Source organism: Lutra lutra, chromosome 9 (genome assembly GCF_902655055.1).
Source record: "Lutra lutra chromosome 9, mLutLut1.2, whole genome shotgun sequence".
Taxonomy (NCBI): Eukaryota; Metazoa; Chordata; class Mammalia; order Carnivora; family Mustelidae; genus Lutra; species Lutra lutra.
Window position 1 is genome coordinate 49124660 of NC_062286.1, and position 72089 is coordinate 49196748.

General features: G+C 37.2%; 1 protein-coding gene across 8 annotated transcripts; it reads left to right on the forward strand.

Annotated features, from left to right (window-relative positions):
* Positions 1–5020: 5020 nt before the first annotated feature.
* GCFC2 (GC-rich sequence DNA-binding factor 2) lies at positions 5021–50551 on the forward strand. Of its 8 annotated transcripts, none has more exons than XM_047745623.1 (17): positions 5026–5407; positions 8796–8921; positions 12620–12844; positions 14014–14111; positions 19064–19179; positions 25078–25264; positions 27022–27145; positions 28094–28175; positions 28884–28996; positions 30086–30285; positions 32106–32256; positions 37513–37634; positions 41742–41818; positions 44215–44281; positions 46062–46208; positions 48159–48283; positions 49087–50551. In XM_047745623.1, exons 1-17 carry the CDS (start codon positions 5137–5139, stop codon positions 49220–49222), a joined length of 2367 nt encoding a protein of 788 aa, XP_047601579.1. In that variant the 5' UTR covers positions 5026–5136; the 3' UTR covers positions 49223–50551. The 8 variants fall into 8 exon arrangements, 6 of the variants coding, with proteins under 6 accessions (XP_047601582.1, XP_047601583.1, XP_047601585.1 ...); XM_047745624.1 differs by lacking the exon at positions 5026–5407 and adding an exon at positions 5607–5738; XR_007130084.1 differs by lacking the exons at positions 37513–37634; positions 46062–46208; positions 48159–48283; positions 49087–50551 and having other exon boundaries at positions 5023–5407.
* Positions 50552–72089: the final 21538 nt, after the last annotated feature.

Consider the following 72089-nt stretch of genomic DNA (forward strand, 5'->3'; position numbering starts at 1 on the left):
CCTGTCCAGCACACACAGGAGCTGACCTCAGCTCACCACTGGAAGAGCTGTCTCACAGCTCAGACATTCCCAGGCTGCGGTTCATGCCACACACAGAGAAGGAAATGGGGCTCATTCCCAAAGCTAATATCGTAGAGAAAGAGTCTACTTGGTCTACCATGATTGGGTGTCTTTCTGATCCTGCTAGCCTTATCCCAGGAGGTAGACATAGCTATAGAAACCTGATTTGGGATAAAGGGTAGATTTCTAGAGGAGAGTTGGCTTATTGGTAAGGTGCATCCCTTAAAATGCACAGCAATGTCTATTTTAGCTATGGCTCTACCCTTCAATCAATTATTGATTGATTTTTAAAGATTTTATCTATTTGACAGACAGATCACAAGTAGGCAGAGAGGCAGACAGAGAGAGAGGAGGAAGCAGGCTTCCTGCTGAACAGAGAGCCTGATGTGGGGCTCAATCCCAGGACCCTATGATCATGACCTGAGCCGAAGGCAGAGGCTTTAACCTACTGAGCCACCCAGGCGCCCCTCAATCAATTTTTTAAAAATATAATCCTTATGAGGTTTCCCAGGCAAGAAGTGGGTTTTTTTCTGTTTTGTTTTGGGTTTTGTTTTGTTTTGTTTTGTTTTTTAGCAACTGGGATTTCCACAATCAGTAGAAAGAAGCTAAAGGTGGTATAGTCATCTGTGATGGTGAGCTTCACACTTTTTTGCTTGTATATGCCTTCAGAAGTTTTAAAAATCCATTATCTCAGAACACTTTCAAGTATACATTTATGAGTTCTCATCATAAATTTTGGCAGTTGCCAAGGATGTAATTTCTGGTGTATTATACATATTGGCACTTCTAAAATATTTATTTATCTTTTTATTTGAGAGAGTGAGAGCCCTAGGGGAGGTTTGGTGCAAGGAGTGAGAGAGAGAGAAAGAATCTGAAGCACACCTCCCCACTAGGCACAGAGCCCAACACAGACTCGATCTCACAACCCTGAGATCATGACCTGAGCCAAAATCAGGAGTTGGATGCTCAACCAGCTGAACCACCCAGGTGCCCCAGCACTTTTTAAATAGATGTGTTCTTGGGGTGCCTGGGTGGCCGAGTGGGTTAAGCCTCTGCCTTCAGCTCTGGTCATAATCCCAGGGTCCTGGGATCAAGTCCTGCATCGGGCTCTCTGCTCAGCGAGGAGCCTGCTTCCCCCTCTCTCTCTGCCTGCTTCTCTGCCTACTTGTGATCTCTGTCAAGTAAATAAATAAAATCTTTTTTTAAAAAATGAATAAATAAATTAAATAGATGTGTTCTTGCTGGTGGGAATGAAAGCTGGTACGGCCTCTCTGGAAAATAGTATGGAGGTTCCCCAGAAAGTTGAAAATAGAGCTATCCTAGACCTAGCAATTGCATTACTGGGTATTTACCCCAAAGATACAGATGCAGTGGCCCAAAGGGGTACCTGCACCCCAATGTTCATAGCAGCAGTGTCCATAATAGCCAACTGTGGAAAGAGCCAAAATGATGAATGGATAAAGAAGATGTGGTGTGTGTATATATATATACACACACAATGGAATATTATTCACCCATCAGAAAGGATGAATATTTACCATTTGCATGAATGTGGAAGGAACTGTAGTATTATGCTGAGTGAAATAAGAGAAATAAGAGAAAATAAGAGAAAAATAATTATCATATGGTTTCACTCATATGTGAAATACAGGAAACAGCACAGAGGATCCATAGGGGAAGGGAGGAAAAATTGAATGGGAAGTCATTAAAGAGGGAGAAAAACTCCCTCTTTAACTCTTTAACTCTTAACTATAGGAAAAAAACTGAGGGTTTCTGGAGCTGAGGTGGGTGGGGGGATGGGATGCCTGGGTGATGAGCATTAAGGAGGGCACAATGATGTGATGAGTACTAGGTGTTACATGTAGCTGAGAAATTGTTGAACACTATATCTGAGACTAATGATGTACTATATGTTGTCTAATTGAATTTAAATTTAAAAAAATAGATGTGTTGTGTCATTCATTTAAATGTATCTAATGTAATCTAAATACCAAACTTATTTAATACTTATCATCCATTTGAAAAATTCACAAACCTTTTATATCATTGCTTTTTCTCTTCCAAGTTATATTTTTATAACCTACAACATTTCATCTAATGAAATACAGTTTATGTTTGAAAGTCTTTTATTGATCAATGTATACTTCCCTATAAAAGTAGGAATGGTGTGTATATATTATATATGTATGTGTGTGTATTTTATATATATATTCTTTATAATCTATGTAGATATATATTCTATATGGATATATATTACATATGGATATATATATTCTTGTGATTACAAAGCTCTAATTTTTTTATCTTGGATTGAGTTGTCTTCATAATTTTAATAATGAGAAAGTAAAAACCAACTCAGCTGGAAATCAAGACCACACTGCAACTGCAAGAATTACTTCTGAGTGACTGTCCGTTAATTATTAATGACACTCCGACCCCAGAGTCTCCTTCTGTTCTTTCCTCTTCTTGAACAAATTTACAAAAAGTACCCAACTGCCAAATGGTCCCAACTTGACATTATGCAATCCAAATCTGACCCTGCTTCCCTTAGCTCTCCTTAAAAATTTCCTAGCACAAAGCAAAGTAAGTCAGTCAGAGAAAGACAAATACGATATGATTTCAGTCATAAGTGGAATTTAAGAAACAAAACAAACAAACATAGGGGGTACAAAAGGGGAGACAAATCAAGAAACAGACTCCTTTTTTCTTTTTAAGATTTTATTTATTTATTTGACAGAGAGAGCTCACGTGCATAGGCTGGAGAAGCAGGAAAGGGAGAGCCTATCCACTGAGCAGGGAGCTCTATGTGGGCTGGGGTCCTATTCGGGGCTAGATCCCAGGACATGGGATCATGACCTGAGCCAAAGGCAGACTCTTAACCAACTGAGCCACCCAGGCACCCAAGAAACAGACTCTTAACTATAGAGAACAAATTGATGGTTACCAGAGGGGAAGTGTATAGGCAGGTGGGTGAAATAGGTGATGGGGATTAAGGAGGGCACTTGTGGTGAGATCCACTATCTTATAAAATTATTGAATCACTAAATTCTACACCTGAAACTAATGTCATACTGTTTGTTAACTATATGCTAACTATATCTTAACATACTATATGTTAACTATACTATAAGTTAACATATAGTTAACTATGTTAACTATAACATACTATATGTTAACTATATATTAACTATGATATAGTAATCATACTATATGTTAACTATATGTTAACTATGATATAGTAATCATACTATATGTTAACTTGAAAAGAAAAAAAAATCTAGCACAAACCCAAATCCTGTAATAATCTCCACTCAACTCTCTCTTACTAAGAAACACTATAGTTTTTTTGGTCTGTGTGTTCCTTTGTTGAGACAAACTAAATGAACTTTGACTTCGTGTCCTCCTAGTAGCATTTGGGGGGGTGGGCTTCAACACACTTGATCAACACAACATAAATACAACAAAATAAATCTCAACTTTTCTGACAAAAAAACATTTTTGTTGGGAATGCATCTCATTATGACAGTCTTCCCACACACATTAGTTCATGCACCCACAGACCACTATTACTTGTTGCTAAAATAGTATAGTGTCATTGTTAATCGCATTATTATACTTTTATATTATATAGGCACTGAGGAAACTTTCCACATAAGAAGGGATATATTTACCCCTATTCTTAGTTCAATTCTTAAAACTCCGAACTCTAGGCAAAAATCAGTGATTCATACTCAAAAATTATTTTGAGTGGCCAACTGAAAGCTGGAGTTGGTCCTCCCATTTTTACGGAAAGCAAGACATTGAAAACTGTCTGATTTCCAGCAGAACTGTTGAGTTTAGAGGTATTTATTCTCATCCTGACAATAAAATTTTAGATGGTGCAGGAGTTTTTACACACGGGTGTATGTACTGTAGTACATTCAGGAAGAACAGAGAATTATGTTTCTTCTTTGTAAGAAGGGGAGAGAAAACTACATTGGCAGAGCGCTGCATGAATGAAGGGGTTCTCAGGCAGCTACGTACAGAGGGAGGTGAGCATCTGGAAACTGATCTCTTAAAATAATCCTTTCTATGAACCTCTTGGAAAGTCTCCCTGAACTTTAAAGCACGAACTGAAACTTTGTGGAGCATGGGGCCAAACTCAGCAAGAGAATTTAAATGAACTGAACGGTTATTTGCTTCAGATGGATATAGTCAGAGGCATCCAAGTAAGAATGGGCTTTACCAAGAAGACCAAGAACTGAGTCCATGGTGAAGGCTTCCTCTCTCTCAACAGTGCTTAACGGATCCAGTCCAAGTTTCCCAAGGTTTTTGTAGTCCTTTACCACCGCTCGACTTTCTAAACAAACCCCCCTTTTCTCGGATACACATTTTTTCCTGCTGGGCCAAAGCATTTTTTTATAAATGTTTTTCTTTTCTTTTTTAAGATTTTATTTATTTATTTGACAGAGAGAGACGCAACAGAGAGGGAACACAAGCAGGGGGAGTGGGAGAGGGAGAAGCAGGCTTCCCACCTACAGGATACTGGGATTATGACCTGAGCCAAAGGCAGCTGCTTAACGGCTGAGCCACCCAGGTGCCCCTGAGCCAAGGTATTTAACCAGGCTCTGTTGAAAACTTGCCTGAGAGCAATCATTTGATTTTTGCTTACTTGTGCATCTGTCATTTATGTGTAGATTTTACTGTTTAGCTTTCAGAAGCAATCTCTCCAAACACACACCCTCTTCTGATTTTTTGTTTGTTTTAATTCTTGGTTGGAGAAAATTTTGCTCTCTCCGCCGCACTCAGCTCCAGCAGCCTGCCGGACTCTTTCCACAACGAGTCGCCGCCACCAGCACCACCTGGCCTCGGAAAGAGAACGCTTTGCATCTCCAGGTCCCGCTCCTGAAACCCAGCTCCATAGATCAGATCGAAAAGGACAGAGCACGCATGCGCAGGGCGAAGGGGGCGCGGACGGCGCGCGGAAAGCATACCGCCGCCTTATGGTACAAGCGGGAGCGCGCGCCGGCGTGGACGCCATAGACCGAGCAGGCGTGCGCTGGGAGAGAGTGTGCGCGTAGCGCCCGGACTTCGGCCATGGCTCATAGGCCGAAGAGGACCTTCCGGCAGCGCCGGGCCCACTCTAGTGACAGCGACAGCGCGGAAGAGCAGTCTTCTGAACCCGGGGCCCCGGAAGAGCAGACGGCCCCGGGCCTTACGGAGGAAGGTCCGCCCTCTGGAGGGGGACGCGTAGAGGCGACGGCCCGGCGTGTTCGGGGCCGGGGTCGGGGCCGGGGCCGGGTGTGGGCAAGTTCCCGACGCTCGGCGGGAGCGGCTACGCGCACTGAAGGCGGCTTGAGCGTCCCAGGTGAGACAGGGTGTGGGGAGCCGGAGGTGACGCGAGGTAGGAGGGTGGGGAGAGGCCCCCGCGGTTCCCCGGAGGTTCCTGTGTCCCGCTGCTGACCGCGACCATGAGCAAGACAGCCCGCCTTCGAGCACTCGCCCGCTGCTCGCAAGCCCATGTTCAGGGTGGGAGGTTCGAATGGGAGACCAGAAAGAATCCTGTACGATGTGTGGCTCGACTGTGTTTGCATCATCAGGAGAACTCCGACCAGTTGTAGCTCTAGTGCAGTACTTGCTGTTGTGAAGAACCTAAGTTGTCCCAGAGGTTTAAAAAAAAAAATCCCTAATACTTTCAGGTAGGGGAAAGTTTCATGTACTTTTGGAAACATCCCCAAACAATCAGAACAGTACATTAGACGAATCTAGGTGACAGACACTTAGGACGTTTTCATTTGTTTTGTTTTTCATCAGTTATTTGCAAGAACGGAGATTAGAATAACGCTGTATGTCCCAAAGTAGCATAATGTGTTGACGACCCTGTAGACTGTACCAATAATGGCGTTAAGTACAATGTAATAGTATTGAAGTACCCCCTTCGTTTTTAAATACAGAATTTAAGCAGCATAAAGTTGTTTACATAAATTGTGTTTTAGTTTGAATTGGAGCTTAAGAAAAATGCAGTTTTCGGTGTAGTATTGAGGTTAAAAAAATTATCTTCCACTATTTTTAGTACAAGTGATTTTGGTGTTTTCTTAATTATTACCTTCTGTTTGTCTAAAGCTTTTTGTATTTTCCTACTCTGAAAGTCACCTGTTCAAACTTTAATAGGGAGAACAGAGTCCAGGAGTTGCCCCCACCCAGCCTTTTTTTTTTTTTTCCCCAAGATTTTAATAGCACAAGTTGGGGAGAGGGAAGGCAGAGGGAGAAGGAGCCCCCACACCAGCAGGGAGCCCCATGGGAACTCTCCCAGGACCCTGAGATCATGACCTGAGCCTAAGGCAGCTGCTTAACTGACTGAGCCACCCCAGGTGCCCCCTTTTTGCTTACATTCTAAAACAGTGGTTCTCGAAATTTTTTGGTCTTAGTATCCCCTTTATAAAGGTATCCCAAACAGCTTTTGTTTCTGTGTATTATATTTATTGATATTTACCATGTTAGAAATTAAGATAAATTTTTATTCATTTTTTCCCTAAATTAAACAATTACATGTAAGGATAAATAACATTTTGTAGGAAGAAAACAAAACAACTTTTCCAGAAAATAGAGTGACATTATTTTCAATTTGCAAATCTTAAATGTCTGATTTCATGGAAGACAGCCAACTTTTCAAAGCTGCTTCCACATTCAGTCTTTTGTGATGCATTGTTTCATTTGGAATATGAAAAAAAAACCCAGGTATATGGTGTAATGGGAATACCTAATAGCCTTTTTAGATCATTGAGGGTGTTCTGCTTTGATATGACAAAAAAGGATCAACAAATAGTAGCTTGCTTCTTAAAGGTAGTTTGCAATGGCAGCTGAAACCATATCTGTCAGGTTTTTTATACTCCATTACATTAAAATCCATTGGTCTGTTTTGCACTTTTAATGGAATCTTTTATTCATGCATGATTGGTAACATCATGCATTGACTATTGGAAAGTATTGGTTCACTGAGTTTGCAAATGTTGGTACATTTTGTTACATAATATCCCAACAAAATTTTGTTAATGTTACTGTGTTACTTCTGATAATGATCAGTGGTTTAGTGATGGAAAGATACTAACTTCACAGTATAGGATGTAACTTTTCCAAAACTCTAGTTTTCACTTGAAATCTCTAATTCTTGAAGTGATAGGCATGCCTTTGCTCATTTTTTAGGAAATTTGTTACTTATACATGTAGGAATAACTGGAGTTTGTCAGTCGCTCTCTTAAGTAAAACAGTGTTGCTCCTTGAAGGCAGTGGCTAGTTCAACTTGCAGCTGATCGTACAAATGCTTTTCAGTGAGGTAACCGTTGTGTTTCAGTATGCCCCAGAAGTGCTGTATACACACTTCCATTTTGTCCCACAGAATATTTAAAAGATGTGTACTCCAAGGTCAAAATTTAATAAAGTTAATAACTTTGTATTGCTTCATTGAGGATGGTAAATACAACTGTTTTTTGTTTTTGTTTTGTTTTGTTTTGTTTTTCCTGGCATTGCATGGTGAGGAATACAATGGCTGCCAGTACAGATTGCTGTCACGGCCTCGATTCATACTAATAAACCAGTTATACCCGTCACTGCTTTTACTGCATTATGTAAATAGCAACAGAGTAAAAAGGGCAAATAACATGATAATATGTGATGAAAGTAGTTTTGAACTCACACACTCTCTGAAAGGGTCTAGGGATTTCCAGGGCTTGGTGGACCATGATTTTGAGAACCACTGCTCTGATGTTAATCCACTTTGAGAACAGGTAGGAGTTGTCATAAATAGTAGCAAAGAAAGATGTAATCTGTAGTTATATTACTTTGTATTCTAAGTTTTGATCTTCAGATTTTTTAAATTCTATATAGGTATGTTAATTAAGGTACATTTTTAAGATGAAAAGTACTATTTATGTAAACTTAAGTTTTAAAGTCGTTCTTAAAAAATAGAAAATAATTAAAAACTAACCAGTCCTTTCTTGTCAGTAATACCATGAATTCTTTCACATTTTGTTTGTTCAATTCTCACAATACCCTTATGGGCGTTATGACCTAATGTTATCTTTGCTTAATAGAGTATGGATAGACCATCCTTCCCAAATCAAGTAGTGGAAACAAAGAGATCCATGATTTAATGGAGACCACAGTGCTCATTACAGTACTATTGCCACTAGCCGTTGAAATATAACATAAATTTCAGAGTTGAATGAAATTAAATTGAAAGCCCTGCTTCTCCACTTGATAACTTTGCGACCCTGGGCATGTTATTTAGCCTCTCTAATCCCTAATGTCCTCATCAACAATAGCATTTACTTTATAGAATTGTGAAATTCTGTAATTGTGTGAAATAGACCTTGTTAAACAGATTAAAGTGTGCCTAGAGTTATTAAGTGTACATCAGTTTTTTTTCTTTTTGAACTTATTCACTACCACTATTTTTCTTCTTTGTTTTAAATTTTCCTTCACGTTTTGATGCCTTTTTCTCTGCTATTCCCTTCCCTTTTCTCGTTGCATCTTTTAAGAGAATATTAGGCAAGTAGATTGTATAAATAGGGTCAATCTGTACATTTATTAGATCATCCACATGTTTCAGAAAGAAGGGAAATGGAGAAAGATACTTAAAATACATGGAGAGAAATTAAAACACTATACATGTATAATGCTATGTGTTGTGTAGAATTTCAGTTACTAATTCCACTGTCTTGACTCTTTCTTGTTTTATTCAAAAAATGTCCTATTAGAATCCAGAATAGTTGATCTTTCAACAGATGAAGAGGATGAAACAGCTCATTCCTTAGAAAATAAGGATGATCAGAGTTCATCATCCAACAGCTCTAGCTCTCTGGAAGAAGAATTTTCATCAGTAGGTTGGTAAATTTTGTAATTTGATTAGCTTTATTTCTAATATCGGTATTTTCTATGCCAGTGATTCTTAATTATTGGTAACACAGCTATAGTGAAGTATGGAGCAAGTAAATCATTACCAATGATTGTCAAAGTGTCAAAATTAACTGCTTTTTTTTTTCATTATATGACATGTGCTAGGTCAGACACTTTTTAAGACCCAAAGCTAGGATTCAGACTCAGGTAGTCTGGTCCAGAACCTGTTCTCAAGCACTGTGCTGTACTGTACTGGGCGATTCATGCCAGTATTTGAAGAATGGTAAGAATTTGTTACTGAGGATGTTTTGGGTATAGGATATAGCAAATGTTAAACTCTAGGGGAGTTAACATAGCATATGCAGAGAACTAAAAATACTTATTGGGATCAAATATTTAGTTGAAGTTTAAGAAGGAAGAACAACAAAAACAGACAAATTGGAGTCAGATAATATAGAGTTTAGGAGAACTACTGAAAATTTTTTGCAAACAAATGACATGACCATTTTTAGAAAAATATGTAGTGTTCTAAAAGAAACAAATTAACTTGAAATATAATTGTTAAAAATACATGTTTAGAGACTTGTAATAGGCCACCTGGGTGGCTCAGTAGTCTGCCTGCAGCTCAGGTCATGATCCAGGGGTTCTGGGATCAAGTCCCACATCAGGCTCCCTGCTCAGCAGAGAGTCTGCTGCTCCCTCCAACCTTCCCCACTTCCCATAATATCTCTCTTTCAAATAAAATCTTAAAAAAAAAAAAATAGACTCATAAAATAGTGAAAGTGCTTTATTAATTTATTAAATAAGAACTAGTAGCTCTTATAATTTTTTTCTTATACAAGTTCACAAGGTACAGAAGTCCTTAGTGATGAAAACAAAATTAAGAATCGAAGCCTGGTAGATGCATGATGCCTTGTCTAGACTCTAGATATGGTGCTGTCCAATAGAACTTTCTGCAGTGATATAAAAATTTTATATTTTCATATAAAGAAGAGCTCTTGAAATGTGGCTAGTGCAGCTAAGGAACTGGATTTGGAATTTGGCTAAATTTAAATGGTCACATATGGCTAGTGGTCACTGTATTGTACAGTGCTGCTTTAGAAGATGAATTAGACAGTATAAGCCAGTAGTTGTAAAGTGTTGGCAGCTTTACATGCCAAAGGAGAGAAGACAGTGTTTGGCAATGTGTGGGATAGTTTTTAATTATTTTAATTATTTTTAATTATTGTTGTGACTGAGGTGTTGCTGGCATGTAGTGCCTGGAGATAAGAGATGATAAATTTCTCAGAGTACAGGACAGTTCAGCACAGTAAAGAATTGTCCCTTCCCAGAGCTCATTTCAGAAGTAGTGAAAGTTGAAAATTTGTCCTGTTTTTCTTTCTTCTGGAGAAGAAAAGATGAAGGAATGTGAGAGGTTTGGGGATTGGTTTGTGGATCAAGGAGTGCATTTATTTTTTGTTCAAACAGTGCAACTATTAGAATGATCCAGTAGTGGAATATCTGCCTTGAGATGTTGTAGATAGTGCATGTTACACGTGGGGCATGATAGTAACCTGTACTGCTTAGATGAGATGATGTATATGAAAATTATTTAACTTACAAATCTGCATGTTTTTATTATAAAGCAGTATGCTAATTTAATTCATTCATTCCATGTTTGGCCAGCATCTGCTACAAGGTAATGTTGGGTATAGATAGGACAGATAATAACTCTTCTCTTGAACTTTTTTTTCTTTATTGTAGCTTGAGAGAGAATTAGCTTTTTGTAGCACTGGTATTTTACTAGTGAGTCCATTGCCTGTGATTTATTAAACCCCATCAAGTCATTTGCAGATGAATCCCTTACACTTCCAGAATTTCTGCTTTTGTATTCATACAGTTGAGTATTTGAACCTCCATGTATCTTCCTCCTGATTTTACATTAAAAGTTCCTAGAAGGCTATAAAAACATAGTGCTGCTCAGCTCCACCTCAGATCAACCGTCCGAATCTCTGGGACGGGGAGCTTTGGTACCAGTGGATTACCAAGCTTTCCAGGTGACTCTGGTGTGCAAGAGGCGTCAAGAAATGCTAGTGGAACCTGTTGTGAAGGTTTTGAGTCTTAATTCTGCTTTAGGTTATATTTAGCTGTCCCTCCCAGCTTTAAAGATGTGTCTTTTTAGCTTTGTTCACGTCACATTAAGATCATTAAACCAGGCAAGACAAACCACAGAGCCCATAACAGATCCCTACAGTGCTTCATAATCAGCATATTTTTTTGGAGAAATAATTCAACTAGTTAAGAATCCAGGGCGCTATGTGATTTTCCCCACACATTTTAACGTTATCCACAAGGAAAATGTGCAACTGTTAAATTCTTTGGAAGGATGAAGAAACATCTCACCTGCATCATTTCCCTGTACTAATCTATAAATTTGTACTAGGTCCATAAAAACTAAGTCACTTGATTTGATACTCCTTGTTCTTTTTTTTTTTTTTTTTTTTTTAAGGTTTTACTTATTCGAGAGACAACGCACACGAGAGGGGACAGGGAGAGGGAAAATGAGAGAATCTTAAGCAGACTCTGCACTGAGCACAGAACCCAGTGCAGGCTTGATCTCACAACCTTGAGATTACGACCTGAGCCAAAACCAAGAGTTGGACGTTTAGCCTGTCGAGCCACTAGACACTCCTGATATTCCTTGTTCTTAATGAACATACGTTGGTTTTTAGTGATCACCTGTTACTGTTTCATAATTCAAGGGCTTGTTAGCCTTAGCACCAATGTCAACATCTCCAGGCATAAGACATCTTTTTATTTCTCAAAGAATTTGGAACAGTTTATGGTAAAGTTTAGAACATTTTACTTGGGCCTTGGTAGCTTAACATCCCTAATTATCATTTTGAAGTGCTTCAAATAGTGAAAATTTCCTTTACCATTTTGTTTACCAAGTATTTTGCTTAAGAAACTATTTTTTTCCAGAAAGTAAAGATAAATTTCAGCTTAGATCATGTATAAGAAAATTGTTTTGAATTAGAAGAGTACACATTAATATGGTTTATACACTATAAAGAAAAACTAAAACAAGGATGTATTAAAAGATGTCACTTAAATAGTTTTCACCTGGTAAATGAACCTGATTTTTTTCTTTACACTTTTTAACTTCTTACATTTATTCATGTGGAAATCACCACAGGACCTTGGAGACTGACTTAGCTGTATGCTGGTTTTAGTCACTTTCTCACTCTCTCTATACCTGGATGCCCTAAGGGGAGGGTCATTCTCTCCCTCTTCTTGAGTCAGACTAGCCTGTCCCCCTTCATCCTAACCTCTACAGTTCTCACTGACTAAGCCATCCGCAACTCTCTCCACATCCCAACCCTCACAATCTCAGAGCTTCTAGAAATAGAAATAGTCCTCAACAAAAAGCCAGCAACATCTGATGCATAAGGGAGCTGAGAGATAAATTGAAGTGATATGAGTACATTTTCTGATAATTCTAGATTAGATTCATTTTCTAATTTTCTATTTTAATCTCTACAAAAGTAATTTTCTTTCATTATTGATGTAGTTTTTGAGCTGTGCAGTTACATTCGTATCAGAATATGAAAAAAATTAAATACTGCCTTTTTTTCTATTTAAATATGAGAAATATGTATTTCTGTTACTGTTTGTTTTTCATTGTCTTCCTCTTTGTTCCTTTCAGTAAATATCCCTGATGCAGCTTTTATTCAGGCAGCCCGCAGAAAACGTGAATTGGCCAGGGCCCAAAATGACTATATTTCTTTGGATGTAAAACATACCTCTGCCATCCCTGGGATGAAGAAAAACAGTGGTGACGATCCTGAGAGTGAGCCTGATGACCATGAGAAGAGAATAGCATTTACTCCAAAGTCTCAAACCCTTAAACAAAGAATGGCTGAAGAAACAAGTATATACTTAATTTATTTACAGTGTATTAACATTAAGGGATTTTTCACTTGAATATAATATTATGTTAAAATCTCCATAAAAACATAATGTAGTGTTTACTTTTAAAGTGTTAGAAGTTGTTGGTTTTTTTTTATTTAATTTTATTTTTTATAAACCTATAATATATTTTTATCCCCAGGAGTACAGGTCTGTGAATCGCCAGGTTTACACACTTCACAGCACTCACCATAGCACATACCCTCCTCAATGTCCATTACCCCACCCCCCTCAACCCCCTCCCCCCATCACCCTCAGTTTGTTTGTGAGATTAAGTCACTTATGGTTTGTCTCCCTCCCAATCCCATCTTGTTTCATTTACTCTAGAAGTTGGTTTTTATTTAATACCAGTTTGGTCAGTGACAAAATAGTCTCTGAAAGACATGTCTATTAAAATATTATTATCAAATAATGTGTAATAACGTTTACTGTTATCTGACCTCCACTTGATCTTTTTTGGCAGATTAAGAAAAATTGTACAGTGTCTTATTTTTGATATTGAAAACTTTCATTGTCACCTTTATAAAGATTTTTTTAACATGGAAGCATCTAAAAGGATTTTACTGTCATTTATTAAAATCTTCCCTGCTCTAATAAAATATTTCCTCTACTGATAATCCTTAGGTCTCAAAGGACTTTTTTCACATTTCACATTTATAAACAGTATGTTTTACCAAAACTTTTGTTATTTCAAATAGGGATTTTTCAGAATGAGACTTTTGGTTTCCTTATAACCCAGAAATTATTTTTCAGTATTCAGATTCTGAAGTAGAATTTATAATCTCTGATAAGGAATAGTAAATGTTTCTTTTTTCCAATTTTTTTTTTTTTTTTCCCATATGTGAAACTGTAGTGCTTTCAGTGGGATGGTTTGGTGATGAGTACTGATTCCAGGATTCAAGACTCAGCTTCAGCACATTCCTCAGACAAGTTATTTAACCTCCTGATAGGAGTTCCCTCAGTATTAAAAAAAAGAGTGATAATAGTGCTTTCTTCCTAGAATTATTGTGAAGAATAAGTTAACACATATAAAGGTACTAAGCCAGCACATTATAAGCCTCCCAAAAAGGTTACCTGATGCTATTAGAATGGAAAAATATGGACTTGAATTTTTTTGAATTTTTTTCCTAGCACCCAGAAATGAAGAAACAAGTGAAGAAAGTCAGGAAGATGAAAATCAAGATATTTGGGAACAGCAGCAAATGAGGAAAGCCGTTAAAATCACAGAGGTAATAATTTTTTATACCAATTGTGTTCATTTTCTGTGGCTGCTATAACAAATTAATCACAAACCTGATGGCTTAAAACAAGAAACATATATTCTCTCCTAGTTGTGGAAGCTAGAAGTCCAAAAGCAAGGTATTAGTAGGGCTGTGCTCCCTTTGAAAGCCTAGGGGAGAATCTTTTCTTGCCTTCCAAATCTGGTCACCCCAGATGTTCCTTGCTTTGCAACTGTATAACCCCTCTCTCTGTCTCCTTCTTTATATGGTCTTCTCTGTGCCTCTACTCTCATTTTGTAAGAAAACTTCTCAATGCACTTAGGGCCCAGCTGGATAATACAAGATTTCTCATCTTGCAATATTTCACTTAATTAAAACCTTTACAAAGACCCTTTTTCCAAATAAGGCCATATTCACAGGTTCTGGGGGTTGGGACATAGACATATCTTCTGTGAGGCCGCTCTTCAACTTACTATACCTTTTATATTATGTTCTTTTTCTAATAGATCATAAACACCTTCCACATTTTTTTTTTTAAGATTTTTGTTTATTTATTTGACAGAGATCACAAGCAGGCAGAGAGGCAGGCAGAGAGAGAGGAGGAAGCAGGCTCCTTGCTGAGCAGAGAGCCCGATGCGGGGCTCGATCCCAGGACCCTGAGATCATGACCTGAGCCGAAGGCAGCGGCTTAACCCACTGAGCCACCCAGGCGCCCCCACCTTCCACATTTTATAGGCCATTTGAGGGGACCATATTTTATCTTTAATTTTATAGTAACTGTGACATGGTAGGTACGTAAATGTAAAGTTTAAACAAATAAATAGATTTAAAACAAAACTAATTTAAAAATACTATTCTTGAGGTCAAAAGTCCTAGAATTGGGTTCTTACTGTACCACTAAAAATATATGCTCCGTGAGGTCAAGAATTATTAACTATTCAGTGTTTTATTCCTCTGTACCTAATATTATGAGTGCTCAATAAATATTTGCAACTTTGAACAAATTAGTTAATCCGTTTTTGTTTTTGTTTTAAAGATTTACTTATTTTAGAGCACACACATGCCTGAGCAGAGAGACTCTGGTAGTTGGAAATGGAGAGGGAGAGAATCTCAAGCAGACTCCATGCTGATCATGGAGCCTGGCATGGGGCTTGATCTCCCAACCCTGAGATCACTACCCGAGATGTAACCAATAGTCGGGCATTCATATGACTGTGCACCTGGGCACCCCAAATTATTTCATTTTCTAAATCTGTTCTCTTATCACTAAAATGGGAGGATAATGTTACCTGCATGAGTAGGTGGCTATAGGCTCAAAATCACCTTTTTTTTTTTTAAGATTTTATTTATTTATTTGACAGAGATCACAGGCAGAGAGGAAGGGAGGAAGCAGGCTTCCCGCTGAGCAGAGCCCAATGTGGGGCTGGATCCCAGGACCCTGGGATCATGACCTGAGCTGAAGGCAGAGGCTTTAACCCACTGAGCCACCCAGGTGCCCCTCAAAATTACAATTTAAATCAAAGCACTTACAGATTATTTAATATTCAAATATAAGGTTTTATTTTTTAATCTGTTTAATGAGAATGTTTTGAAAGATTGTTTGCTCTTTTAGGTAAGGAAGTATTGTTAAAATCTCCATGTTATTAAAACTAAAAAACTAAGTAAAGGTAAACGTTTGGTTGTAACAACATTTAGAAATCTCTGACCAGAGAAATGGTTTAGAGGGCTATTTTTATGATGTAAAAATAAGAGCTGTAGGTCTCCCCTCCTCTTTTTAGTAAAATCAGTATAGCTAAACAGCATGAAAAAAATGCTTTGAGAAAAAACTTGTCATAGTTCTTACTCCGACTGCTCAAGTTTGCATAATTCCTTTTTAAGTATTTAATTGCAATCATAGTATATATTAGAAGGTCCCAGACTTCCCACTCACAGAACCCTCATTGTCAGTAACTTTATCCTGGTTCCCCCAGGCCCAAAGAAGTAGCAAACAATTCCATTTATGAAGTAGTTACAGTCAAAGAATTCAATAACATTTGTGTCCTAATAACTTAGTAGGCTTTCGGAAAAAAACATAAATAAAGTGAAGAAAAAAATCTGTTAATTTCATTTTTAAATAATCATAATTACTTACTAATGGGCAGCACCTATTGGGCTGCATGACATTTCAAGCCTTGGAATCAGACTTTCATTGTCATTCTCACCTCCTTTCCAAATTGATTTTCAATCACTATTTCCTTTTTATTATAGCCACCAAGAACCTGCCTTCATTAATAAGACTTTATCAGAGAACTGTAGCACTACCTGTGAACTAGGAAAAACTAGTAGTCCAACAAATGATGAATATGTATTCCCCTAAAATATTTAAAATATTTATATTTAAAATGCATATTTAAAATATTTCACAGCACCCCTTTGAGTTCACAGGGATGCCTTGCATGTAGTTTGGGAACAACAGTATGCATACAATTTCAACTTCTGGGTTTTTTGCTTGACATGTTATAAATATTTTCCCCTATTTCTATACATAGTTATCATAGTAACTAATTTTTTAAATTGCATAGTATTTACTAGAGTCAGTGAATCATAATTTTTTAGCCATTCTTCCTTTTGACAAACATTTTAGATTAACTGTCTGAATCTTTTTTTCTATTATTAAGAAATAGAAGGGTCACCTGGTGGCTCAGTGAATGGAGCATCCAACTCTTGATCTCAGGGTTGTTGAGTTTGAGCCACACGTTTGGTGTAGAGATTACTTAAATAAAACTTTAAAAGAAATAATAAGAATTGGTAAATATTTGCTTTCCTTTTTTTCCTTTCTTTTCTTTGTTTTGTTCAGATGTGTGTTATCTTAGGATAATAGGATAATAGTATTATCTTAGGATAATGGCCAAGAGTAGTATTACGAATAAAGGACATGAACATTTTTATGGCATTTACTACATTTTTCCCTATTGCTTTCTAAAGAAAATTTAGATGAGTCTGTAACGCCACTGATATTATGAGAATGTTTCATAACAGTCTTGCCAACTTAGGTGCAAGATTAGTTGCACTTAAAAAATGGAATCTCAAGCTATTTGATTTGCATTTTTTATTATTAACTGTGGGTATATTCACTGGTTCCTTTATTGAATCTCTACCACATGCTACTGTGTTAGTTTCCTGTGATTGCTGTAACAGATAACCACAAGTGTTGTGGCTTAAAACAACAAATTTATTTTCTCATATTTCGGGAGATCAGAAGTCCGAAATCCAGGTATTAGTAGGGCTGTACTCTAGAGGATAATCTGTTCCTTGACTGTTCTAGCTTGTGGCAGCTGTTGACATGTAGCTACCTCTCTTGGTCTGCTCCATCTTCACATCACCTCCTTCTTTGCACCCCAGAACTCCCTCTCCCTCTCTTACAGGATATGTGTATTGCATTTAGGACTCATCTGGATAATCTCGGATAAGCTTCTTCTCTCCAAATCCTTAATCACATCTTTTGCCATGTAAGGTAAAATTCACAAGTTTGGGAGATTAGGACATGGACTTATCTTTTTGGGGTTGCCGTTCAGCTGCTGCGCCGCTTAATAATGATAGACACTAGAATGTACAGTCTTTATAGGGGAGAAACAGCTAAACAAAATAATTGTGGTGAAATCTTAGAGGTTGTCTGACAGAACCTGCACACGGTCCTGAGATGGCACATAGGAACCAGTGAGTGGTCAGTTTCACAAGTGAATAGGGAGACTTGGAAGAGCTGCTGCAGAAGTCAATCATATTTAGATGGGTCTTTGAAAGATGCTTCTAATGTAAGGGATTTGAGACAATATATCAGGATATGAAGACATAAGATGTGAAATAGTCTGACTAGTTTGAGGATTTGCAGGAGTGATAGGAGCTGGATTGGAGGTTTGGTTAAAAATTAACATGAAAAATGATGATGCCTTTTGGAAAACATAAGGTAGTTAAGTCAGTGGTTTGGCTAATTATCTGGTCTACTTCTTTGCATATCCTTGTCTAAAACACATTCTTCAGAACTCTTTTCAACGTTCTGTGTATGGTGGTGATAAGTAATGATTAACCAGAGGACAGTAATATGAAATGTTATGAGATGTACTAACTAGAACATGGTCCTCAACTAATAATAGAAAACCCAAATAACAGTAATAGCTTAAACAGAACTAAAAGCTTTACCCGGAAATCCTCCAGAAGACTTCCATTTACTTTTCTCGGACTAGAGCAGTTAAGTGGATACTTCTATCATGGAAAACATAATTTTCTGGGAGTACATTAGATCATAAACAAAACTACCTTTAAAAACACTGAGAAGCAGGGCACCTGGGTGGCTCAGTGGGTTAAAGCCTCTGCCTTCAGCTCAGGTCATGATCCCAGGGTCCTGGGATCAACCCGCATCAGGCTCCCTGCTCAGCGGGGAGCCTTCTTCTCCTCCCCCCCCCCAACCCCCACCTGCTTCTCTTCTTGCTTGTGATCTCTGTCAAATAAATAAATAAAATCTTAAAAAAAAAAAATGAGAAGCAAGCTTTTGTGAAAAATAAGATTTTGTAATTTGCCTCTTTAATTCAAAAGTGGCATTTTATTTAATTATTTTTTTTACCTTTTTTTATATTTGAAAAAGTGTGAGTGGGAAGTGGGGGACGGGGCGAGGGGGCGGTGATAGGGTGGTGCAGAGGGAGAGAATCTTAAGCAAACACTGCCCTGAGCCCGACAGAGGGCTCAATCTTGTGACCTGTGCCAAAATCAAGAGTTGGATACTTAACCGACTAAGCCACCCAGGCACCCCTAAAATTCTGTATCTTAAAAGTGAGAATTGTAAAAACATTTCATTATAACTATAAAAACCGTCAAAGGCATGGAATTTTGAGCTGGTGAGACACTGGAATACCCAGTCTGTTTTCATGCTATTAATGTTTATAAGATTAATGAGTCTTTTAAAACGATACAAATTTTCATATTTTTAGGGACGAGATCTAGATCTTTCCTACAGCAGTGAACCTCAAACAGTAAAGAAGTTTGATACTTCGATTTCATTACCACCAGTAAATTTAGAAATTATAAAAAAGCAATTAAATACTAGGTAAGTAATTGATTTTAAAATACATTTGTCCTAGACGTTTAATAGTGGGAAAAAAACACTATGTTCTTCCTAATTAAGTACAAATATTGATATTAAACAGATTTGTAGGAAAAAAATAGCATCACCTGTGTTATCACACTAGCACAACTGATTTTCTTTTCTGTATGTGTCTTTTTAGTCTTTATAATAGATACCTGCTACATAGTTAAAATCAATAAATATCAAATTCTGCTTTTTTTCTTACTATTTTATAACCCTTTATCAGCGTTGTTAAATGGCCTTTAATTCTTAAAAGTAGTAAGTTGGGAGTGATATCAGGAAGATGCCAGACCTCATTTCCCGTTAGAGATACCAACTTACTATACAGTCTAAAAAGCCTTTTTGAGAATTCAGAAACCATTTAGCTCAAAGCCAAGAATAGCCACATTGAAATGGGGGAGAATCCATTTCTTTTTTTTTTTTAATTTAAATTCAATTAATTAACATATAATGTACTACTAGCTTCAGAGGTACAAGTCAGTGATTCATCAGTTTTATATAATACCCAGTGCTCATTACATCACCTGCCCTCCTTAATGTCCATCACCAAAGCCATTTCATTTTAGCCGCATCAACCACTCTTACAAGCCTGTACTGCTTGTGAGAGAGAAAAAGCCCAATTCACAGCTTCTCCATTGAGAGGAAAAAAGAGGAGTGGAACAAACCTCCAACATTTTGGCTTTTGGAGGGACTGCCTGAGGGACTGTTTCTGTCTCCTCTGTCTCAGCTATAATGGGGAACTGTCACACCTTGGATGACGGGAGCCACAAAGAGCAAAAGACAGCTCTGTTGTTGCAGAGCCAGAAAGCCTGCCATACTACAGATGAACACCAGAGGGACCAAGTGACTACGAATGCCTTATAAAAGGAACCCACAACCCTTCTAATAGGGAAATTTCATATAGAGGCCCGAAGAAGATACATCCCCCACAAAAAGATTTGAGGATACCTTACCCTGCCCCCCAGGTCTCTAGCCAGGCTGATTGGTGATGTCCCTTCCCCATCTGAAACTATTTCCCTTAAGTGCATTTCCAAATGCATAAGACAACAAAAAAAAACAGGAGGCAGAAACAAGGAAAACCTGGCCAAACCAAAGGAGCAAAATAATTCCCCAGAACCAACCTTAAAGAAACACATCTATCAGTTACTTGGCAAACAGTTCAGAAAAATCTGATAGAAGCTGAAAGTGCTATTAGAGAGCACACACAACTGAAGAAAATTACAGAAAGTGTATATAAACAAAGTGAAAATATCAACAAAGAGAAACTATAAAAAAGAATGAGAGATTCTGGAGCTAAGCAATATAATAAGTGAGCTGAAAACTTCACTAGAGGAGATCAGCAACCTATTTGATCAAGCAGAAGAAAGAACCAGTGACCTCAAAGACTGGTCATTTAAAATTATCAAGTTAGAGGAACCAAAAAAAAAAAAAAAAAAGATGAAAAGTGAAGAAAGCCTAAGGGACTTAGAGTATCTGTCAAACAGAACAACGTATACATTATGGAAGTCCAAGTAGAAGAAGAGAGAGTGGGGCAGGGAGCTTATCTGAAGATATCATGGCTAAAAACTTACCAATCTGAGGAAGGAATTGGACATCCAATTTCAAGCTTAAAAGATTACAGGAAGGTTGAACCCAGAGAAGCTCACACTGAGACACATAATCAAACTTCTAAAAGGCAGAAAGAGAAAATTTGAAAGCCACAAGACAGAAGCACCTCATCAGATACTAGGGAGCCCCATAAGATTATCAGTAAATTTCTCAACAGAAACATAGGCCAGAAGGAGTAGAATGATATATACAAAGTGCTAAAAGAAACTCCCACACAAGATTATTGTAACCAATAAAAATTGTCCTTCAAAAATGAAGGAGAAATAAAAACTTCAGATAAAAGCTGAAGGTGTACATTACCATTAACCTGCCTTACAAAAATTACTATCAAAAGTTCAGATTGAGAGAAAGCCAGCTGGTAATAGGAACCATGTCAGAACAAAGTATAAAGCTGTCTGGTAGGGACACCTAGGTGGCTCAGTGGGTTGAAGCCTCTGCCTTCAGCTCAGGTCATGATCCCAGGGTCTTGGAATCGAGCCCCACATCCAGGTCTCTGCTCAGCAGGGAGTCTGCTTCCCCCTCTCTCTCTGCCTGCCTCTCTGCCTGCTTGTGATCTGTCTCTCAAATAAATAAATAAAATCTTAAAAAAAAAAAAAAGCTGTCTGGTAAACATAATATATAGACAAATAGATACTCAGGTTCTACTGTAAGGGTGATGTGAAAATCAGTTTTAGTTCAGGTATAGAATCTAAAAGATAAATACATACAAAAACTGTAATGCTGTGAATACAAAATTTTAAAATGTAATTTGTGACATCAATAAAAAGAAATGGAGGAAATAAGAAGGAATAAGTACAGTTTCTTATATGTGATTGAAGTTATTATCAGTTTAAAATAGATTAGAACTATAAGGTATTTTTTGTAATCCCCCTGGTGTGTACACACATACGTACACACACGGAGAGAACCTATAGAAGATGCACAAAAGAAAATGAGAAAAGACTGAGGACATGTCCCTATAAAGAATCAACAAAACACTAAGGTAGCAAGAGAAGAAAAGGCAGAAAATAACTACAAGACAGAAAACAATTTACAAAATGGCAATAAGTAAGTCCTTCTGTATTAGTATTACTTTAAATATAAAAAGATTAAACTGTATAATCAAAAGACATAGAGCAGCTAAATGGATAAAAAAAAAAAAATTAAGATCCAGACACGTACTGTCTGCAAGAGACTCATTTAGATTTAAGGATACCTATAGACTAAAAGTGAAAGGACTGAAAAATATATTCCATGCAAATAGTAAACTAAAGAGCAGTAGTGGCATAGTTAAGAACTATTACAAGAGACAGAATGACATGGTGGTATATAAAGAGATCAATTTATCAGGAATTATAATAGTAAACAATTATAAATAAATATGCATCTTAACATTACAGCACCTATATAAAGCAAATACCAACAGCTGAAGAGAGAAATATAGCAATACGGTAATAGAACGAGACTTCAGTCTCCCACTTTTCTATAATGGATAGAACATCCAAACAGAAAATCAAGGAGCAAACAGTGATCCTGAACAAAATGGACCTAACCATACAGATGGAACATTCCACCCAATTGCAGCAGAATGTACATTGTTTTCAAGTACACATGGAATACTATTCAAGAGCGATCAAATGTGAGGTAACAGAAAAGTCTTAACAAATGTTAGATTGAAGTCACACCAAGTATCTTTTCCAAACACAATGGAAGGATGATGTTCATAAAGAACATTTTCATTGCTTTTTTTTTAATACTTGGGAATTTTTTTCTAATACACGATAGTACATTCCAAATTTCCTTCCTCTGTATCTTTTGTATAAATCAGCTTTAAAGTAGTTTCATTCCATAATCATATTGCACCTAAGAAATATTGGTCATAGTTGCTCATTTAAATGGTTTGATGTAGAAAAGGACATTTTATAGCATTGTATTGTAAAATAAATAAAAACATATATAGATGTACCAGTTTTAGATACTAGGCTATCTATATTATAGGGAGTTAGCAAACTACCAGCTCACTGCCTATTTTTGTAAATAGAGTTTTATTGGCACACAGCCATACTTACGCCTTTATGCATTGTCTTTGGCTGCTGTTGAGTAGTAGCAATAGCAACGATCTAACTCCAAACCCTAAAATATTGACTGTCTTGACCTTTAGAGGAAAAGTTTGCCAAGCTGTGTTCTAGGTCACTGTTTTTCAGTGGTGATATTAAATGAAGATTACCTTGATTCAAGACTTTTTGTAATAACCTTACTATTATTTGCTGTCCTTCTGATAGTCCCTCCTTAATTGAAAGAACAGAACTAGAATTATACTCATTGCATCAAAAATTACATATAACTCAGGACTTGGAGGTTTTTGTTTTTTGGCTTTTTTGAAATTGTGTTGGAGACCGTTGTCTTGCATGAATTATATAATAGTAAAAAGGTAGCAGACCACTGATAGAGATTAGCATTTCACTTTATCTGGATAGGTTTTATTTTTAACTTTAGTGTATTTTTTTTAAGATTTTATTAATTAGAATGTACAAGAGTAAGGGGAGGGTCAGAGGGAGAGGAAGAAAGAAACCCAAGCAGAGTCTGCTGAGAGTGGAACCTGACACAGGGTTTGATCCCATGACCCTGAGATCATGTTGTGAGCCAAAATTAAGAGTCAGATGCCAATCCAACTGAGCTGCCCTATTTTATTTTATTATTAATTGGGTTTTTTATTTTAAAAAGAAAATATGTTTTCGTGGTCCAGAGACTAAAGACAAAATCAAACAGTACAAAAAGATACACAGAGAAACGGAAGTCACCTTCCCCAGAGGAAAGCATCCTCCCAGTTTCCTATGTTTCATTCCAGAAGTAGTCTGTAAATCTATGCAAGCACATATATACTTAGATATTGCCCATTTTTTAATACAAAAATGAAGCACACTGTATACCCTGTACACCTTGCTTTTCTCATGTAATATGTATTTATGAGCTTGTTGTTATAGCCAATAATATTCCACTCAAAGCATTTTATTCATAATGTTTTCTGTCCATTATTGTCTTATTTCTTAACTGTCTCCATTCTTTACATAAAGCAAAGAAAAACTTTGAAAGAAAAACGCATTAGTCATTGTTCCAGGGAAATGGATAGATGACATTTGGTCTAAGCAAGTACTTACTGACTTCATTATACAGCAGGTTAGCTGGAGGAGTTGAATTTTGGGGGAAAAAAAAGTTCAGTTGAAGACCATGTACTACAAATTTGTTATTTCATTTGTAGTTAATTCTCTAATTATAATGTATTCACAGTGTCGAATATTAGTGGAAAACACATTCCAGGTATTTTTAACCAACTGACCCACCGAGGTGCCCACATTCCAGATACTTTTAAAGAAAGAGTGTTTCTTACTCCTCTACTGTCAGGTGCATGGGGAGATAACTGAATTTTAAAAAATAAGCAAACATTGAATTGTATTTGACACTTTTTTTTTCCACGTTACATCAGTTGATACATGTGATAGTCACAAGTTTGAAAAAAGGCTGTCTTATCAATAGAAAAGTGTATGGGGGGCTACATCAAAAACAGGAAATGAAATATGCCTCAGAGGGATGCCTGGGTGGCTCAGTGGGTTAAGCCTCTGCCTTTGGCTCACGTCATGATCTCAGGGTCCTGGGATCAAGCCCTGCATCAGGCTCTCTGCTCAGCAGGGAAGCTGCTTCCCCTTCTCTCTGCCTACTTGTGATCTCTCTGTCAAATAAATAAATAAGATCTTAAAGAAAAAAGAAAAGAAATATGCCTCAAAGAACATGAAATTCTAATGGCAGATAAAACCATTGAATCACAAAACACATTATACCAAATCATAACATGCTCAAATGGTTTTAATATCAGCTTATTCAAATGTTCTAAGAAAGACCACAAATTGTTCTTACAGTAACTCCTGATGGACTTCTGAGTTTCACATAAAAGACTCTGGATTGTTCTAGAAACTCACCAGTTCTGATCAGTCAACACTTAACAGCTTTCACCATAAAATTAACCTCTGATTAGCTTGAGCACCTAAAAACCTGTAAGTGTCCTTTCATACCTTTTCCTTTGAGACCTCTTTCATTGTGCCCTTCTCCTTTGCACAGAAAGTCTAATAGACCGAGGTTTATATGATTGTCAGTTTCCTTGGTGGTCTCTGTAAGGTAGCTTTGAAAAAATTTCATTAGACTGCTGTTTACTGTAGTAGAAATAAAAGTTGGAAAAACAGTTTTTAGTTTTCATTTTTCTTTATTTTGTTTACTTAGATTAACATTGCTACAAGATACTCACCGCTCACACCTGAGGGAATATGAAAAATATATACAAGATGTCGAGAGCTCAAAGAGTACCATCCAGAACCTAGAGAATTCATCAAATCAAGCTTTAAATTTTAAATTCTATAAAAGCATGAAAATTTATGCGGAAAATTTAATTGACTGTCTTAATGAAAAGGTAATGTGGTTTTAAATACAGTATTTCCTTTTTTATATAGAAATCCCCTCGCCACGAGATTTTTTATTTAAAAGTAAATCCTACAATTAAATTCTTTCCTCTAAAGTTTTCCTATACATTTTTTACATACTGCAACATTAAGTATCCCCTTAATGTTGGACAGTTAAGTTTTTTGCAGTTATTTTGGTATTATAAAGTTTTGTATATAAATTTTTGTGTTAAAATTGCATCTGTTTAAGAAAAATTTCTAGAAGGGGAATTATTAAGGCAGTATCTAAATATCCTTAAGGTTTATTGTTTAGTTGTTCACCAAAAGGATTGTACCAGTTTTATTTCTACCTTATTTCACTTAAAAAATGGTTGTTTTTACATATTTTTTTCTCATTCTTTTCCTTTTTTAAAAATTTAAATATAATTGATTAACATATAGTGTGTTATTAGTTTCAGAGGAAGAGTTCAGTGATTCATCAGTCTTATACCCAGTGCTCATTACATCACGTGTCTTCCTTAATGTCCATCACCCAGTTACACCATCCCCAACCCCAAGCCCCTGCAGCAGCTCTCAGTTTGTTTCCTATGGTCGAGTCTCTCGTGTTTTGTCTTCCTCTCTAATTTCATCTTACCTATTTATTTTGATCCGAAACAACCCTTTGTTTTATTAACACTTGTAGTCTTTTCTTTTTGCAAATTATTTGTTGTGCCCTGTTGTCTTTTTGGTTCGCAGTGGGGATTTTTCTTTTTCTTTTTCTTTTTTCCTTGTATGATGAAAATTTCTTACTGCTTAGAATTTTTAGATGTTTTATCCTACTTGATGTAGAAAACAGTTTGTCTTTTGATTTCATTTGCAGTGGTTTTTTTTTTTTTTTTGACATCCTGATGTTTTGAAATTTTTGCATTAATCAGATCTGTGAATCATTCTTTCCCTTTATAATTTCTGTTTTTATTCTGTACATACTAAGTTCTTAAATTAGGGTCTTGGGTTGACTTTTTTTCTTTTTAAGTTGATGAATCACTTTAAAAAATACTTTCTACTTTCTTCATTGCTTTTTATTTACATTTAAAATGTTACCGAACAATTGGATTTTTTTCTCCTTTTGTTTCAAATTTACTTTTTACTGTCCCTTAGTAGTTACTTTTTGAAGTATTTATTGCAATACCACTTTCTTCATTGATCCTTGAAGAATGACACTGTTAAAATCTCTTGGCCTACACATTGATGTACCCATGGCTATGAGCTATTATGGAACATCATTGGATTGGGGGGGGGAATTGTTGCCCAAGAAATATAAGAAACACTGATTTTAAATAATCACTTATTTCTGCTTAATACCTTCTTTATCTGTCTTGTTAGGTCTCCTCCATTCTCCATTTTTTCAAATTAATCAGTTTCATCAGTGTTCCTCCTCAGCTGATGAAAAATAGCTATATTCCTCATTTTCTCCTGCTCCTCATATCTCAAATAAAGAATCCTATTTCTTATCTATCCATTCTTAACCATGTTCCTGACTCTAGCCCATTTGCTTTCATTATTTATGATATTTATAGCTGTTTCAGTACTGTAAGTTGATTTTCTGGTTTTACCAATATTAAAAGCATTGGCAGCCACATCTGTATCTCACAATATTTTTTTAATTAAAATGTGGTAGTATTGAAAATGTTCCTTTATATAAGAATTGAGCATAAACACACGCTTATGTATTACTTTTTATAATTCATTATTGATGACCTACAAAATGTTACTTATATGTGTATTTCAGATTGTCATCATCCAAGAAATAGAATCATCCATGCATGCACTCCTTTTAAAACAAGCCATGACCTTTATGAAACGCAGGCAAGATGAATTAAAACATGAATCAACGTATTTACAGCAGTTATCACGTTAGTGTTTTTCATGTTCAATATAACTTATTATTCATTAAGCTGAATTATCAGCTAAAGAATAAAATATTTTTATTCCTGTACAAAAATATGCTTTTTGTGTATCTTCCCACTAACCTTTCACCTACCCTTTCCTAAAAACCTCAAAATATTTAGAGCCAGGGCTTCAAAATGTCCTAAATTAAGTCTAAGACAAAAATTATAACTTCTAATCACTTAGTATTTGAAATAAAACATATGGTCCGATATGACTGTTTTGAGAGGAGTTGATGTAAACCTATAAGCCTGTAGGCTTACAGAAATCTAACTTATTAAAGATTTCATGGTCCTTCCACAGATTAGTTGTGGAGGTTAAAGATGTTTTGGTGGGTTTCGGTGATTATCTGTGAGATCTCAAATAAGATTTGGATGCTACCTTTTAGTTCTCATGCTGGTTTCAGAGATGGCTTCTTTGGATTAAAGTGCTGTCCAGGGAATAGTGAAAGAGATGAGATCATAACCAAATAGCTGATGAAAGCAAAGTGACTCTCAAACACATGACCTGTAGTTGGTTATAAATTATGTTACATTCTAAAGTAGAAAATAATATGAATAACGTATTGGTAATACAAATAATTGTAGCAATTTAGGGATAGAAAAAAACTGGTGAAAACTACTGAAAAAGAATGTGAGAGAGAGAAACTTGGTAGAATTTCGTCAGTATTCTCAAGTGCTGAACTATATTCACCAGCCAAGGTATCAGGCTAGCAAGCTCAATGCCTATTAATATTGTGATAGGGAGTTAACATTGAAATTTCATTGTATGATGAAATACACAATTTAAACATATTAAGTGTATTTATATATATCTGTATGTATAGACACCCAAGATACAACTTTCATTTAATAGTTTCTCACTATATTTCTTTTAAGAATTTACAGTATGAAATCAATTTTATTCATTAACAGGCAGAACTGAGACATCAACAAATGAAAGCTTGGCTGTAGATGAAAAAACTCAATGGATTTTAGAAGAGATTGAATCTCGAAGGTAACTATATAACCTGAAGACTTAAAGCATCATTGAGCAATTATTTTTCACTACTTAAATATAGTTAACCCATATGGTATAATTAACCATAACTGAACGTTAGCTTGTGAGAATGATATAAAACCAAAATTGAGTTAAACGGTCCTCACCCCCCAGGGTTTAAAGACACACTGGTGTTTTAGGTCAGTCAAAAGGAAAAGGTAAGATGACCTATATTGGTCCAGGAATTTCTCATAACTACAGCCAGTCATTATTATATTGTTACTCCCTCTTTAAAGTCTGGGTAGCCCGGGACGCCTGGGTGGCTCAGTTGGTTAAGCAGCTGCCTTCGGCTCAGGTCATGATCCCAGCGTCCTGGGATCGAGTCCCACATCGGGCTCCTTGCTCATCAGGGAGCCTGCTTCTCCCTCTGCCTCTGCCTGCCATTCTGTCTGCCTGTGCTTGCTCTCTCTCCCTCTCTCTCTCTAACAAATAAATAAATAAAATCTTTAAAAAAAAATAAATAAATAAAGTCTGGGTAGCTCGTGGGAATGTCCTATAAGAAAAAGAGGGAGAACCTCCAATTCAGATTAATCAAGCTGAAATGCCAAAAATATTAGCATAAAATTGTGTGATGTATATTCTGGGCATTTCTTTTTGTTTTAAAGCTTTTCTTTTTAGCAGGAACTGTTTGTTTTTAATTTGTTTTTGGTTTATTGCAAAACATAGATCACGAAGAAGACAAGCAAGGGCACTTTCTGGGAATTGTGATCATCAGGAAGGGACATCTAGTGATGATGAACTGTCTTCAGCAGACATGAATGACTTCCAAAAAACCCAAGGTCAGTTACCAAGTTTCTAATATGTCTTAATTTGAAATATTAAAATGGTAGGAAATGCTTTACTGTGCTTCCACTTAAATACATAAGGGCAATATATATATAAAATTGTTGGGAAATTTCAGGAAAAAAGAATACATTTTTTTCTTCCTTTTTAGACTTTTCTTGGGGTACCTGGCTGGCTCAGTAGCACATGACTCTTGATCTTAGGGTTGTGAGTTTGAGCCCCTACTTTGGGATTAGCATTTATTTAAAAAAAAAAAAAGACTTTTTTCTACCTCTGAAAAAATGGGATAAATGGAGGAACGTTGTGAGTGTTCTGCATCTTTATAGTTTTTTCCCTCAGTCTTCCTCATCTTTTACAAAGGAACCATGGACATTTTGGTTTCGTTTTTTTACAACATACTTTCTATATCATCATTTTTAATTGGAAAGTTAAATTTAGGGGCTCCTGGCTGGCTCATTCACTAAAGCATGCAACTCTTGTTCTCAGGATTGTGAGTTCGAGCCCCACATTTTGGGTAGACGTTACTTAAAAATTGTAGTGATATGAGAAGGTAAAATATTGTGTATTTTTAAGAATTTGGGCCTTAGAGTTAAATAGATAGGTTTGAAGAAGGACTGTATTCTGTGTGATCTTAGGCAGATCCATTGACCTCCCTGAATCTCATGTTGCTTGTTTGCTTGTTTTTTTTTTTAATTTTTTTTAATTTTTTCAGCATAACAGTATTCATTATTTTTGCACCACACCCAGTGCTCCATGCAATCCGTGCCCTCTACAATACCCACCACCTGGTGCCCCCAACCTCCCACCCTGTTTGCTTGTTTTTTGTCTGTAAATAGGGTAGTAATACCTGCTTTGTAGAGAAGATAGTTATGATGCTAACGTAACAGGGACTCTATAAGTGGTGGAGTTCCTTAGTGTCTATATGGCTATTAAAGCGTTTTTCTTAATAAAAACTAATTTATGTTAATATCAAAGGAAAGTTTTCAGCTCAGTTGATCATATACATCGTTGTACGTGACTGTTTATAGGAAACAAAGGTCACAAACTTAAAATGTATTATATACAGAGACTCATTTTGTTTACAGATGACATTTCACAGGATCATAAGAAGATTTTTGAAGATGTACATGATGATTTTTGTAATATCCAGCATATTTTGTTGAAATTTCAACAATGGCGAGAAAAGTATCCTGATTCTTATTATGAAGCATTCATTAGTTTGTGTATACCGAAGCTTTTAAATCCCTTAATCCGAGTTCAGCTGATTGATTGGAATCCTCTTAAGGTATTTAAGCTTAACATATAAAGGAAATAATTCTGTTGTGTTCATTATTTAAATGCCCTTGTTATCAGGTTAGCTTTAAAATACATAGAGTTGGAATTGATAATTAGTGCTTTGGGGTAATAGTTTGCATTCATCTTTTTTATTTTTGGTTCCCCCTTTATTTTTAAGGCCGAATAGCACTAAACATCTGCAAAGGAAACTTTTTTGTTTTTTGTTTTTTAGCTTCTTCTATGATAAGTTTGATATCTTTTTAAATGACTTAAAAATGTAAAGGTAGTGTTAGCTTTTGGCCTGAGGAATTTGACATACGTACCAAGAATTCTGAAGTTGGAGATGATATACTGGTAATAATTTGGTTTGGAAAGCTGCATTGAGGAGGGGGAGTGGAAATGAGGATTGGAAGAATAAAGAAGATTTAAACAGGAGACAAAATTTTTTTGTAAAAATGAATAAGGAGAAATCACAGTTCAGGAGCTAGAGACTACATAGAGATTCAGATCCTAAATTAAGAGATAGGAACTTATCTTGGTAAATAATGGGAGGAGTAGCATTATGAGAGTAATGTTTCAGGAAGCCCTAGCAGCAGGCTAACTTGGAGAGAAGGGAAATAAGAGGTGGATATAATACTGAAAGGCTACCGCTCTACACCAAGTCCAAGGTAGTAAATTCCTCACACAGAATGATAGTGACAAAGGAGAGAGAAGGGTTTATTATACAGAGAGAGAAAGAGACACTGAGAGTCATAACCATGGAGAAGAAACTGATGGTTACCAGAGGGGAGGGGGACAAGGGAGTGGGTGAAATAGTCATGAGGATTAAGCAGTGCACTTGTCCTGATGAGCACTGGGTGATGTATGGAGGTGTTGAATCACTATATTGTATACCTGAAACTAATACAACTCTATGTTAACTATATTGGAATTACAATGAAAGAATTAGTAAAATACTGAGAATAACTCTGACACATCATCACATCAAAAGGTTGCCCCAGTGTTTTGATTCTGTATTATTAGAGCAGTGGTAGTTCCATTAATAGGAATGGGGATTTTCCGGAGGGAAAAAGATTTTGAAGGAAGTTTTACTGATAGTTTTATTAATAGTGGAACATCCATGTGAATATATCTAGTAAGGAAACAAATGAGAAAATGAAGGAATAGAGAACCAAAGATAAAGATTGGACAAATTAAAGGAGACAGAGCCATGTCCTTTTATCTTTCTCTGTCCTAGTCATGCATGCCTGTTGCTGTGTTAGGTTCAGGTCCATGCAGTCTTCATAGTACAGGAGCTAAGCTTATCCCTAAGAAAATAAGTAGTTGGTTGAACAGCAGCATAGGTGTTAACCGCTCAGCTGATCTGTTCATGCATTCAACAAATAATAATTTGCCATCTGCCACTTGCCTATTAAGCTAAACCACCTGTAAAAAACACATTTGTGCCTATGAGAATTGAGGGAGCCAGAAATGAATTTTGCATGAAGTAAATGAATTTTTATAAACAAATTCCAGGTTATTTTAAGTACTATTCTTACAAATGTATATTTTGTTCCCAAAAGTAAAGTGTGGCAGGTTCTGAACACAGTGGGCATTTTCGGAGAATTTGTCATACAAACAATGGATAGAATATAGTTTCTTGTCATACGTTCAGACATCAATCTTAGTCATGTCATCCTGCCTAGTCTTAGTGTGCTAAATACAGGGGCTTAAAATGTGGAATTATTCTTTTTTGATTCTCAGAAAGGTTCCAGTGATTACTCAAAAATATAACTATTTTAAAGTAATGTTTAAGAATGTATTGATAATTTTGATAATTTTATTTATAAGTGTGATGCCATAGGTTTAAAACAGATGCCGTGGTTCACATCTATAGAAGAATTTATGGCTAGCAGTATGGAAGATTCAAAGAAGGAGGATAGTTCTGATAAGAAGATCTTGTCTGCTGTCATCAACAAAACAATTATTCCTCGACTTACAGGTACTACTGCTTTGTAATCTTGGTAAAATTAAATTATTCTCTGGCAGAGTCTAAGATCATTAATTTCTGTTATATTCACAGATTTTTTTTTTTAGAAGTTTTTGAACACAGGGAAATGTAAAATGCAGTAGAAATCAATAGATGTCATAATTGAAGGTAATTAAGGAGCGCTTCTTTGCACAAGTGATTGGCTACCAGACTGCTAGTATTCTTCAGCCTTTAGCCTTTAGCATTTATGACATTAGTGTTACTTTTATAACATCTGAGTCATTTATTAGTGATATACTTTCATTCCTACTACAGTAGGATTTCTTCCTTTCCCTTGACTTTACCCCATTTCTTATTATTTCTTTCTTTAAAAAACTTTACTACATCTCCCTCACATCTGCACTTAGCATTGATGCTTATTTGCTTCAGTCTGAAGACTTGTTTCATCTGAAATTGTACTTGATAAGGAACTGTTTCGCCATGTCCCTGAGAACAGATTCGGATAGCAAAGGCTGCACAATTCTTAAAAAGTGAAACAACTACTTTTGTATTGCTTCTTAGCCAGTTTGGCTAACTTTAAAGATTTTCCTCCATGTATCTTGCAGTACAGTCATGGTTGTATTAGAAAGTTACTACTCTTACCTAGCTCTGTTAATGGTAGCACAGACTATGTATGCCTCATATAAGTACTCTTTTAAAAACTCCAAATACAGGGGTGCCTGGGTGGCTCAGTGGGTTAAGCCTCTGCCTTTGGCTCAGGTCATGATCCCAGGGTCCTGGGATCGAGCCCCGCATCGGGCTCTCTGCTCAGCAGGGAGCCTGCCTCCTACTGCCTCTCTGCCTACTTGTGATCTTTGTCTGTCAAATAAATAAAATCTTTAAAAAAAAAAAAAACTCTAAATACATCACTTAAAATTAAACAGTCCCTCAAATAAGTAGAATTATGAGAAATTAATATTATATATTTATTCTTGAGCTCTGTCCTGGATCCTCTTGTACTCTTCATGAGCCCCATGGGTAATCTCATGCACTCCTTTAGTGACATCTGTATCTGTGCTGTTCCGTGTGGTAACCAGTAATTAAATGTGATTATTAAAATTTTCAACTAGGTAAAATTAAAATTTACTTGCTCGGTTACATTAATGACATTTTAAATACTTAATAATTATATATATGTAGCTCATAGCTATCTATATTACAGATATAACATGTTTTTTTCATCATTCAGAAAGTTGCTTCAGATAGCGCTGCTCTATGCAATTTTAAATCCAAAAGAACTGGAGGAAGTCCAGATCTCTCTTATCAAAGTACCTTCGAAGTATATCTACTTGGATGTCCAGCAGTCACTCGCAGTGCACATGTGAAGTCATACTTACCATCTTTGCTGCAGATGTACTCCTCTTGTGTTCCTTGTCGAGAAAACGGCATCTCCATCTACCCATGTATTCAAACCAGAATTTTCAAGTTATTCACTCTTTCCTTTTTCTTGCTTCCTTATATAAGCAATAGCCACATCTGGTTTGGGTCCCCCCAGCCATTTTCTAATCTATTTTCTGTACTACAGCCAGTGTAATTTGTGAGTCTAAAATGTGAGTCTGGTTCTGTCATAACTCACTTAAAACACTTTCATCATTCTTAACTCTCCCTTGGGATGAAGCCTCAACTCTTTAACATGGCTTTCTTGGCCTTTCAGAATCACATCTCTGCTTAGTAATTCTCTAGCCCCATCTCTTGCTAAGCTCTATTCCTTCTTTTCCTCATCCTTTCCTCTACTACATTTTAGCTATATTCTTCCTAGGCCTTTGTATCTTCTATGTTCTATCCACTTGGCAAACCTCCCAGCCCCACCTCTTCCTCCTAGCTAATTCCTCTTCATCTTTCAGGACTCAGTATAGACATCACTTTTAGGAACTGATTTACACATACCTCTCTGGGTTCCTGTAGCATTCTGAACTCATACTTACGGTAACACCAACACATTGAATTATAATTGTTTTTGTAAATGTATTTGCCATTAGACAAAGTTGTTCAAAGGCAGCTACCTACCTAATCTTATTCATTGCTGTGCCTTTTGTATTGAACACTAGGCACATAATAGGCTCTCGGTATTAGTTGACCAAATATTTCTAAGGTTATTAGAAACCTAAACTTCTAGGGGCTCCTGGGTGGCTCAGTCAGTTAAGCATCTGCCTTCAGCTCACGTCATGATCCTGGGTTCCTGGGATCAAGCTGTACATCGAGCTCCCTGCTGACCAGAGAGCCTGCTTCTCCCTCCTTCTGTAGCTCCCACTGCTTGTGTTCTCATGCACTCTCTCTGTCAAATAATTGAATAAAATATTTTTTAAAAAGAAGAAGTCTAGATGCTTGAGAAGTCACTGTTTTATTTTTGTCTTTTTTTTTCTTTTTACCTATTTCATTTTTTCTATTATTTAACTTATATTTTACAAGAGTCTGCCTGGTATCAGGCACTGTTATTGACTCAGCACATACATTAGTGAACAAAATAATAATCCCTTTCCTCCTGGAGCTTACATTCTGCAAAAAAGACAGATAACAAATAAAATCTAGAAAATGTTAGTTATGAGGGCTGAGATGAAAAAGTAAGAGAAAGGGATACAAATTATCAAAGAGGAGTGCAATTTAAAAAAGATTGACCAAAGACGGCCTTCCTAAGAAGTTCACAGTTGAGTAGATTCTGAAAGGAAGAAGTGGGCCCTAAGAATATCTGGGGAAACAGAATCCACGACAGTGGGAACAGCAAATGCAAAGGACCTGAGGTAGGAGCCAGCCTGATTACCTTGAAAAATAGCACATAGGTCATTGTGGCTATAGTGGTGTGAGGATGGGCAGAGAACAGAAAGAGGTTAACAAGATGACAAGAGCTGGGGCACTTGGGTGGCTCAGTCGGTTAAGCCTCTGACTCTTGGTTTCAGCTCAGGACATAATCTCAAGGTCATGGGATCGAGGCCTACATCGGGCTCCACACTCATTATGGAGTCTGCTTGAGATTTTATCTATTTCTTTCCAAAATAAAGATCTTTTTAAAAAAAAAAAAAAAAGATCTTTTTTTAAAAAATGACATGTGGGGAGGCGCCTGGGTGGCTCAGTGGGTTAAGCCTCTGCCTTCGGCTCGGGTCGTGATCTCAGGGTCCTGGGATTGAGCCCCGCATCGGGCTCTCTGCTTGGCGGGGGACCTGCTTCCTTCTCTTTCTCTGCCTGCCTCTCTGCCTACTTGTGATCTCTGTCTGTCAAATAAATAAATAAAATCTTTAAAAAAAAATGACATGGGCTACATTATATGGATTCTTATCATCATTTGTAAGGACTTCACTTTTTTTTTTTTCCCTAAAGATTTTATTTATTTATTTGACAGAGAGAGATATCACAAGTAGGCAGAGAGGCAGGCAGAGAGAGGAGGAAGCAGGCTCCCTGCTGAGCAGAGAGCCTGATGTGGGGCTCGATCCCAGGACCCTGGGATCACAACCCAAGCCGAAGGCAGAGGCTTTAACCCACTGAGCCACCCAGGCGCCCCAGGACTTCACTTTTAATTGTAAGTGAAAGAGTGAGAAGTAATTGGTCTGCCTAACATTTTAACAGAATCACTGTGGTTATTGTGTTGAGAATGAACTATAGGCAGACCATTTAGAAAGCCTTTGCAGTAATCCAAGCAACAGATGATACTGGCTTAGGCTAGCGTGTTAAACGTGGAGGTTCTGAAAAGTGGTTGAATTCTGCATACATTTTGAAGATAGCACTAACAGAATTTTCTAATCGATTGGTTATATGGAGCAAGAGAGAGAGGAATTCAAGAGTGACTGCATGGGTTTGGGCCCAAGCATTTGGAAGGACAGAGTTGCCATTTCCTGAAGTGGAAGAGACTGAGAGGAGCATGTTTAGAGTGAGGAGGTCTTATCAGGAGCTTAGTTTGACAAATGTTGAGTTTGCAGTGCCTGTCATCCCAGTAGAGATGTCAACTAGGTTGTTGAATACATGAGTCTAAAGGAGAGGGCCAAGTAGCAGACATAAATTTGTAATTTATCAGCACATCAATGACAGAGCCACAAAACTGACTTTAAATACTAAGGGTATAAATGTCGATAGGAAAGAGAAGGTAAGTGACCTGAGTCCTGAGGTACTCCAGCATTTATTAATCAAAGAGATGACAGGAAGCCAGCAAAGGAGACCACAGAGATAGGTGGGAAATCAGGAATGCTATCCTGGATGCCAAGAAAAGAAATGTTTATAAGGGGAGTGGTGAACTGTTCCCGTTGTTGCTGATAAATCAGATGGGGACTAGAATCAACCATTAGGTTTTACAAGGTGAAGGTCATCTCCAATGGTAGCAATAGTTTAGGTAGAATGGTTGGAGATAAGGCCTAATTGAAGTGAATTCAGGGTTAATAGGAGGAAAGAAATTAGACAGTTTTGACAGTTTTTTGAATTTTGTTGTAAAGTGAAGGAAAGAAATAAGGCAATATTAGAGGGGAAAGAAGGGTCAAGGGAGGGATTATTTTTAGTATAAGTGAATAATTGTAGGCTGATGGGAAAGATCCAGTAGAAGTGATGGCAATACGAAGTTAAGAGGGCAGAATTCTAGGAACAGTGTCTTCCAGCAATCCAAAGGCATTGAGAAGAAAAGGTTGGCCTTCATGAGGAGCTTGGGAGCTTCAACCATAAGAATGGAAGACAAATTAAGAGTATGTGGGCATGGATGTAGGTAGGTGTGTAGATTCCGCAGTAGTTTATGGAATTTTTCTTCAGCTTTCTCATCAGTTGAGGAAGTCTCAACATGAGGGTGAGAGCAAGGGAAGAGAAAAGAAAAGGTAAACAGTTGTCTGGAAGAGTCAAGTCCATTAACTGAGAGAGCAAGGAGGAAAAAAAGGACAGGAAATGATCATCTGGATAAGAGGGAGGAGGAATGGGCCAGGGAAACATGATTACTAGGCATCATGAAGGGCTCACTGGAGTTTCACAGTGATAAGTTTAAAGTATATTTTTTTCCAGCCATGATATAGCGACATGGTTGGAGCCCCAGACTCGGTGACAAGTAGTTTTAATTTAACTAGGTCTGTGGTTGAGTTAAACAAGTTTAACAGAGCCCAAAAGGACAAGAAAATTGAGGATGTATGCAAATACATAATGGTAATGATTGGCATGGATTTTAAATTGCATATGATGGGAGTCTTAGCTAAAGGCCTCAGCTGTTTATACATGAAAAGCAAAGCAATCTAGTAAATAAATTGTACACTACTGAAACTTTTGTTTCAGACTTTGTAGAATTCATTTGGGATCCCTTGTCGACCTCACAGACAACAAGTTTAATAACACACTGCAGAGTGATTCTTGAAGAACTTTCCACTTGTGCAAATGAAGTTAGTAAAGGCAAACAGGTAATAATTTCTAGAGTTAATAAACGTCTTTATTTATAGATTAATGTAATTTTGTTCTAAATCTTTGTTTACAGAAGATGCAAATGAAGTAATTACCAAATAACAATTTGGGGAGAAATAGATTTACTTTTCTTCTTTTTGATAATAAGATGAAAGAATATACCTTCATATTTATGAACACTTTAAAAGGGATGACAGTCATTATTAATTATAGGATACACATACACGTAATAAGACCCAGATTATTATATTATTAGTTTATTCCTCTCTGTTCCGTGGTCTGATTTTTGTTCCCATGGTCCAGCCAGCCATTTTTCAGGTTTGTGATTATACTTTGCACCTGCAGAGATGAACAGGCATAAATGCATTAGTGCAAATTTGTTCCTTCTAAGAGGGAAAAATAATTATTTATTTTTTTTTCAGCAATAATCTGGTATTATGGCTTCACTTTAATAATAATTTTAAAATTAGGTTAACATTCATTATATTAACTAGTTACTTGTAATTGGCCAAAGTTAAGAGCAGTTATCTCTTTAAGAATTCCAGAAGTTCAGTGAATATGGAGCACCTGGCTGGCTCAGTCAGTAGAGCTTGTGTGTCTTGATCTTGAAGCCTGAGTTCAAGCCCTATATTTTGGGTGTAGATTATACTTAAAATTTAAAAAAAAAAAAAAAAAAACCTTAAAAAAAAAAGTTTAGTAGGATAGATTTTCATCTTACCATTATTTAGAATTGAGTTTTGTTCAACATAAGACCTAAGGAGAGATCTTTTAGAGGCTTTGGTGAGAATGTGTTAAATCTTTTTTTATTGTGATACTCCTCTTTGTCATTCTGTTTTTTGATGAGAATGTCACATATTCATACAGTTAAATCAGTAAATCAAATATATGTTGAGCTTTAAGGAAATTGAGAGAGATGGACAGTCTGGAGAGCGTCCAGAGTAGAATAAGCAAAGTGGTTGAGAAGCAAGGAGGCATGTCCCATTCATATTCTGAACACCATTAAATTTTAGCACAATTTATGAAGGAGGAAAGCTGTAAGAAGAGGGAGAAGAGGGAAACCAGCATGATTCTGTCTTCAAGCAACATGTGATCTTAAAGGAAATAAGATGTGCATAAATTGTTATTTAAGGGGCGCCTGGGTTACTCAGTTCGTTAAGCTCCAACCCTTATTCTCTGCTCAGGTCTCGGTCATGAGTTCAAGCCCCACGTTGGGCGTGAAGTCTACGTTAAAAATGAAAAAATAATGTTATTTAAAATAGGAAGTGAGAAGTGGGGGAAGACAAGGAACAATTATTTAATTCCTGCTATGTACTTCGAAACTCTCTTGGACCTTGTTCCTGTGTCATCTTAGTTCTAACTGCTCTATTAAAAAATGGGTGATAGCTTCATTTTACAGATGAAGATACAGTCTCAGAAACTGGTTCATAGTAATACCTTGAATTAGAACTAGGATTTGAACCTAAATCTTATTTTAAAGCCTAAGCTCGTGTCACTGACCACATTGCCTCTCCTCCCCTCCCCCAACCTGTGCAGCCCAGATAAAATACTGTGAAATGTTTAAGGTGGCATTTGAGCCCAATGGAAAGTAAAGGATTTGAACATATAGCAACTGTGATGGGGGTGAGAGCATCTTCACCTTGCTCCAATAGGATAAAGACATACAACTTGAAAATCATTTCAGAAATTAGAGCTATTTAACTTAGAAAAAGATACACATGAAGATTCTTTATTTGAAGAAGGAGTGGGTTTATTCTGTGTTGTTACAGAGCATTGAATCAGGATCAGTAGATAAGAGCCACAAGGAAGTAGATATGGAATCTTATATCTGCTCTCTGTATGGGACTATGTAAGTGTAACCTAAATATAAATAGTGCTTTACTATTTACTAAACACTTTCACATTGTCTCATTTGATCTTCACAACCTTGTAGAATGTGTTGACTTTAACTCCATTTTACAGATGAAGAAGCTGGGGCCCAGAGGGCCATGTCCCTTGTAAAAGGTCACTTGGGTCTTAAGCGGTAGACCTGGCACTTTGTAATTTATAATAACTAAAATATTTCAAAAGTGTTGCAGATCCACTCATGAAGTTCTTATACCAGCAGTTTTTATTCTGGAAGCCCTCCCAAAATGAAGGTGGAAAATGGGTTCTTTGTGTAACTAGTAGGAGACTGGACTGCATCAGGATTTTTCAGCTTCAACAGTCTTGGCATTTGGAGCAAGTTAATTCTGTGGAAAGCTGTCCTGTGCTCTGTAGTGTGCTTAGCAGCTTCCCTGGCCTCTAACCACTAGATGCCAGTAGTGCTCTCTACTCTCCACAACCAGAAATCTCTCCAGACACTGTAAAACACTCCCTGAGTGTGGCATAGTCACTCGTACATAAGAATCTCTGAACTGTAGTGTTCCTGGCTACTGAGACAGTTTGCCTTGCCAGTGAGATCACTCTGTTTTTTCAGTGATGTGTAAGAAATTGAAGAGAATGAAAAAGATTCTAGAATAATGGACTCAAACAGCATAGTTCTTGTTTTCAAAGTAAGCAGCAAATGATTCTATAAGCTAATGTCTGGTTGAGAATAGTTTTGATTCTTGATAAGATTCTAAAATAGATTATTACAGAGGTAGATTATGAACACCTAAAAAAAAAAAAAAGTAGTAATTACTATAATCTGTCACTGATAGGGTTCCTAAATGCAGGTGATTGCTTACTGAAGCAAAGTGTCCCATATTATCTCAGTTACTTTCACTGATGAGTAAAGTACTGTGCAGGTAGAGTAGGTAGTGTATTTATGTTATAATTGTTCCTGTGGATTAAATGGGGAAAGAAGCTTAGCAATGTGCAGTTAGGTACAAGAAACTGGTAAGAGTATGGTTATAGAATACTGGACCAAGAGGAACGTGGCTACCTTTGGGGGAAGTCTTAGTATTAGGTATCTTCTCAATATTTGCCCTGTTCAATATTGAACTGGATGAAGTTGTAAAATGCCTGCTAATAAAATTTGTCAATGGCACAAAGCTAGGAATTCTGCATAGACTTAGAGATAGTAGAATAGTATTCAAAGGGATTTCAAATACTGAGAAAATGGACTAACTCTCCAAGTATACAGTGTGAAAGGAATATATATTATGTCCTACCCCTGTATTCAGACATTCAACTGCATAAATAAAAGAAATGGACTTGAAGCACTGTAAAAACTACTAGCTAAAGCTTTTAGAGTCTTTTCAAAGCTAAAGAATGTATACAGAGTGTGTTTGTATGTGTGTCTGTGGTCATTAAAACTTTACTGTTTGGAGAACTTTTTCCCCCTACAAAATAATGTATTTGAATACTCGAAAAAGTTAATGAGCTCAGAGTTTAAAAATATATGAGTTTGTTTTAAACAAATTTTTGGAAATAATGTCAAATTACAGAAAATTCTCATGAGTAAAAATAGCATACTCATAGGCCCTTTACCCAGATTCACCTGTCATTAATATTTTGCTCTATTATGCTTTATTATCTGCTGTTCCATTGTATATATATATACAGTTTGTTTCTCCTGAACACTTTGTGAGTAAATTGCTTATTTGTTAAGAATAAAAAGTCTGAGGGAAAAAAAATATATATGTTTGTTACATAATCATGGGACACTTACCATTTTCAGTAAACTTCATATACTTAATCTACCATCCATATCCCACTTCCAACATTTAACTCAATAATGTCCTTTATAGCATTTCTTTTTAGAGAACTGTTTTTAAGAAACACAAATTTAAACAATATGGAAATATTTGTCAAGGCTGGCATTCGAAATGATGCATTTTAAATGGAAAAGAACTTTTATACAATATTGTGTGTAATATAGCTCCCAAACTGGAAACACCTGAATATCCCATCATTAGTATTCATGTGACAGAATATGCCCTACAACAATGAAAATGCACTAGCTACAGCTGTATGCACCAACATGGGTGAATAAAGTTTTCTTTTTACCTCATTGATAGTGATTTTAACACCTGATTCTGTTACAGTATAGTACAAATTTGTACTATACTTTTAAAATTACTACTTTTGGTAAATAGACTTCTACCTATGGCTATCACTGATACTTTTAAGTTTTTGTATAATAGGACTTACTTAAATCCGTTGTTGTGAGAATGAAGAAAGCAATAGAAGATGATGTTTTTATTCCTCTGTATCCAAAGAGGTAAGAAGAGCTTTTGATTTTTAGATTATATGAAATAGCTAATCATGTAACACAAATTTAAGAATGTAGTGCAAAAGAAACTAAATTAAGTGTTCTCTAGGGGCGCCTGGGTGTCTAAGTGGGTTAAAGCCTCTGCCTTCGGCTCAGGTCATGATCCCAGGGTCCTGGGATCGAGCCCCGCATCGAGCTCTCTGCTCAGCAGGGAATCTGCCTCCCTTCCTTTCTCTCTGCCTGCCTCTCTGCCTACCTGTGATCTCTGTCAAATAAATAAAATCTTAAAAAAAAAAAATTAAGTGTTCTCTCAAATATACATACACCTAATAAGGAGCAAATTGGGATTTCAGCAAAATAATTCAGTTTTTCATGCCATGTATGATACCTGACACACTTGGACTTAGGTGTTTTTTGGTTTTTTTATGTTAAGAACATGACAGATGGCATCGCAGAGTGGTTAAATCCAGATTCTGGAGCCCAGATTTACTAGATATTTGACTTTGGGCTTGTGTGCATCAGTGTCTTTGTATGTAAAGTGAGGTATTAATGCCTACTTCACAAGACACTATGAAGATGAAACGCATGCTCAGAACAGTGCCGACACGGAAAGCTAGAAACTCTGTGAATTATGGATTTACTTTAGGAAACAAGTAGGGTTTTTTTTTTTGTTTTCCTTGCCTGAGGAGATATTTTTCCTAGATGAAAAATGTTGCTATGGCTGTTGCCAAAAAAAATTACTGCCTGTGCTCTCTTCTAGGATTCTTAGGTTTTCAGGTCTCACATTTAGGTCTTTAATCCATTCTGAGTTTTTTTTTTTTTTGTATGGCAGAAGAAGGTGGTCCAGTTTTCCAGCACCATTTGTTGAAGAAACTATCTTTTCCCCTTTGAATATTCTTGCCTTTTTTTTATTGTAGAATCAATTGACCATATAAGTATGGGTTTATTTCTGGGTCTTCATTCCGTTTCATTAATCTATGGGTCTATTTTTGTGCCAGTACTGTACTGTTCTGACTACAGCTTTGTAGTGTATCTTGAGATCTGGAATTGTGACACCTCCAGTTTTGTTCTTTCTCATGATTGGTTTGACTGTTTCGAATTTTCTGTTGTTCCATACAAATTTTAGTATTATTCTAGTTCTGTGAAAAATGCAGTTGGTATTTTGATAGGGATTGCCTTAAATCTTTAGATTGCTTTGGGTAGGGTGGACATTTTAACGGCATTTGATCTGCCAATCCACGAGAATGGAATTGACTTTCCGTGTGTTTTATGTTGTCTTTAGTTTCTTTCATCCATGTTTTATAGTTTGCAGAGTACAGGTCTTTCACCTCATTGGTTAAGTTTATTTCTAGGTATTATATTCTTCTCAGTACAGATATAAATGCAATTGTTTTCTTAATTTCTTTTTGCTACTTCATTATTAGTGTATAGAAATGCAACAAATTTCTGTATATTAATTTTATATCTTGTGACTACTGAATTCACTTATTAGTTCTAGTAGTTTTGGTGGAATCTTCAGGGTTCTATATACAGTATCATGAAGGAAGTAGTATCTGAAGCATATTTATACATTTGCTAAAAAGACATCAGTTTATAGTACTGGATCATGAACTAAAGCGATCCAGTGAGTGTTCACAGGATGGAAGAGCTTCTGTGGAGAGAAAAGAAAGGAACTTCTGAGCTTTCTGGCTAATTTAATTGTGAAGAGATACCTGCATGTAAAAATTATTCCCTGTTAAAGTTTGTGGTATAATGTTTAAATAAGAAATCTATTCATATGGTTCAGAAGTATGAGTAGTAGGAGTATGTATATTTTAATTTATATTTAAAACGGAGTCTTACTCCCTCCCCTCCTGCCCTCCATCCAGTTTTTGCCCTTCCTCTTCCATACACATAATAATCACTTTTAGTAATTTTTTTACCTTTCCATAATTTTGTCATGTAATTAGAATTAAATACTTATATATGCTGTAATCTTATTCCCACCCCATCATTCTATAGCAGAGAAGGTACATTTGTAACCATTGTCTTATACCTTATTTTGACTTCGTATATCTTTGAGATCACGTCATCACAAGAGTAGTTTCCTCATGTTTTAAGCTGCATAATTTGCCTTCATATAATGTAATGTAACTGGTGGGCATGGGAGTGAAAAACCATTACCAACAGCGCTGTGAATAATTTTATAGACCCGCCAACCAGTACATGTGCAAGTATACCTCCAGAAGGCATTCTCAGAAATGGGGTTGTTGGATCAAAGTGTACATGTAATTGTAATTTTGATATCTACTTACATTCTATTAATGTGTTAAAGTTTAATTTGGTTGGTTAAAAAAAGAGTTTTTTAAACCCTGGTTCTGTAAGATTAACAGTTTGCATTTTGTTCTTTCTTGGTTTCAAATTAGCACTGTAGAAAACAAAACATCACCACATTCAAAGTTCCAAGAAAGGCAATTCTGGTCAGGTATAAAGGTAAGTAGAAAAACTACAAAAATAAAATTTTTCTCGTTTACTAATATGTGGTAGAGATTATCAAACTTCTGTAAAGGACCAGATAGTAAATATTTTCTGCTTTGAATGTCCTTTGAACTGTTCAGCTCTCTGCCTTGTAGTATAAAAGCAGTTATAAACAATATGTAAACAAATAAGCATGGTTGTTTCAGTAAAACATTACTTACGGACACAAAAATGTCAATGTCTTAAGTTTCACATGTTACAAAATACGTTTTTTTTTCCCCCAATCATTTCAAAATAATAGGTCATTCGTAGTTTACCGGCTCTGCAAAACCAGGCAGCAAGCTAGATTTAATCCACAGTCCATAGTTGGCCGACTCCTAGTCTAAAAGGTGAAGTCATTACTAAGTCAGTGGTAAGAGGGAGAGATGGTAAAAAGTTGGGTTCAGAAGATACTTAGGATGGAGCACTGAAAAGACTTGATGACTAAATTATAATTACATGTGAAGACCAGGGTGCTAGCCAAGTTTCTGATTTTGGCAGCTTGGTAACTTGGAGGGAATACAGGAAGAACAGGCTTGAAGGAAAGATAAAGGTCTGTTTCAGATGGTGACTTGAAATCTATGGGGGGAAATATAGGAATAGATAGACGTCTGGACTGCAGGAGGCAGATCTGAGTTGGAGATTGAGAAGTCAGCCACATGGAGGCAGTATTAGGAGGAATGGCATGAAGCATGAGAAGAAGGCTAACAACACAACCTTGGGAAACGGACATGAGGCAGGCAGAGAAAGTGAAGTCTTCAAATAAGCGTTAGAATTTATTGTGAAACTTAGAGTGGTCACAAGAGGATGGCATCATGAAAACTAAGCAAAGAATTTTTTTTTTTTAAAGATTTTATTTATTTGACAGACAGAGATCACAAGTAGACAGAAAGGCAGGCAGAGAGAGAGAGGAAGAAGCAGGCTCCCCGTGGAGCAGAGAGCCCGATGTGAGGCTCGATCCCAGAACCCTGGGATCATGACCTGAGCCAAAAGCAGAGGCTTTAACCCACTGAGCCAGCCAGGTGCCCCGTAAGCAAAGAATTTTTAAGAGTGAAGACAAAGTATTAAATACCACCCAAGAGACTTGGGAGAAAGACTGAAAATGTTTACTGGATTTGACAATTAGAGGGTCTTGGGTGACCTCAGCAAACTTAGTTTTTAATAGGGTGAATCCATATTTGTTAGGTGGTTGAATCAGGGAAAACACTTTCCAGAAAGAGGGAACAATGTCAGTAAGGACACAAAGTGTAGAAAGATTGCATGTTAGAGTAATAAATATAGTACTGGAAAGAAAATGGAAATCATAAAATTCACAATGATATGGATTTAGAGGAAGGAAAGGCAACTAATGTTAGTTTTATTAGAATCTCATGTTTTTTAATCTTATGTATCAGAGCAATGAGTTTCTCAGAATAACACATTAGTAACAGTGACACGGACTTTAACAGCAGTCCTTTATGAATCTTTGGGTCCTGCGGTCTTGCACCCGATGACCCCAGACTCTGGGAGTGTGAATCGAGGAGGAAGATTATTGATCTGGAAAGGGTCCAGTGAAGATTGAGATGATGTTGGGTGATAGTCCTAAGAAATATGATGAGCAAATATATGGAGGTTGTAAAGAACTAGGTATTTGTTCAGAAATGTTTTCTAGTGATTGTAAAATTGATAGACCAATGTTTTATGTTTGTTGGAAACTACTACCTTTTTCCTTTAGGGGAAACAGCTGCACAGTCACTTAATCTTTATTTTATTTTAGCTCTTCCGCAATATTCTTCTTTGGAATGGACTCCTCCCAGATGACACCTTGCAAGAACTAGGACTAGGGAAGCTGCTAAATCGTTACCTTATTATAGCTCTTCTTAATGCCATACCTGGGCCAGATGTTGTTAAAAAGTGCAACCAGGTCAGTGTAATTTTATTTTTTAAAATTCAATTAATACAGTCTGTATTGTGGGGCATCTGGCTATCTTAGGGGGTAGAGCATATGACTCGATCTCAAGGTCATGACATTGGGGTGTAGAGATTACTTAAAAAGTTTAAAACCTATTTCGTAACAGAATAATTAAAATTGTTGTGGTACTCATAATAATTTAATAGACTAGAAACCCAAAGGCAACCAACCTCTCAGTATTTAAGGATTTGTATACTAGTTTGAATTATCTCCAGCAGGGAAAAGAAAAATTATTTAATAAATGGTGCTGGGCCAGTTGGTTAACTCTTTACAAAAAGAATGTTAAATCCTCAACTTTCACTAAATACCAGTATAAATTTCAGATAAAGTATAAAAAAGAAACTGTAAAATACTGTACTAAGAGGATAAATGTATCTTTTTGAACTTAAAAGAGAAGAAATGGTGAAAAAATTTAATGAAAGTATAAAACTTCAGTGAATTTAAAAACATTTAAAAGGTATCAAGATTATTTGATCATTGTTAAAACTGAAGGAGTTTCATTGGGGTGACCAGTTATTCCTTCTCCTTTTCTATAATTAAAAGTTCAAAGGAAATCTGAGAAATAAAAGTTATAATCCATAGAAGGATTAACATCCACCTGTTTAAAAAAGCTCTTTAAAGTTAGTAAACAATTCAGAGCAGATATTCCAGTTAAAAATAGACAAAAAGACATGCAACAGGAAATTCACCAAAAACAGAATATGTAAAAATAATTTCTAAACTCATGGAAAAGATCAACAGTACTAATAAGAGAATGCAAAATAACATAGAAAGGGTATTATTTTTATCAGTTATGCTGGCCAGGGGTTTTGTTTGTTTGTTTGTTTTTTTGCTGTTATTTCCTAGTTCGTGTCATAAGCATGAGGAAACAATTGCACATTATTTCTGGGGCACCTAGAATGGGTGATGCCAGGGTTCTGACAGTCTTCACTGGTGGAATGAGGGCTAGAACTCGATAGAGTTGGCACAATGGGTACAAACCTTTAAAGTTCATACCCCTTGACTTAGGATAAATTCCTTGAAGTAAAATTGTTGAGTTAGAAATCAGAGATGCACATGTAAATTTGTGAGAAAATGCAATGGAGTAAATTTGAGATCTAAGTGGCTTTATTAAGGATCTGTGACTCAGGCAGCATTCCATCTAGCAAATAGATCCTCTGAGGAGTTGTACAAAATGAAAGGGTTCCATAAGAAAGAAGGTGAGACAAGAGAACTGTTAGCAAAAGAAAAGGATTATTTCAGGCTGGGACAGGGTCTTACTGGGGAAAGGAAAATGGCATGGTTTTTATTATACAGACCTCACTATAGTCCCTATGCAGAACTCTGTTTAAAAGTGACATTCCTGGGATGAGTTGAAACTGCAGTTCAGGTCTTGGGTTTGCTATTGTAAGGAGCAAATGACCCTATTTGGGGCTTGTTTCTTTATCGGAGTTTAAGTACAAAGAATATTGTAGCATTATTTATAATAGAGAGTTGGAAACAACACTCTATCCAAAAACATTGTCTATTCATCAGATAAGTCAGTTTTAAGAATATAGAAAAACATTTATAAATTTAAAAACAACATAAGAAATTAGACAGCAGTTCCTAACCCATCATGATTTTTTGGGCTATTGTTTTTATATCACACAGTTCTAAACTGCATTATCTCCCAAAAATTGAATTCATCGTCCATGCTATAAATTTCAGGTTCAGTTTAGTCCTCTTTGACCATGAGTCTACTACCAGAAATAGAAAAGTGGCAGGACATTCTCATCCTTTTAAGATGTATAAACTTTGACAAAGAAAAATTCTCGAAATTTATTCTACCATAACCATAAAGGGCTAAATGAGATGGACTGATGTTAGCAAAAAGCCTTAGATAACTGTTACTAAAAACTGACCATGTGTTTTAATTAACAGATAGCAGCGTATTTACCAGAAAAATGGTTCCAAAATTCTGCCATGAGAACGTCTATTCCCCAGCTAGAAAACTTCATCCAGTTTTTGTTGCAGTCTGCACATAAATTATCTAGAAGTGAATTCAGGTAATTTGCATATTTGTATCTCCATAAGCATAGTTCAAGGATTCTATTTTACACTCAGCAATTTTTAGAAAAATTTGTACTTATTACTCTATTTTTAAAAGTCTATGGAGACTACCACTATAGAATTAGTATTTTCATGCACAACCTTTGGAATCACTATTTTATACTCACACCTCATGCCTAATAGTTCATATTTTTAAATGTAAATCTCTTCTAAAATAAGTTCCAGAAAACTACCACAGGAGAATTTAGGAAACTATAAATCAGAAGCCTCTTACTAATCATGTTTTTCATTTTCCTGGCCATTTTAAAATCTCAACTATTGTTTAAGTACAGGTCTGCAGCCTGCCTTTACCCAGCAATAGCAAGAATCTCTTCTGGATGTTTCATTAACAGCACTAAGTGTCCAGGGGCGCCATTAATGCCACTAGGTGTACAATGGTGTTCTGGTAAACCACTTCTCCAAAAGTTTAAACATTTTTTAAATAAAAAACACAGATTTGTAGCATCCGTAGGTAAATATTCCCACCGAGGCTCCCCCATCATAGTCCTTACAAGCTGATAGCCCCACACCCACCGTAACTTTAAATCTACCATGAGCTTTCTGATGGTATATTTAACTGCTTTTTAATCATTCACATTAAAATTTGCCAGCATACATCCCCTAATAACTACAGCTGAATGCTGTATGGAGAAGGTAACGTCTGAATATTTTATGCTATTTTAGATACTGGGTTAAAATTTTTGTTTCAGATTAACCACTAATGATTCACTATGCTCTCAAACCTTTTTTTGTTTTTCAGGGATGAAGTCAAAGAAATAATTCCTATTCTAGTGAAAATAAAAGCTTTGAATCAAGCAGAATCCTTCATAGAAGAGTATAACCTAGACGATCTGAAATCAGTAAAGAAGTTTGAACAAACTATGGGAAAGTACTAACATGAGATTTTAATATAATCATACTTGCCTCCTTTGCTTAGGGGTCAGGTGGAGCAGGACTCCCATCCTTCAATCCTCCCCTTACCTTTTGGTATCGTGAAAGGCTGCCCCCCTGTGGTGGTTGCAGGAATTAAGCACACAGGAGCATTAAGAGTTTAACATAGTCCCTTTGATTCTTCTCACTTTTCCAGTTGAAGAGAGAAATTGAAGAAACCTTGCTGTCTGGGCTTTGGCGAGTCTTGAACTGCACCATAAAAACATCTGTTAGTTTTCTTCACTTTAACTATCTCTGTTTACAAATAAGTTAAAATGTAAAACTTAATTGGAATGAAGTATTTGCTAAGTATTAACTGAGTAAAGGCATTTTAAGGTTTATTGATAACTACTGTAACAGAGGCCAGTGAAACTGCCCTCCCCCTCCACCCACAGGATAGGTATTACCTTTTTTTCTTACTCCATGCAGATTTAGTAGCTATAAAAAATCTTATTTTAATTATTCATTTTGGCTATTAGAGATAAGGTACTTTTTTTTTCTTTTTCGCTATTTGTAATTTTTTTTTAATAACCCATTCATCTTAGGAATTTGTCAGAACCTTTTATATTTTAAAGATACTGTTTTCCCTGTCCTACGTTATAGTTTCCTCATTGCCATTTTTATTTTAATTTTGTGTATGATGTTTTTAGTGTGCTAAGGTCATCATAGTTGTTAGGTACTTGACTACTCTTTTGTTACTGTTTTTTCATTAGTGATAGGCTTAGATAGGAGACAGTTATTTTAAATACTCAGAACAGGTTATAAACTTCCTAATAAAATATTGGTGTAATTGAAAAGAAATTGAAAAAATTACTAGTAAATTCTCATTTTGAGAAATCTTTTCATAAATCTATTCGTTAAATAACTCAAGAGCAACCCTGAATATGTATTTTATAAATTATTGCCCCAAAGATAATCAGGAAATCTTTGATTATAAAAGATTTGAGCATGTGGCTTCTGCCATTATCACCTCTAGTTTTGAAGTTGGTGTATATTTTAACAGATTGATGTGTTATTTCTACTGCAGTGAAGACTTGTGATTCACTAGTAGGAATAGTTTAAATTTTCTTTTAGTTACACGAATTATAGGAATGGAATCTCTTCTAGAAATTCAAACTATTATTCCTAAATTCCTGCACAATTATTGTCCCAGAGGTAACTGTTGTTTTCATTTTAATGTTACCCTCTCAGACCTTTTCTCTGCTTACAAACGTGTGTTAACATAAGTGACATTGTTATTGCATATGAAGTTTCTAATTTTTATTAATAAAATGTGCATTTGGAAACTTTCCTAACACTTCTGCATTTTTAATTAAAGATGTCTTAGATATGTTCCCTATGTTTTTTATTTGAGCAGAGAGATTTCTCTTTTTGTAAAATGGAAAATGTTAGAACTGCTTTCAGAAATACAAATTGATTTAAACTCCCAGTAGCTTAACTACCTTTCATTATACTGGACTTCATTATACTTAGTGTTTGAACCTCAAGATTTTTATCCATCATATACTCTAATTGAGGATATTCAAAAACATATGTGAAACTTGCTTTTAATTCAGTCCCCAGGCCAGGTTTTTTTCTTTGTCCCCTCTGTGGAATGGATGGAATGAAAGGGAGGAACACAACTAGCAAGAACAAAATCTTGAGTTAGAAATTCATATCTCAGTTCTCTCCCTGGGTTTTTTACCTTTTTCACAATAAAGACTGTGAAGTTTTTACAGAATCAGAAAGATGACTTTAAAGCTCTTGATTGTTAGGAACCCAAAAATGCCTTGAAAAAATACCTCAAAACAACTGATTTTTGCATTTCCTAGGCCTGTGACAAAATGTTTATGTAGCTGTATCAAATATACCATATGTGATAAAAAACCTGAAAAAAATTATTACAGACCAATATTCTTCATGAACATATGAATAAAAGTCCTTCAGACATTAGCAAACTGAACCTAGCAGCACGTAAAAAGGTTGATAATACATCTTGACTAAATAGGTATTCTTTTAGGAGGGCAAGGTTTAACATTAGAAAGTCCAGTCAGTAGGATTCATCTATGAAGAGAGTAACAGAGGAAACCATATGATCATCTCAATTGCAGGAAATGCATTGGACGAAATTCAGCATGCCCTCACAATACAAACCTGGGAGTGTAAGTTCCTCAGTCTGATAAAGAGCATCTGCAAAAGAACATCTACGCTTAACGTCATATATGTCATGGTGAAATTTGAATCAAACCAAGGATGTCTGCTCTCACCATTTCTGTTCAGGACTGTATGGCTACAGAACAATCAGTCAAGAAAAAAAGCATAAAGATTGCGACATAAGAGTTGAATAGTCACTCACAAATGACAGGACTGTTTACATTAAAAAAAAAATCTTATGCTTTCCACAAAAAAAGAAAACCAAGAATAAATGAATTTGGCAAGATCTTAGAAAATCAATGCCCAGACCATGCTGGTAATCTGACTGGAAACAGATTTTAAAAACTAGCTTTCCAATAGCAGCAAAATCATAAATTACTTAGAAACAAATTTATAGAAAGATATACAAGAACTCTGCACTAAAAAGCAAAAAGCATTGCTGAAATGATGTTTTTAAAACAAAGGGAGAGACCTAGCATGTTCATGAAGTGGAAAACGAACTTTGGTTAAAGTGTCAATTCTCCCTAAATGTATTTATAGTTAGCTATTCATATCAAAATTTCATTAGACAATTTTTTAAAAGATTTGACAGATCACAAGTAGGCAGAGAGGCAGGCGGGGGGGGGGAGGCGGTCAGGGGGAGGCAGGCTCCCTGTGACTCCGCAGGTCCCGAGACAACACTGTCTCAGCAAGGGCTCCACCCCCTGCTTAGCCGCTGGAGCAACATCATGCCTCTGCAGAGCAGACTTCTAAAAGTTCTGATTTTGTTCTCCATTGCTCTACCGCTTGCTGGGAGCCAGCCCCTCCCCCCTGCAGTCTCTCTTCCTGTATGTCTCCTTGGATTCACTTCTCTACCTGTCCTACCTTCCAGAAATGGTCACTTTTCTGTTCCTGGAATTGCTGCTATTCTTTTCTTCGATCTCCTGTTGAGTTTGTAGGTGTTCAGAATGGTTTGATAACTATCTAGCTGAATTCCTGGGACCCGACGAAATTTAAGTGTCCTACTCCTCTGCCATCTTACTGCCATCTTCTATATAACTTTAAAAAATATTAACCATTTTTTTTAAAGTCTAATGAAATTATGGGGTGCCTGGGTGGCTCAGTGGGTTAAGCCTCTGCCTTCAGCTCAGGTCATGATCTCAGGGTCCTGGGATTGAGCCCCACATCAGGCTCTCTATTCAGCAGGGGGCCTGCTTCCCCTTCCCCTCTGCCTGCTTCTCTGTTTACTTGTGATCTCTCTCTGCATCAAATAAATAAATAAAATCTTTAAAAATAAATAAATAAAAGCATAGAAGATACTAGAGAATCCCTTTCTGGAGAAATAAAAACCCTTTCTGGAGAAATAAAATCTAACCAAGTTGAAATCCAATGAAGTTGACATCAAAAAAGCTGTTAATGAGGTGCAATCAAAAATGGAAGCCCTTGGGGCGCCTGGGTGGCTCAGAGGGTTAAGCCTTTGCCTTCAGCTCAGGTCATGATCTCAGGGTCCTGGGATTGAGCCCCACGTTGAGTTCTCTGCCCAGCAGGGAGCCTGCTTCCCAATTTCTATCTGCCTACCTCTCTGCCTACTTGTGATCTCTCTGTCAAATAAATTTAAAAATCTTTTTTAAAAAATGGAAGCTCTTTACTGCTAGGATAAATGGAGCAGAAGAATTAGTCATATAGAAGACCAAATGATGGAGAATAAAGAAGCTGAAAAAAAGGGAGAGAAACAACTACTGGACCACAAGGGGAGAATTTGAGAGATAAGTGATACCATAAGATGAAACAGTATTACAGTAATTGGGATCCCAGAAGAAGAAGAAAGAGTGTGGGGCAGAAGGTATATTGGAGCAAATTACAGCAGAGAATTTCCCTAGTTTGTGGAAGGGAACAAGCATCAAAATCCAGGAGACACAAAGAACCTCCCTTAAAATAGGTCCACACCCCATCATCTAATAGTAAAACTCACAAGTCTCAGTGACAAAGAGAAAATCCTAAAAGCAGCTCAGGACAAGAGGTCTATATATTCAGAGCACTAAATTAGAAAAATAAGCAGCCAAGAATACTATATCCAGCTAGGCTGTCATTGACAATAGAAGGAAAAAAGCTTCCAGGACAAAAACAAAAAAGCAAAAACAAAAACAAACAAACAAAAAAAACTTAAAGAATTTGCAAACATCAAACTAGCCCTACAGGAAATATTGAAAGGGTCCTCCAAGCAAAGAGAGAGCCTAAAAGTAACAAACCAGAAAGGAAGAGACAATATACAATAACAGTCAACTTACAGACAATACAATGGCACTAAATTCTTATCTTTCAATAAGTTACCCTGAATGTAAATGGACTAAATGCCCCAAAAGACACAGGGTATCAGAATGGATAAACAACAACAAGACCCATCGATTTGCTGTCTGCAAGAAACTCATTTTAGACCCAAAGACACCACAGATTTAAAGTGAGGTGGTGAAAAACAATTTACCATGCTAATGGACACCAAAGGAATGCTGGGGTGGCAATCCTTATATCAGATTAATTAGATTTTAAGCCAAAGACTATAATAAGAGATAATAACAGACATATCATACTTAAAGGGTCTATCCAATAGGAAGATCTAACAATTTTAAATATCTATGTCCCTAACATGGGAGCAGCCAATTATATAAACCAATAAATAACAAAATCAAAGAAACACATCGACAATAATACAAGAGTAGGGGACGTTAACACCCCACCTCACTGAAAGGGACAGATCATCTAAACAAAAGATTAACAAGGAAATAAAGGTTTTAAATGAAACACGGACCAGATGGACATCACAGATATATTCAGAATTTTCCATCCCAAAGCAACAGAATACACATTCTCTAGTGCACATGGAACATTCTCCAGAATAGATCACATCCTGGGTCACAAATCAGGTCTCAACTGGTACCAAAAGATTGGGATCGTTCCCTGCATATTTTTAGACCACAATGCTCTGAAGCTAGAACTCAATCACAAGAGGAAAGTTAGAAAGAACTCAAATACATGGAGGCTAAAGAGCATCCTACTAAAGAATGAATGGGTCAAACCAGGAAATTAAAGAATTTAAAAAAAATTCATAGAAACAAATGAAAATGAAACACAACTGTTCAAAATCTTTGGGACACAGCAAAGGTGGTCCTGAGAAGAAAATGTGTAAGAACACAAGCCTTTCTGAAGAAACAAGAAAGGTCTCAAGTACACAACCTAACTCTACACCTAAAGGAGCTGGAGAAAGAACAGCAAAGAAAACCTAAACCCAGCAAGAGAAGAGAAATAATAAAGATCAGAGTAGGGGGAGGAGTCAAGATGGGGGAGAAGTAGCAGGCTGAGATGACATCAGGTAGCAGGAGATCAGCTAGGTAGCTTATCAAACCATTCCAAACACCTACAAATTCAACAGGAGATTGAAGAGAAGAAGAGCAGCAATTCTAGGAACAGAAAATCAACCACTTTCTGAAAGGTAGGACCAGCGGAGAAGTGAATCCAGAGTGAAGGGAAGATAGACTGTGGGGGGAGGGGCCGGCTCCCAGCAAGCAGTGGAGCAATGGAGCACAAAATCTGAACTTTTAAAAGTCTGCTCCACTGAAGGACATTGCTCCAGAGGCTAAGCCAGGGGTGAAGCCCACACAGGAACAGCGTGGCCTCAGGACCCACGGGTTCACAGAAGGATTGGGGGTGTCTGAGTGTCACAGAGCTCACAGGTATTACAGCGGGGAAGCCGGCTACAGAGACAGAGCTGAGGAGTGAGCTCTCAACTCGGGGTTACCTTGAACTGTGATCTGTGGCACAGGCCACTGCTCTGTAAGCGGAGACCCTACAAGATCCAGGATGACTCCCCAGAAGAGCTCATGGATCTATGGGGTTCGGAGACTCCAAGTGGGGCTGTGTGCCAGAGACAGAGACGCTTGGTCACAGGCTGGGTGACCTGGAGCGTAACTGGAGGCCAGGGAGATGGGAGTGTTTCAGCGCTTTGTTCTGAGGCTCACTGAGGAGTGGGGCCTGAGCTCTCGCCTCCTCCAGGCCGGAGACTGGGAGGCTGCCATTTTCATTCCCATCCTCTGGAACTCTACGGAAAGCATTCAGGGAACAAAAGCTCCTGAAAGCGAACCCGAGCAGATTACTTAGCCTGGCTCCTAGTAAGGGTGGTGCATTTCCACCTCAGGCCAAGACACTTGAGAATCACTACAACAGGTCCCTCCCCCAGAAGATCAACAGGAAATCCAACCAAGACCAAGTTCACTTACCAAGGTGAAGAGCGAAATTCCAGAGGAGGAGAAAGCAAAGCATGGAATTCATGGCTTTATCCCCATGATTCTTTAGTCTTGCAAGTTAATTAATTTTTTTAATTTTATTTTTTTTTCTTCTGCTAACTTTTTTTTAAACTTTTACCTTTTCCTCTTTTAACATTTTTTAACTAGTTTCTCTCAACAATACCTTTCATAAAAATCTTTTGGGGGGGCACCTGGGTGGCTCAGTGTGTTAAGGCCTCTGCCTTCAGCTAGGCTCATGATCCCAAGGTCCTGGGATCAAGCCCCGCATCGGGTTTTCTGCTCAGCGGGGAGCCTGCTTCCACCTCTCTCTCTATCTACCTGCCTCTCTGTTTGCTTGTGATCTCTTCCTGTGAAATAAATAAATAAAATCTTTAAAACAAAAATCTTTTTTGAATCTTCATTATTATAGTCATATTTTATCCTTCATTGTATCTAACTTTATTTTTTGTATACACATAGGGTTTTTTCTTCTAAAAAAAATTTGGGGTACAATTTCTTCTCATAGATCAAAATACACCCTAAATCCAGCACAGGGCTTTATTCTAGTGTCCAGCCTGAGCAAATTCTCTCCACTTTCTTTTTCTTTATTCTCCCAACCAACTTATCTTATCAACTCCTTTTTTAGAAATTTAAAAATACAAAAACTTTTCACTTTATAGTCAAATTCCATCCCTACATTGTGTTTACCCCATATATGTTTTCATTTTTTACAATTTGGGGAGGTAGTTTCTTCTAAGAGACCAAAATACTCCCAAAATTAAGTGGGTGACCCTGTTCTATTCACCAGTCTAATATATATATTTTCTTTATATTTTTCTTTATTTGTTTTCTTTAATTTTTTTTTTTCTGAACTTCCTTTTACCCCCTTTCTTCCCCCCATGATTTGGGGTCTCTTCTGATTTGGTTAAAGCACATTTTCCTGGGGTCTTTGCCACCCTTTTAGTATTTTATACTCTCCTTCATATATTCTTATCTGGATAAAATGGCAAGGTGGAAAAACTCACCACAAAAAAAAAAAAAGAAAAAAGAAAAGAAAAAAAAGAACAAGAGACAGTACTGAAGGCCAGGGACCTAATCAATACAGGCATTGGTAATACGTCAGATCTAGAGTTCAGAATGATTCTCAAGGTGCTAACGGGGCTCAGAAAGGCATGGAAGATATTAGAGAAACCCTGTCTGGAGAAATAAAAGCCCTTTCTGGAGAAATAAAAAAACTAAAATCTAATCAAGTTGAAATGAAAAAAGCTATTAATGAGGTCCAATCAAAGATGGAGGCTCTTGGGGCACCTGGGTGGCTCAGTGGGTTAAAGCCTCTGCCTTCAGCTCAGGTCATGATTCTAGGGTCCTGGGATTGAGCCCCACATCGGGCTCTCTGCTCAGCGGGGAGCCTGTTTCCCCCACCCCCTCTGCCTGCCTCTCTGCCTACTTGTAATCTCTGTCAAATGAATAAATAAAATCTTAAAAAAAAATGGAGGCCCTTACTGCTAGGATAAATGAAGCAGAAGAGAGGATTAGTGATGTAGAAGACCAAATGACAGAATAAAGAAGCTAAGCAAAAGAGAGACAAACAACTACTGGACTATGAGGGGAGAATTCAAGAGATAAGTGATACCATAAAACAACACAACATTAGGATAATTGGGATTCCAGAAGAAGAAGAAAGAGAGAGGGGAGCAAAGGTATATTGGAGAGAATTATTGTAGAGAATTTCCCTAATATGGCAAAGAAAACAGTCATCAAAATCCAGGAGGTGCAGAGAACCTCCCTCAAAATTAATAAGAATAGGTCCACACCCCATCATCTAATAGTAAAAATTACAAGTCTCAGCAACAAAGAAAATCCTAAAAGCAGCCCAGGAAAAGAAGTCTGTAACATACAATGGTGAAAATATTAATTGGCAACAGACTTATCCACAGAGACCTGGCAGACCAGAAAGAACTGGCATGATATATTCAGAGCACTAAACAAGAAAAAACATGCAGCCAAGAATACCATATCCAGCTAGGCTATCATTGAAAATAGAAGGAGAGATAAAAAGCTTCCAGGACAAACAAAAACTAAAAGAATTTGCAAATACCAAACCACCAAACCAGCCCTACAGGAAATATTGAAAGGTGTCCTCTAAGCAAAGAGAGAGCCTAAAAGTAGTAGACCAGAAAGGAACAGAGACTATATACAGTAACAGTCACCTTACAGGGAATACAATGTCACTAAATTCGTATCTCTCAATAGTTAACCCTGAATGTAAATGGGCTAAATGCCCTAATCAAAAGACAGGGTATCAGAATGGACAAAAAAAACAAAACCCATCAATATGCTGTCTACAAGAAAATCATTTTACACCTAAAGATAGCTCCAGATTTAAAGTGAGGGGGTGGAAAACAATTTACCATGCTAATGGACATCACAAGAAAGCTTGGTAGCAATACTTAGATCAATTAGATTTTAAGCCAAAGACTATAGTAAGAGATGAGTATATCATACTCAAAGGGTCTGTCCAACAAGAAGATCTAACAATTTTAAATATCTATGCCCCTAACGTGGGAGCAGCCAACTATATAAACCGATTAATAACAAAATCAAAGAAACACATCAACAATAATACAATAATAGTAGGGGACTTTAACACTCCCCTCACTGAAATGGACAGATCATCCAAGCAAAAGATCAACAAGGAAATAAAGGCCTTAAATGACACACTGGACCAGATGGACATCACAGATATATTCAGAACATTCCATCCCAAAGCAACAGAATACACATTCTTCTCTAGTGCACATAGGACATTCTCCAGAATAGATCACATCCTGGGTCATAAATCCGGTCTCAACCAGTACCAAAAGATTGGGATCATTCCCTGCATATTGTCAGACCACAATGCTCTGAAGCTAGAACTCAATCACAAAAGGAAATTAGGAAAGAATCCAAATACATGGAAACTAAAGTGCATCCTTCTAAAGAATGAATGGGTCAACCAGGAAATTAAAGAAGTAAAAAAATTCATGGGAACAAATATAATGAAAACACAACCGTTCAAAATCTGTGGAACACAACAAAGGCAGTCCTGAGAGGAAAATATATAGCGATACAAGCCTTTCTTGAGAAACAAGAAAGGTCTGAAATACACAACCGAACCCTACACTTAAAGGAGCTGGAGAAAGAACAACAAAGAAAGCCTAAACCCAGCAGGAGAAGAGAAATAATAAAGATCAGAGCAGAAATCAATGAAATAGAAACCAAAAAAACAGTAGAACAAATCAACGAAACTAGGAGCTGGTTCTTTAAAAGAATTAATATTGGAAAAACCCCTGGCCAGGCTTATCAAAAAGAAAAGAGAAAGGACCCAAATAAATAAAATCATGAATGAAAAAGGAGAGATCAGAACCAAAACCAAAGAAATACAATTATAAGAACATATTATGAGCAACTATACGCCAACAAATTTGACAATCTAGAAGAAATGGATGCATTCCTAAAGACATATAAACTACCACAACTGAACCAGGAAGAAATAGAAAACCTGAAGAGACCCATAACCAGTAAGGAGATTGAAGCAGTCATCAAAAATGAGCCAAGGTCCAGATGGCTTCCCAGGGGAATTCTACCAAACATTTAAAGAAGAATTAATTCCTATTCTCCTAAAACTGTTCCAAAAAATAGAAATGGAAGGAAAACTTCCAAACTCATTTTATGAGGCCAACATTACCTTGATCCCAAAACCAGACAAGGATCCCATCAAAAAAAGAGAATTACAGACCAATATCCTTGATGAACACAGATGCAAAAATTCTCACCAAAATACTAGCCAATAGGATCCAACAGCATATTAGAAGGATTATTCACCACGACCAAATGGGATTTATTCCAGGGCTCCAAGGTTGGTTCAACATCTGCAAATCAATCAATGTGCTACAATACCTTAATAAAAGAAAGAACAAGAACCATAGGATGCTCTCAGTAGATGCTGAAAAAGCATTTGACAAAGTACAGCATCCTTTCTTGATCAAAACTCTTCAAAGTGTAGGGATAGAGGGTACATACCTCAATATGATCAAAGCCATCTATGAAAAACCCACACTAATATCATTCTCAATGGGGAAAAACTGAGAGCTTTTCCCCCAAGGTCAGGAACATGGCAGGGATGTCCATTATCACCACTGCTATTCAACATAGAACTAGAAGTCCTAGCCTCAGCAATCAGACAACAAAAAGAAATTAAAGGCATCCAAATCAGCAAAGAAGAAGTCAAACTATCACTCTTTGCAGATGATATGATACTATACTATATGTGGAAAACCCAAAAGACTCCACTCCAAATCTGCTAGAACTTGTACAGGAATTCAGTAAAGTGTCAGTATATAAAAATCAATGCACAGAAATCAGTCACATTTCTTTATACCAACAACAAGACAGAAGAAAGAAATGCACCCAAAACCATAAGGTACCTAGGAATAAACCTAACAAAAGAGGCAAAGAGTCTATACTCAGAAAACTATAACATACTCATGAAAGAAATTGAGGAAGACACAAAGAAGTGGAAAAATGTTCCCTGCTTATGGATTGGAAGAACAAATATTGTGAAAATGTCTATTCTACCTAAAGCAATCTACACATTCAATGCAATCCCTATCAAAATCCCATCCAGTTTTTTCAAAGAAATGGAACAAATAATCCTAAAATATGTATGGAACCAGAAAAGACCTTGAATAGCCAGAGGAATATTGAAAAAGAAAGCCAAAGTTGGTGGCATCACAAATAGAGACTTCAAGTTCTATTACAAAGTTGTCATCATCAAGACACTATGGTACAGAATGGAGAATGGAACAGAATAGAGAGCTCAGAAATAGACCCTCAACTCTATGGTCAACTCATCTTAGACAAAGCAGGAAAGAATGTTCAATGGAAAAAAGACAGCCTCTTCAACCAAATGGTTTTGGGAAAATTGGACAGACACATGCAAAAAACTGAAACTGGACCATTTCCTTATACCACACATGAAAATAGACTCAAAATGGATGAAGGACCTCAATGTGAGAAAGGAATCCATCAAAATCCTTGAGGAGAACATAGGCAGCAACCTCTATCAAAGTACAGCATCCCTTCCTGATCAAAACTCTTCAAAGTGTAGAGATAGGGGGTAAATACCTCAATATTATCAAAGCCATCTATGAAAAACCCACACTAATCATTCTCAATGGGGAAAAACTGAGAGATTTTCTTCAGGTCAGGAACATGGTAGGGCTGTCCACTATCACCACTGCTATTCAACATAGTACTAGAAGTCCTAGCCTCAGCAATCAGACAACAGAAAGAAATAAAAGTCATCCAAATCGGCAAAGCAGAAGTCAAACTCTCACTCTTTGCAGATGATATGATATTTTTTGTAGAAAACCCAAAAGACTCCACTCCAAACTTCTAGAACTTGTACAGAAATTCAGTGAAGTGTCAGGATATAAAATCAATGCCCAGAAATCAGTTGCATTTCTATACAGCAACAGCAAGACCGAAGAAAGAAATTAAGGAGTCAATCCCATTTACCATTGCACCAAAAACCATAAGATACTTGGAATAACACTAATCAAGAGGCAAAGAATCTGTGCTCAGAAAACTATTAAGAGTACTCATGAAAGAAATTGAGAAAGGCACAAAGAAATGGGAAAACATTCCATGTTTATGGATTGGAAGAACAAATATTGTGGAAAAGGTCCATGCTATCTAGAGCAATCTACATGTTTAATGCAATCCCTATCAAAATACCATCGACTTTTTTCAATGAAATGTAACAAATAATCCTAAAATTTATATGGAACCAGAAAAGATCCTGAATAGCCAGAAGAATGTTGAAAAAGAAAACCAAAGTTGGTAGCATCAGAATTCCAGACTTCAAGCTCTATTACAAAGCTGTCATCATCAAGACAGTATAGTACTGGTACAAAAACAGACACATAGATCAATGGAACAGAATGGAGAGCCCAGAAATGGGCCCTCAAAGCTATAGTCAACTAATCTTCGACAAAGCAGGAAAGAATGTCCAATGGAAAAAAGACAGTCTTCAATAAATGGTGTTGGGAAAATTGAAGAGCCACATGCAGAAGAATAAAACTGGACCATTCCTTATACCACACACAAAAATAGACTCCAAATGGATGAAAGACCAATATGAGAAAGGAATCCATCAAAATCCTTGAGAACACAGGCAGCAACCTCTTCCTAGAAACATCTCCAAAGACAAGGGAAGTAAGGGCAAGAATGAACTACTTGAGACTTCAAGATAAAAATATTTTGCACAGCAAAGGGAACGGTCAACAAAACCAAGACAACTGACAGAATGGGAGAAGATATTTGCAAATGACCTATCAGAAAAAGAGCTAGTATCCAAAATCTATAAGAACTTCTCAAACTCAAGACCAAAAGAATAATCCAATCAAGAAATGGGCAGAAGGCATGAACAGACATTTCTGCAGACATCCAAATGGCCAACAGACACATTAAAAAGTGCTCCACATCACTCAGCATCAGGGAAATACAAATCAAAACCACAGTGAGATACCACCTCGCACCAGTCAGAATGGCTAAAATTAACCAGTCAGGAAACAACAGGTGTTGGCAAGGATGCAGAGAAAGGGGAACCCTCCTATACTGTTGGTGGGAATGCAATCTGGTGCAGCCACTCTGGAAAACAGCACGGAGCTTCATCAAAAAGCTGAAAATAGAGCTACCCTACAACCCAGCAATCGCACTACTAGGTATTTACCCTAAAGATACAAACGTAGTGATCCGAAGGGCGTGTGCACCAGAACATTTATAGCAGCAATGTCCACAATAGCCAAACTATGGAAAGAGCCTAGATGTATCAACAGATGAATGGATAAAGATGTGATAGGTGTAAACACACACACACACACACACACACACACAGGAATACTGTGCAGCCATCAAAAAATGAAATCTTGCCATTTACAACAATGTGGATGGAAATAGTATTATGCTAAGCAAAGTAAGTCCATCAGAGAAAGACAATTATCATATGATCTCTCTGATATGAAGAATTTGAGAGGCAGGGTGGGAGTTCATGGGAGGAAGGGAATGAAACAAGATGGGACTAGGGAGGGAGACAAACCATAAGAGACTCTTAATATCAGGAAAATAAATGAGGGCTGCTGAGGGGGGTGGTTGGGAAGGGACAGGGTGGCTGAGTGATGGACATTGGGGAGGGTATGTGCTATGGTGAGTACTGTGAATTGTGTAAGACTGATGATTCAGATCTGTACCCCTGAAACAAATAATACATTATATGTTTAAAAAAAAAAAGGAAAAAAGAAAAAAAATTATTTAAAAGTGTAAAAACCTTAAAATACCCAAACCAGTCTTGGACACAATGCTGCTTATCTGATGTCAAAACTTACTATAAAGGGGGAGCCTGGCTGGCTCAGTCAGAAGAGCATGCCATCTTGATCTCAAGGTTGTAAGCTCGAAGTTAGAAAGTTAGAAAAGAATACATACCTTATGATTCAACATATAGCAAATATATGAACAGATATAACCAACCATTTTGGATGTAGAGATTACTTAATAAACTTTAGAAAAACAGAAAAAAAAAGTTTAAGTAATCAAGACTGGTATTAGAAATAGAATAGATTGATATATCATAATCAAGAGCCCAGAAACAGATCTACACATACACAATTTTTGACTAAGATGCCAAGTTAATTCAGTGGGAAAAGGAAAGTATAACTGTTGGTGGAACACTGAATATCTGTGTGAAATAGAAAGCCTTGACTCTCACTTTCTACTCAGACGTGCTTATGTACATGCTTCACACACACACACACACACAATCATGGATCTAAATGTAAGACCTGGAAACAAAAGTAGAAAAAAAAATTATCTTTGTTCTTGAAGTAGGTAAAGATTTCTTGGGTTGGACACAGAAAGCAATAACCAATAAAAAAAAAATGGACAAGTTAGACTTCATCAAAATTCAAAATTTATGCAACATCTTAGATCCTCTGGAAAGTACAAATTAAAATCACACTCATACACCATGTCACACCCACTAGAATAACTGAAAAAGACTAACATCCACAAAATGCCAAGAATGTGAAGCCACTGAAACACTCCTACGTTGCTGCTGAAAGTGTAAAATGGAACAGCCACTTTGGAGAACTGTTCATCAGTTTCTTAGTAAAGTTAAATATTCATTTACCATCCAGTTCAGAATATCCATTCTAAGCATTTATGCAAGAAAATAAAAAATATGTTGGGGGGCCTGGGTGGCTCAGTCTAGCATCCCACTCTTGATTTCAGCTCAGGTCATGATCTCTGGGTCATGAGATCGAGCCCTGCATTGGGCTCTGTGCTGGGCATGGAGCCTGCTTAAGATTCTCTCCCTTTCCCTCTGCCCCACCTCTGGCTTATACATTCATGCATATTCTCTCGTTTTCTCCAAAATAAATAATATCTTGAAACATACGTTCACAAAAACATGAGTATACATACATATAACAGAGTTGATATGAGCCTTAGTAATAGCTGAAAACAGAATGGATAACTGGTGTATTCATAAAATAGAAAACAACTCAGGATTAGAAATGAGTCAAGGCATATAAGAACTAAATCACAAAACATCATTAAATGAAAGAAGTTAGAAAAGAATACATGCCTCATGATTCAACATATAACAAATATGAGAACAGACATAACCAAAAAGATGGAGGAATGAAAATAGGAATTTTCTGGTAGTGATGGAAATGCTCTATAACTTGATTTGTATGATGGGTACATGGGTATATTCAGTTTTTAACTCATTGAATGGAAAACCGAAGATCTGTGTATTTTACTTAATGTTATAGTGATGCATCAATTTTTAAAAATACTTCATAGATCAGACAAGTGTGAAGAGTGAACAATCTTGGTTATCAACGGGCTGAGTACCATCGAAGATCATACTAATGGCTCTTCATGACACTTTCAAAGGTCATTGGTCGATGTTAACGGAGGAAAACAAATAGGGATATGCAGAGATATTTTTGTTTTTGACATATATAGTCCATTAGACTAGCAGTTTTTAAGCTCTTTGTACCAAAACAAACCTAAACCTAACAAATTTCCATTGAAAATAATGCCTTAAAACCACTGCTCTGAAAGGATTTGCTGTTAGGGATTCAGGCTGATCTGCTAACCAGAAACGCCCGGGAAGACTCTGTAGGACAATCAAAGATGAATTTATGTGGACAATATTCTCTCAAATAGTCAAGTCTCATGGAGTTAGTCTGGAGAAATGTGAATTAACGTCAATAAAGGTTTACCAGGCTTTTTACTAAATGTAAAAGGAGGATTAAGGTTGACCATTCAATTGGGTACTTTCATGGAGATGGTATTGAGACAGAATTAAATAACTAAAGACCCACAGTTCCCAAACTGAGCAGGAATGCCAGGGGCTCTGCTGTAACTCACAGGGCACTGTGGGGATTTTTAATTCTCAAGGGGGACAGCAGTACTCAATACCAGTCACAAACCACTGGGGCTTCCAGCTCGGGGTTGTTCAGCGTCAACATCAATTCATGTTACATTACTTATAAAACAATACGTATTTGTTAGCTGGGTTACCAGAGGTTGCTCTTGTTAAAGGCAAATGGAGACCAGCCTTGAAAATTCCCTAAGCAGGCAAAACCAGTTTCATTCTGCAAGCAAAGCTTAATTTAGCTTATTCTGCAAGACTGCCAAGACCTGCGCCAGTTTTTGTTTACACCTCTGGAAATCATAAGCAAAGCCTGAACTGTTCTAGGCTGATAGGAGGTCACCACTGACCCATTCACTATCATGTAAGAAAATTCTAATATAACAAATGACTGAAGAACAAAGTCACTGCTTTATCTATATAAACTGTTTATAACAACATACACCTGAGGGGCGCCTGGCTGACTCCGCTGGAAGAGTGTTCCGACTCTTGATCTTGGGATCATGAGTTCAAGCCCCACGATGGGTGTAGACAGTACTGAAATAAACAAACTTTAAAAAATAACAGCATACACCTGAGCTTCATTGCATGTTTTGGCTTAAGTGCTCCCAGTTCACAAACTATTTTTACTAATTACTACTTCGGTGATTCGCTGGTTTTACTTCTGTTATTTCTGAACTTTTGATACTGTGATCAAGAGCAAGTACCCCATGAAATTCCACATGGAACAGAAAAGGAGTGGTAGTGTCCAATCTGATTCCAAGGTTTGAGAAGTTGTGGCCAACAGACACAAACATCCCAACTAGTAATTATAATTTAAGGATGAAATTTTTAAAAAACATTTAAGTAATCTCTACACACACCATGGGGCTTAAACTCATGACCGTGAGATCAAGAATCAAACTCTTCTCACTGAGCCAGCCAGGTGCCCCTATGTATTATTTTTAAATATCTGAACCTAATTGGTTAATAAATGGTGCTCAGTATTTCTTCTGGCCTAGGGGGTGCTCTTTATTTTTTAAGATTTTATTTGAGAGAGAGAGAGCGCACATGAGAGAGGAGAGGTAAGAGGGAGAAGCAGACTTCGCATGGAGCTGGGAGCCTGATGTGGGACTCGATCCCAGGACTCCAGGATCATGACCTGAGCTGAAGGCAGTCAAGTGAGTCAACCAACTGAGCCACCCAGGGACCCAAGGGGGTGTCCTTTAAAAATTTCTAAAAAACTAAGTTCTCTGTTAAGTAAGGAAGAACCACTGAGAGTTTGTTCATTGAAAAATGCAGAATCATCCTAGACACATTTGGGGTTATTTTTAAGATTTTACTTTTAAGTAATTCCTACACCAACCATGGGGCTCAAACTTATAACCCTAAGATCAAGAGTCACAGGGACTACAGACTGAGCCAGCCAGGCGCCCCCATTTGGACTTCTTATAGCTAAAGAGAGAAATACATAGGGAAACCACTTCCCTACTGTGTTCAAATTTTCAGAAACACATCTAGGATTTTTAAGACATAAAAGATTAGTACAGATCATTAAATTCCATAAGTATCTGCCTGGTAGGGTGGCCAGCCATCGTGGTTTGCCAAGGCTCAGGGGTTTTTCAAGATGCAGGACTTTCAGAGCTAAAATCGGAGAAGTCCCCAGCAAACCAGGATAAGTTGGTCACTCTACTGCCTTCACTGGAAATGACCCAAGCATTTTGGTTAGAGTCTGAAGTTAGAGCAAAAATGACCTGCCTTGACTTTCACCTCAATTTTGCCGTTTCTATAAGAAGCAAAATGTTAAGTGCAGTGATTCTCAGAATCAGTACATTAGAATATCAGGAGCTTTTAAAAAACACCCCTTACCATCCCATTGTATTCTGACATAATCTGAAGACTTAAAAAAAAAAAAAAATTGATCTTACGAGTTCTGACTCAGGCAGTCCTAAGGTTTCACATTAGCCTCCCCACCTACCATCTGCACCGTGTTATACAAGCTGCTTACCTCTCTGAAGCCGTCTCGTTTGTAAAATGGAGCAGAAGCACCCATCTCACTAGGTTTTGTGAACAAGAGACCTGAAATGGCTTGCACAGTGTCTGGAACATAGCAGCCCTTCTAATGGGTCTGAGACTAGCCTATCCCTAAAAACTGAAAATTTAAATACATCATTTTTCTTTTCCTAATTAGAAAAACATAACAGTTTGAATGCTGTGCATTATATAAAAGACTCAGGGAGTTACTTCTTTTAAGCAGTTGTCCTACCACAACGCTAATGGGAGATTTAAAAACAACACACACTTGGGTCACCTGGGTGGCTCAGTGGGTTAAGCCTCTGTCTTCGGATCGGGTCATGATCCCAGGGTCCTGGGATCGAGCCCCGCATCAGGCTCTCTGCTCAGCAGGGAGCCTGCTTCCTCCTCTCTCTCTGCCTGCCTCTCTGCCTATTTGTGATCTCTGTCAAATAAATAAATAAAATAAAAACAAAACAACACACACTTGAGCAAAATGGTAGAGTAGGCAGAGTTAAGGTCTTGTCCTCCCTCAGAAACATTAAAAAAACAAGCAGGAATGATCAAAACTAACTTTTTCAGAACTCTAGAATCACTGCTTATAGCAACCAAACAAACATGGGATTAAAAAAAAAAAAGGCAACTTTAAAAAGGCAGGAAGTCGCCAAAATACCAACTTAAGTCATCCCAGACTGTGCACCCCCTTACAAGAAGAATTAACAAGTACTCATGGAGAAGACACCACTGAAGAATCCTAGGACATGGATTGGAGGCTGAGGCATCCGCTCCCCCACCCCACACAGAGACCAAGACCGCATTCAAAGAGGAAGGGGAGCATCTACATGCTCACCACGTTGCCCCTTCCTCGAGGGTGGGACAGCACCCCAACAAGAGGTCTTCCCTGAGCCTATGGTTCCCCCCCAGTGGGAAAAGAGAACACAAGGTGAACACCTGGCACCCCCCCAAAACTTTGGGTCACTTACTGGGAGTCCCACCCCATCTGACCTTACAGGAAAAGCCAGCTCAGAATCCCTGGAAGTTGCATAGCCCAGCTGCGCTTGAGCAGAGAGCATGCAGGCAGAGCTGGTCATCCTCAGAGCAAAGACAGTGGTACCATTTGACCAAAGAATTTGGGGTACAAGTCAGCTTCAACACTCTTGTTGAAACAGAACCGATTCTCTGGCTCTGCCCAGGAAGCTAATTTGTACCACCTCGAGAGTAGCTCCTGGCCCCTCCTGACCAGAGAGCCTGACTAGAAACACCTAAGAGGATGCTTAGAGCTGGCTTTCCTGCTTTGTCTAGACAGGGGGCTAAATCACAGGCCCAGTCACTGCTGCGTAAGTTCTGGCCCCATCCTAGTAGAAACGCTAAGTAGGAACACGTGGGAGGCTGCTTGGAGCTAGATCTCCTACTGTACCTGGGCAGTGAAGCTGGTGGATAGCCCTCCCCACTGCTGAGTGGAGCTCCTGAACCCCACCCGACCAGAAAGCGTGGCTGGAACACCAGGAAAGCTCCACAGCCTGTCAGCACTGATGCGGAGACTCTGGCAGGGTCTTCGGGCCCCATCTGGCCAGGGAATTCAGTGTACGGTCTTGCCTGATTTAGGTTCCCAAATAAGTTGCTGTGTAAGGACCTGGGTGGGACCTGTTCTGCTGCCCTGTGAGGACAGGGAAACTAATTTATAATCCCACCTCCAGCTGAGTGTAGCCCCTAGTAAACCCTGACCAGAGAACCCAGGTGACCAAAGAACCTAGGCAATCACGGAGTCCTTCCTACATCTGCTCCATCGGAGAAGCCAACAGTCCTATCTGACGATTCTCAGCCAGCACCCCACCCCCACCTCAGAGCTCCAGCAGCAGCCTCACACCAAAACAGACCCTTATAGCAAGTCCCACCTGCCCAAGGATGTTACCAGTTGACAAGTCCAAACACCTAAACTGTGAAGACTAGTGAAGAATTTCCTCTGCTAAAGCAATCTATAAAGTCTGGAAGAAAGACTGCTTACTCAAATGTACAGATACTAAAAGAAAGAATCAAGGATTACAAAACACCAGATAAACTTGACAGAACCAAAGGAGACTAGTAAAACACTAATAACTGACCTAAAGAAACTGAGGTCTATGAACTGAACTCAGAATAATCCCCTTAAAGAAACTGAGTGAACTACAAGAACACCCATATGACTAAAGGAAATTAGGAAAACAATGCATTAAAAAAAAAATGAGTAGTTCAACAAAGAAAGGCCAAACAGAAATCTTAGAGCTGAAAAATACAATGACTGAACGGAAGAATTCAATAGGAGTTTTAAGAGCAGACTCAACCATGCAAAAGAATCAGTGACTTTGAAGAGAGAACATTTGAAATTATCCACTCAGAGGAGCAAAAAAGAAAAAGGAATGAAAAAGAGTGAAGAAAGTCCATGGGGCTTATGGGATACAGTCAAAAGAAACACTATCTGTATTATGGGAATTCCAAAAAAAGGAAAAAGGGATAGAAAGTATAGTTCACCCTTTAACAATGCAGGGGTTAGGGGTGGCAACCCCTATGCAGTTGAAAATCCACATAAAACTTTCCACTCCCCCAAAACGTCACTACTTAATACCCTACCGTTGACTGGAAGCCTTACTGATAACATGTCGATTAACACATATTTTGTATACATTACATGTATTTACTACAATACATACATTGTATTCTTCCAATAAAGTAAACTAGAGAAGAACTACCATAAGATCTAGCATTTCCACTTGTGGGTATATATCTGAAGGAAACAAAAACACTGTCAAAGAATTACCTGCACCTGGGTGGCTCAGTGGGTTAAGCCTCTGTCTTCGGCTCGGGTCATGATCTCAGGGTCCTGGGATTGAGCCCCGCATTGGGCTCTCTGTTCAGCGGGGAGCCTGCTTCCCCCTCTCTCTCTGCCTGCCTCTCTGCCTACTTGTGATCTCTCTGTGTCAAATAAATAAATAAAAATCTTAAAAAAAAAATTACCTGCACCCCCACATTTATAGAAACATCATTGACAATAGCCAAGACATACAACAAAAGGGCAAGTAAATGGATAAATGGATAAAGATAAATGGATAAAGAAATTATGTTACATATGTATGTATACACACACACACACACACACACACACATTCACATCATACCCAGAGTATTATTCAGCCACAGGAAAGGATTTCCTGCCATTTGTGACAATACAGATGGACCTTGAAAGTATTATGCTAAGTGAAAAAGAGAAAGACAAATACTGTATCTCACTTAAAAGTGAAGTGAAACAAACAGATACTTATAAGGAGATCAGATTCACAGTTACCAAAGGCAGGGGGTGGGGAGGGATGGGGAAATTTGATGAAGGTGGTCAAATGTACAACCTTCCAGTTATAAGATAAGTGGGTACGGGGGATATAAAAATGTACCACACAATGGTTATAAACACTGAACTATGGTATACTTGAAAGTTGAAAGATGTTAAAACTTCTCATCACAAGGAAAAAAAAAAAACATATTTTTTCCCTTTTCTTTTTTTTGGTATATGTATAAAATGACTGATATTAACTAAATTTGTTGTGGTAATTATTTCATAAAATATGAAAGTCATATCATTATGCTGTATACCCTACACTTGCATAGTGCTGTATGTCAACTATATTTCAATAAAACTGAAAAAAATAAAATGATAGGAAAGCTTTGTGGCATTTTTACTTGCCCTTTTGATATGGCAGCAGTCTTGAAAATGGCAGCTATATTCTCAGCTTTCAACTTGGGCTACTGGACTTAGTGCAAGCCTGGATAAGTGTTGAGGGAAACCCAGAAAAGAGACAGTTGGCAAAGACTGGGAGAGGTATTTGTTCTAGCTCCTGGCTTTCAAGGAAATGCTATCTAAACATAAGTTAAGAGATAGACTTCAGAGATCTCACACAATAAGGGATCAATCCTTTGCAAAAATACTTTGGGAACATCAGTAAACAAATGGACTATAGTCCAATAATCATAATAAAAGAAACTCTGGGGAAGGAAAGGGAATATCTGATTTCCAGAATCACATTATAATATTTACATGTCCAGTTTTCAACCAAAAAAGTAACAAGACATTCAAAGACACTGGAAAGTATGGCTATCAAAGAAACAAAGTAATTGAAAACATCCCTGGAGAACCACAGACATCAGAATTAAGATAAAAACTTCAAAACAACTGTCTTAAATATGCTCGAAGTGCTAAAGGGAACCATGGACAAGCAACTGAAAGAGATCTGAAGAGGGATATACAAACAAAATGAGATTATTCATAAACACAAAGAAATTACAAAAATGAACCAAACAAATTCTGAGGCTAGAAAGTACAAAAATTGAAATTCAAAGTTCACTAGTGGAGTTCAACAGCTAATTGGAGCAGACGGGAAAAAAGAATTGGCAAACTTGAAAACAGGACAATTACAATGACCAAGTCTGAGGACCAGAAAGAAAATAGAAGAAAAGCGAACAGAGCCTGAGAAACTGGTAGGCCACTGCCAAACAGACCAGCATATATGGATTACGAATGTCCCAGAAGGAAGCAGAAAGAATATTTAAAGAAATAATGGCCAAATACATTCAAAATTCGATGAAAACCATGAATTTGCAAATCCTGGAATCTCAATGAACCCCAACAGAAATAAAGGCAGAGGACCGCATCAAGACCAAGGACAATGAAACTGCTGAAAGACAAAGACAGGGACAGTCCTGAGGGCAGCACAGGAGAAGCAGCCCCTCATGATCAAAAGACCCCCAATAAAATTAACAGCCAATTCTCATCAGACACCATAGAGGCCAGAATGCAGTGGATGCCATATGTAACATGTTCAAAGAATAATACGGTCAACCAATAATTCTGTATCTGACAGAACTGTCCTTCAAAAATGAGGGAGCAATGAAGACTTTCCCAGGTAAACAAAACCCAAGGGCACTCACAGAAATCAGACCTGCCCT

What these genes read in the sequence shown, in the direction of transcription:
- GCFC2 (XM_047745623.1), top strand. Translation starts at nt 5,137, where the DNA reads ATGGCTCATAGGCCGAAGAGGACCTTCCGGCAGCGCCGGGCCCACTCT. An exon ending in AAGTTAGTAAAGGCAAACAG is followed by an intron (nt 37,635 to 41,741) that starts GTAATAATTTCT and finishes TTTGTATAATAG; the next exon opens with GACTTACTTAAATCCGTTGT. An exon ending in TTATCTAGAAGTGAATTCAG is followed by an intron (nt 48,284 to 49,086) that starts GTAATTTGCATA and finishes TTTGTTTTTCAG; the next exon opens with GGATGAAGTCAAAGAAATAA.